The sequence below is a fragment of the Hyperoodon ampullatus genome (assembly GCF_949752795.1).
Source record: "Hyperoodon ampullatus genome assembly, chromosome: 2".
In the NCBI taxonomy this organism is placed as follows: Eukaryota; Metazoa; Chordata; class Mammalia; order Artiodactyla; family Ziphiidae; genus Hyperoodon; species Hyperoodon ampullatus.
In genome coordinates this window covers 79495059-79567147 of record NC_136915.1, presented here as the reverse complement: position 1 = coordinate 79567147, position 72089 = coordinate 79495059, and the positions used below count along the sequence as shown (strand labels likewise).

General features: G+C 38.7%; 1 protein-coding gene across 1 annotated transcript; it reads left to right on the top strand.

Annotated features, from left to right (window-relative positions):
• The first annotated feature begins 33801 nt into the window (after positions 1 to 33801).
• KYAT3 (kynurenine aminotransferase 3) lies at positions 33802 to 64639 on the top strand. The gene is made up of 12 exons (XM_079698034.1): positions 33802 to 33860; positions 34453 to 34597; positions 35236 to 35385; positions 38512 to 38598; positions 39384 to 39509; positions 39606 to 39726; positions 45811 to 45887; positions 47130 to 47219; positions 51719 to 51905; positions 56711 to 56787; positions 57193 to 57279; positions 64375 to 64639. The coding sequence occupies exons 1-12, from the start codon at positions 33805 to 33807 to the stop codon at positions 64435 to 64437; spliced, it is 1266 nt and encodes a 421-aa protein (XP_079554160.1). The 5' UTR covers positions 33802 to 33804; the 3' UTR covers positions 64438 to 64639.
• The last annotated feature ends 7450 nt before the right edge of the window (positions 64640 to 72089 follow it).

Sequence of the window (72089 nt, the reverse complement as noted above, 5' to 3'; positions counted from 1 at the left end):
ATGTTACATATGGAACCCATGTTTTGAATGAATTTTTTCTAACCAACTGATTTGTAAAGTCAAAATTCATTTTCTCTTTTAAAAAATTGTTCAAAGACTGTGAAGCCTTTCTCGTATTGACTAACCAATACTAACAACTGAATTGCTATAAATCCAGCCAAATGTGTATGTGAAAAGATACACAGGCAGGCGAACAGATAGATAAATAGATACACAGGTATGCTGTGCAACATTTCTGTGGGCAAATGAACAATTTCTACTACAGTTTTTGAAATATTTAAGCTAATGTTTGTACAGCTACTATTACCTGGCTGAAAAGCATTAATTTACAGTAATAATACATATGCATACTCAAAATATTCCATTTTAAATAGTTACATGAGGCTGAAAACATAACTTTTTCTTTTATACAGCAGGTTCTTATTAGTTACCTATTTTATACATATTAGTGTATATATGTCAATCCCAACCTCCCAATTCATCCCACCACCACCCCCCCCAGCCCCACTTTCCCCCCTTGCTGTCCATATGTTTGTTCTCTACATCTGTGTCTCTATTTCCTCCTTGCAAACCGGTTCATCTGTACCATTTTTCTACATTCCACATATATGTGTTACTATACAATATTTGTTTTTCTCTTTCTGACCTACTTCACTCTGTATGACAGTCTCTAGGTCCATCCACGTCTCTACAAAAGACTCAATTTTGTTCTTTTTTATGGCTGAGTAGTATGCCATTGTATATATGTACCACATCTTCTTTATCCATTCGTCTGTTGATGCGGATTTAGGTTGATTCCATGACCTGGCTATTGTAAATAGTGCTGCAGTGAACATTGGGATGCATGTGTCTTTTTGAATTATGGTTTTCTCAGGGTATATGCCCAGTAGTGGGATTGCTGGGTCGTATGTTAATTCTATTTTTAGTTTTTTAAGGAAGCTCCATATTGCTCTCCATAGTGGCTGTATCAATTTACATTCCCACCAACGGTGCAAGAGGGTTCCCATTCCTCCACACCCTCTCTAGCATTTGTTGTTTGTAGATTTTCTGGTGATGACCATTCTAACTGGTGTGAGGCAATACCTCATTGTAGTTTTTTTTTTTTTTTTTGCAGTACACGGGCCTCCCACTGTTGTGGCCTCTCCCGTTGCGAAGCACAGGCTCCGGACGTGCAGGCTCAGCGGCCATGGCTCACGGACCTAGCTGCTCCACGGCATCTTCCTGGACTGGGGTGTGAACCCGTGTTCCCTGCATCGGCAGGCAGACTCTCAACCACTGCGCCATGAGGGAAGCCCCTCATTGTAGTTTTGATTTGCATTTCTCTAATAATTAGTGATGCTGAGCAGCTTTTCATGTGCTTCTTGGCCATCTGTATATCTTCTTTGGAGAAATGTCTATTTAGGTCTTCTGCCCATTTTTTGATTGGGTTGTTTGTTTTTTCAATATTGAGCTGCATGAGCTGTTTATATATTTGGGAGATTAATCCTTTGTCCATTGATTCATTTGCAAATATTTTCTCCCATTCTGAGGGTTGTCTTTTCATTTTGTTTATAGTTTTCTTTGCTGTGCAAAATCTTTGAAGTTTCATTAGGTCCCATTTGTTTATTTTTGTTTTTATTTCCATTACTCTAGGAGGTGGGTCAAAAAAAGATCTTGCTGTGATTTATGCCAAAGAGTGTTCTTCCTAAGTTTTCCTCTAAGAGTTTTATAGTGACCGGTCTTATATTTAGGTCTTTAATCCATTTTGAGTTTATTTTTGTGTATGGTGTTAGGGAGTGTTCTAATTTCATTCTTTTACATGTAGCTGTCCAGTTTTCCCAGCACCACTTATTGAAGAGACTGTCTTTTCTCCATCGTATATCCTTGCCTCTTTGTCACAGATTAGTTGACCATAGGTGTGTGGGTTTATCTCTGGGCTTTCTATCCTGTTCTATTGATCTATATTTCTGTTTTTGTGCAAGTACCATGTTGTCTTGATTACTGTAGGTTTGTAGTATAATCTGAAGTCAGGGAATCTGATTCCACCAGCTCCATTTTTTTCCCTCAAGACTGCTTTGGCTGTTTGGGGTCTTTTGTGTCTCCACACAAGTTTTAAGATTTTTTGTTCTAGTTCTGTAAAAAATGCCATTGGTAATTTGATACGGATTGCACTGAATCTGTAGATTGCTCTGGGTAGTATAGTCATTTTCACAATATTCATTCTTCCAATCAAAGAACATGGTATATCTCTCTATCTGTTTGTGTCGTCTTTGATTTCTTTCATCAGTGTCTTATAGTTTTCTGAGTACAGGTCTTTTACCTCCTTAGGTAGCTTTATTTCTAGGTATTTTATTCTTTTTTTTTTGCAATGGTGAATGGGATTGTTTCCTTAATTTCTTTTTCTGATCTTTCACTGTTAGTGTGTAGGAATGCAAGAGATTTCTGTGCATTAATTCTGTATTCTGCAACTTTACCAAATTCATAGATAAGCCCTAGTAGTTTTCTGGTGGCTTCTTTAGGATTATCTATGTATAGTATCATATCATCTGCAAACAATGACATTTTTACTTCTTTTCCAATTTGAATTCCTTTATTTCTTTTTCTTCTTTGATTGTTGTGGCTAGGACTTCCAAAACTATGTTGAATAACAGTGGCTAGAGTGGACTTGTCTTCTTCCTGATCTTAGAGGAAATGCTTTCAGTTTTTCACTATTGAGAATGATGTTCCCTGTGGGTTTGTCATATATGGCCTTTATTATGTTGAGGTATGTTCCCTCTATGCCCACTTTCTGTAGAGTTTTTATCACAAATGAGTGTTGAATTTTGTCAGAAGCTTTTTCTGCCTCTATTGAGATTATCATATGGTTTTTATTCTTCAATTTGTTAATATGGTGTATCACATTGATTGATTTGCATATATTGAAGAATCTTTGAATCCCTGGGATAAATCCCACTTGATCATGGTGTATGATCCTTTTATTGTGTTGTTGGATTCTGTTTGCTAGTATTTTGTTGAGGATTTTTGTATCCATATTCATCAGTGATATTGGTGTGCAATTTTCTTTTTTTGTAGTATCTTTGTCTTCTTTTGGTATCAGGGTGATGATGGCCTTGTAGAATGAGTTTGGGAGTGTTACTCCCTCTGCTATATTTTGGAAGAGTTTGAGAAGGATGGTGTTAACTCTTCTCTAAATGTTTGATAGAATTGACCTGTGAAGCCATCTGGTCCTGGATTTTTGTTAGTTGGAAGATTTTTAATCACAGTTTCAACTTCATTACTTGCGATGTGTCTGTTCATATTTTCTATTTCTTCCTGGTTCAGTCTTGGAAGTTTATATGTTTGTAAGGATTTGCCATTTCTTCCAAGTTGTCCATTTTATTGGCATAGAGTTGCTTGTAGTAGTCTTTACGATGCTTTGTATTTCTGTTGTAACTTCTCCTTTTTCATTTCTAATTTTATTGATTTGAGTCCTCTCCCTCTTTTCCTTGATGAGTCTGGCTAAAGTTTTATCAATTTTTTTATTTTCTCAAAGAATCAGCTTTTAGTTTTATTGATCTATGCTATTGTTCTCCTCGTTTCTATTTCATTTATTTCTGCTCTGATCTTTATGATTTCTTCCCTTCTACTAACTTGGGCTTTGTTTGTTTTTCTTTCTCTAGTTCTTTTACGTGTAAGGTTAGATTGTTTGAGATTTTTCTTGTTTCTTGAGGTAGGATTGTATTGCTATAAACTTCGCTCTTAGAACTGCTTTTGCTGCCTCTCATAGGTTTTGGATCATCTTTTTTCATTGTCATTTGTCTCTAGGTATTTTTTGATTTCCTCTTTGACTTCTTCAGTGATCTCTTGGTTATTTAGTAACTTATTGTTTAGCCTCCATGTGTTTGTGTTTTTTACATTTTTCTTCCCGGTAATTGATTTCTAATCTCATAGTGTTGTGGTTGGAAAAGACACTTGATATGATTCAATTTTCTTAAATTTACCAAGGCTTGATTTGTGACCCAAGATGTGACCTATCCTGGAGAATGTTCCATGTGCACTTGAGAAGAAAGTGTAATCTGCTGTTTTCAGATGGAATGTCCTATAAATATCAATTAAATCTATCTGGTCTATTATGTCATTTAAAGCTTGTGTTTCCATATTAATTTTCTGTCTGGATGATCTGTCCATTGGTGTAACTGAGGTGTTAAAGTCCCCCACTATTATTGTGTTACTGTCGATTTCTTCTTTTATAGCTGTTAGCAGTTGCCTTATGTACTAAGGTGCTATGTTGTGTGCATCTATAATTGTTATATCTTCTTCTTGGATTGATCCCTTGATCATTATGTAGTATCCTTCCTTGTCTCTTGTAACATTCTTTATTTTAAAGTCTATTTTATCTGATATGAGTATTGCTACTCCAGCTTTCTTTTGATTTCCATTTGCATGGAATATGGTTTTCCATCCCCTCACTTTCAGTCTGTATGTGTCCCTAGATCTGAAGTGGGTCTCTTGTAGACAGCATATATATGGGTCTTGTTTTTGTATCCATTCAGCAAGACTGTGTCTTTTGGTTGGAGCATTTAATCCATTCACTTCTAAGGTAATTATCAAGATGTATGTTCCTATTACCATTTTCTTAATTGTTATGGGTTTGTTTTTGTAGGTCCTTTTCTTCTCTTGTGTTTCCCCCTTGAGAAATTTTGTTTAGCATTTGTTTTAGAGCTGGTTTGGTGGTGCTGAATTCTCTTAGCTTTTGCTTGTCTGTAAAGCTTTTGATTTCTCCATTGAATCTGAATGAGATCCTTGCTGGGTAGAGTAATCTTGGTTGTAGGTTCTTCCCTTTCATCATTTTATATATATCATGCCACTCCCTTCTGGTTTGTAGAGTTTCTGCCGAGAAATAATCTGTTAACCTTATGGGAGTTCCTTTGTATGTTATGTGTCCTTTTTCCCTGTTGCTTTCAATAATTTTTCTTTGTCTTTAATTTTTTGTCAGTTTGATTACTATGTGTCTTGGCATGTTTCTCCTTGGGTTTATCCTGCCTGGGACTCTCTGCGCTTCCTGGACTTGGGTGGTTATTTCTTTTCCCATGGTAGAGAAGTTTTTGACTATAATCTGTTCAAATATTTTCTCGGGTCCTTTCTCTCTCTCCTGTCCTTCTGGATCCCTATAATGTGAATGTTGTTGTGTTTCATGTTGTCCCAGAGGTCTCTTAGGCTGTCTTCATTTCTTTTCATTCTTTTCTCTTTGTTATGTTCCACAGCAGTGAATTCCACCATTCCGTCTTCCAGGTCACTTATCTGTTCTTCTGCCTCAGTTATTCTGCTACTGATTCCTTCTAGTGTATTTTTCATTTCAGTTATTGTATTGTTCATTTCTGTGTGTTTGTTGTTTAATTTTTCTATGTGTTTGTTCTTTACTTCTTCTAGATCTTTGTTAAACATTTCTTGCATCTTCTCAATCTTTACCTCCATTCCTTTTCTGAGGTCCTGGGTCATCTTCATTATCATTATTCTGAGTTCTTTTTCTGGAAGGTTGCCTATCTCCACTTCATTTAGTTGTTTTTCTGGGATTTTATCTTGTTCCTTCATCTGGTGTATAGCCCTCTGCCTTTTCATTTTGTCTATCTTTTTGTGAATGCGATTTTCATTCCACAGGCTGCAGAATTGTAGTTCTTCTTGTTTCTGCTGTCTGTCCTCTAAACATAACTCTTTTTTTTTTTTTTTTTTTTCAGTACTCGGGCCTCTCACTGTTGTGGTCTCTCCTGTTGCAGAGCACAGGCTCTGGACACGCAGGCCCAGTGGCCATGGCTCACGGGCCAGCCGCTCCGTGGCATGTGGGATCTTCCCAGACCAGGGCACAAACCTGTGTCCCCTGCATTGGCAGGCAGACTCTCAACCACTGTGCCACCAGGGAAGCCCCTAAACATAACTCTTTTGGACAGATATAATCGTATATATTTGAAGTAGACAACATGGTGATTCCATATATATATACATTGTAGAATGATTACAAAGATCAAGATAATTAACACATACATCCCCTCACACAGTTAACATAGTTAACTCTTTTCTGTGAGTGTATGTCTGTGTGTGTGTGTGCGTATGTTGAAAACACTCTCAGCAACTTTCAACTAACTCTTTATAGCAGGAGTGTAAGATGGAAAACGCTTTAGGAACTTACAAACCCAGACTTAATTGTCATTTTTTCCTGGAGCAGGTTCTTCCTAGTACTTCTTGAGTATTATGAGTAAAGGAAGAATGTAGTTCTGCCTGCCTGACCCTTAATACCTACAAGGGACAGATGCTGCTTGAGAAGTGGCCTTATTATTCCAGATAATAAGGCATTGCTTGTATCTTCCACTTTGTTCTCCTCTCTGCCATTCTATTGTCACCTGCAAGGTCCATGTAAAGTGAGATGCTTTTGGTAAGCAAATGAGAGGAGTCAGTAAACCATCACACAGTAATATGACTGCATATCAGGAACCCTATACAAAAGATTTAAACAAAATTGAGGTTGATTTCTCTCTTATGTCAATACAGTAGGTCTGGAGCTAGAGTGGTAGCTTCATGATATCAGGGCTCAGGCTCCTTGTCTCCCATACTATTGTTCTACCATCTTCAACTTGAAGATTCTACCTGGTGGTGCAAGAGGGTGGTAGCCAACATGTCTGTACTCAAACTGTCAGGGAAACCACAAACAGAGGGAGCAATAAGGGCCTATGATCCTTCAAGACATTTCCTGAAGCAGCACATACAGCTTCCACTTATATCCCATTGGCTAGAATTTAGTCATATGGCCCCCACCCAGCTAAAATAGACTGGAAATCCAGTCTTTATACCAAGCACTCATATACTCTGCTGAAATTTGGGGGCTGTATTGCTATAGAAGAAAAGAATACTAAATATTGGGGCATAACTAGCAGCCCCATCCTAAAGTTTCTCTTTCCCTTTTTCTTAAGGAACAATTCTATAGTACTTAGTAAGAACCAAGCACAGTTCAAAGGTTTTTTTTTTTTTCTTTTCGGTCTATGAAGTCATTTAATCCTTAAAATAGCACTATAAGTAAGGTTCTATTACACACATTTTACAGATAAGGAAATTGAAACACAGAGAAATGAAGTAACTTGCCCAAGTTTACACAGCTAGAAAATTGCAGAGTTGAGATCTGAACCAGACAGGTTGGCTTGCCAACTAAGCTATACTGCCTTCTCTCTGCTGTATTTCAGAATATTTTTAGCTCTCTGTATGAGAAAGTGGAAAACACTTTAAAAGGGAGATACCGTCTTTTTATTCAGAAAACAAATGAGCACAAGATATAAGAAAAGCATAGCCTTTAGCTATTAATTCCAAGGAGTCACTTACATTTCTGTTTTAAAAGCCAACATGAGTATAAAGAATAACACAGGGCTTCCCTGGTGGCACAGTGGTTGAGAATCCACCTGCCGATGCAGGGGACACAGGTTCGTGCCCTGGTCTGGGAAGATCCCACATGCCGCGGAGTGGCTGGGCCCGTGAGCCATGGCCGCTGAGCCTGCACGTCCAGAGCCTGTGCTCCGCAACGGGAGAGGCCACAACAGTGAGAGGCCCGTGTACCACACACACACACAAAAGAATAACACAAACCTTGGCATATGAACAAAGTATTTGAATGCCCAGCATTTGGTCTTCCAGTCATTTAATGAACATGCATGTAAACCAATAACAACAACAAGAGATGGCAAATCAAACATATTTATACTCTCTCTCTCTACTTAAACCACACTGAAATAACAGTGAGGAGGTTCTTTTAAGCCATAACCCTATGAGAAAAAGAACAAGAGGAAAGACAGTGACAACAAGTTTATAGACCTTAGAAAGCAAACAGACAGGTAGAAATTGACAGCAGATTCAAAAACGCTGAATCCCAGACTAGTCACAGAGAAAGCCAAAAAAGCAACTAGATCTACCCCCACAGAACTCTCCAAACGTTCAGGACTAAAAACATGAGGGTCATTTAAAGGCCTTTCTAAGGAACAACTAGATCCTCAGATCCCCACTGCAAGTTTGCACATCCCCACCAAATTTCCTCCTTCACCTCAGCAAGAGATTGGCAGTTTATACTCTGAAGAGGGTAAACAGAGAGTGTATGAATTAGGACAAACTAGGCAGAGGTGACTGTGGAGTGGTAGAGCTGAAAAAGAGGAATAGGTGAATGTCGGCAGAATGAATGTTGTGACCCTAGCCCTCTTTTCTTCCTCTGCCACCACCCTAGCCCAGACAACATCATATCTCCCACTAACAACCTCCTAACCTCCTCCTTCCTGCTTCTACTCTCGCTCACCTGCAAGTCTCTTCTCTAAAGCAACTAGAATGTCTTTTTAAAATGTAATTAAGATTATATTATTCCTCTGCTTAAGATCTTCCAATGGCTACTTCAATATAAAATCGAAACTTTCTGTGGTCTTCAAGGCTCTGCGTGATCTGGTTCCTGCCTTCCTCTCCACCCTAATCTGGAAGCACTTTCCCCCGGATTACAGTGCTTTAGACACACTGGCCTCTTTCTTATTCCTTGCATGCCAAGTTTATTCTCATATCAGAGCCTTTTCAACTGCTATTTTCCTATGCAGAATAATTTTTTGCAAAGTTGTGTCTTTATCATTCAATTCTTGTTCAAATGTTATCTTCTCAAAAAAAAAGCCTATCCTGACTATCGTATTTAAACTCTCTGCAGTCTCCACCCCTCATTGCTTCTTTCATAGCACTTATCACCATCTGAAGTCATTGTATATACTTACTTGTCTATTGCCTGTTTCTTCCTCTTTAAGGTTTGAGACACTCACTTTCTCTGCCTCATTTCCCCCAGAAGCCTCCACACCTATGTTTTCAATTCATGTATTTGTTAAATATGAGAAAAAGATAAGCAGTACCTGCCATCAGGAACTGAACTGACACTTACCCTTAAGGCTTCGGTATTATTAGGAACTAGCCCTGGTGTTCCCCTGTAAAATATAAAAATATAACAGAACACTAACATCAGTCACTCTCTGATTATGATGAAATGAGACAACAGATAAGATCACTCAATAAACTTGCCTAAACTCAAATAAAAACAAGGTCACTGCAAACTATAAAAATAGCAAACCTCCTCTTCTCCCGGCTAGCAAAACCATTGCTTCTTTTCCAAATACAGACTTAGCCTTGCAATTTTCCTCCCTTCTTCTACATAAGATGTATTATGATGCCCAATCTAATAATCACCCCCACTTCCAGACAGCACTCAAGACAGCATGAATCTCCATTTCCTTGAACCCTCCCCTCCAAATCACCTAATACAAGCTCAAATACTTGTCCCTATTGTACACAAGCATCTCTCCATTCACCTAATCATCTTCTGAATCTCGCAGTACCTAGATGCAGAGTAGATTCCTTCAACCAGAGATTATCTTTGTTGTTTCCGCTGCAGTTGAATAACAAGCTACTGCCCCCCAACTCCTTCTATCCTCTCATTTTCTTAAATTAGGAGATAAGGAAAATCTAGTTATGAAACCTAATTCTTACCAGAACCTCTCCTTTCGCTAACACTGCCCTCAATAAAGGAGTAATTTCTGGTGTTCCTTTTTCTCTTAGCCGATTTTTGTTCTTCACGTTTAAAGTGTCACTTATTTTCCTTCTCAGTTTCATACCCTATTCCATTCTCGGTTCTCTGATCGAATTCGTATTACTGTTCAGGAAAGTAAAGTTCCTTTTTTTCCCCCCTCACCACCATCATAGATGATAAATACATCTACAAAACTTTTCGCACACTCTCTTTAGCCTTGCCCTCTCTGGCACCTTATAACATGGTTCAAACTACAGCCTTCCCCTCACCTAAGCCCTGTGACCCCACAGCTTGCCTTTTCTTCCAAATCAATCCTTTGTCCTATAACCCGCCCCAAATCAATAGGTCACATACATCCAATTAGACCTCAATTTCATACCCAATCCCGGCCATATACAAGCCTCCGCCCCATTTCACCGCTTACCCAGACCCGCCTCTATTGCACGGCCCTGATCCGGCTCCGCACCTCCACCTGTCAAGTCCAGTCCCGGTTGCCGGCTGTCCTCACTGCACATCGCGCCCGAGTCTAGACACCACAGCCAATCCCCGGCCACATCTCCGCGCACCTCCATCCCGCCCCCTTACTCTCCTGTGCCCCGCGCCTTTCACCGCCCCCTTCTCCACGCCCGCCCAGTTGCGTCCAGTCCGCTACCCCGGCCTATCCCTCAGCCAATCGGCGTTTGGAATTCCGACCCCACAGTCAATCGCGTCCAGGCTCCGCCCCCACGTCCGAGTCCCGCCCCATCAGGCTCTCCAGGCCTCGAAGGACTGGAACTCAGGGAGGCGACGTGGTCGCGCTACGGGTGTGAGTGGGGCGCAATTTGGGCACTTGGTGGGGGTGATGGCAGTGGTCTCGGGTGCGGAGCCGCGCGGAGGGAGGCTGGGAGGGAGGGAGGCGTAGCTGGGGTGCGCTCGCCGGGCCCCGCGCCTGGCGGGCTGGGAGGAAGAGCCGGGGCTGGATTTCCTTCAGCATTCGGACTCGCCTTCCGGAGCGGAGGCGGGAGCGCGGGCCTGGGCCGCTGACCCCCGGGCCCTGGCGGACCACGGGGCTGGTAGCAGAGGGTCAGCCCTGGAATTTCAGAGTTTGCTTGCTCCGGAGAAGGAATGGCCCTGAGGTGACTGGTCTTCTAGGGTGGGGTCCCTTGGACCCCGGTCTTCGTCTCCTCCTTTTGCGCTTCATTTTTGCAATTTGGGCATTTTGTGGTGTGGGAAGCTGACACCGACTCCAGTTCATCCGTAATCAGTATTCTCAGTTAAAAACAGGGAACAAAGGCTGCTCACTTGCCACATAAGTGACTCTTGGTGGAACCCATAGTTTTTAGATATAAGAGAAAAGAGGCCCAATCTGTTGCTTTTGGAGCCCCCCACCCAGTACGGACATTCTTCGGTCTTGCTGGCGCGCGGCTCCTCCGCTGCTACCTGAGGGCGCAGCCGGGCAGCTGGCTCCTTCCACACCGGGCTGCACACCCACCATTACAAAGTTTTAACTCACGTGGGGCTGAAACCAAACTCGTGACAACTTAAACCGGACAGCCAGATTCCTTCCCTCTGCAGAAATTTATGATTAATTACACGAATCCCATTTTCACAAAACAGCTTTTCAGCAATTTCAGGATCACGTCTCCTAACGTAAGTCTTGTGCCAGCTCAGTATGGCTGATTTTTTCCATTCTTGCTTCAGTGACATGGCTTTGAGGTTTATTCCCACTGTACTTCCCCCGCCAGTACCTTGTTCACCTCCTATATGCCCTCTGTTGTATCAGTAAGCCTTATAAACATTCTAGAAGTGGACCAACAGGTACAGCGTGAGGTGGAAATATACTTTCCTTGGGTCAGACTCTTAACCTGCATTGTGCATTCATTAGCACTAGGCCTCTTTGCAGTCACCTCACATTAATCTTCCTTGAGCTTGCTGTTAACCTGAACATCTGTACTTTGTGAAATTCACTAAATCTTTTCCTACCTCTCCTCCACATATGCAAAGTGGTTATGAATTGATTATCTCGGTTTAAGTCCAGAGTTTCAAACTTTTTACAATTCATCTCGACTGCTTTACTCATCTTTTAGCTCTGGATTCTCCAACAATCCATCAGCCTTCTCAGCTTCAGGTCCCCCCAAGCTGTGCCACACACATCTTCTGTATCTTCATTTTAAACAGCCTACACCAATGATAATAAATAGTTTAATTTTCTATTGATCATGTGTATATGACTATGGAGTTTATCTTATGTATAATATGCCATAATCAGGTTTACTAGATACCCTGATTCACAATTTCCTGATTTTCTTCACAGAACAGTTTTTAAGTACAAATGAAACAGTGAAAATATTGTTTAAAATGAAAAGCCATATACCTTTTGATTTTGTCCAACTTTTCAATGACATCCCAATTTATTCATTTAGCTTCTCGGTGAATATGCATATGAAATGTTAATTGCTTTAGAAAAGTGCTGCTCAAAAAATGTTTATTTAAAGTACAGAAGAAAAAAGCTTCAGGGGTTCTGAATCTGTATCTATCAGCCTGCTTAGATTTCTTTGGAGCCGATAATTCACTGGTGCCCTCACAGTTCCTTTTACAATGAAATTACCTAGTGAGAGAGTAATGAGTGAGAAGAAAAAAGATCTGGGCGTTGAGGAATTCTGTCATTTAAGTTTGGGAAAATGAGAGATTGTCATAGGTCAAAAGCCAAGGGAAAATGGTGTTTCTGGGAGGAGACAGGGCTTGATCAGCTGATCTAAAGCTGCAGAGAGCTCAAGGAAAGTGAGAATTGCAAAATGTCCAGTGAATTTAACAATATGAATGTCAAAATTGACTTGCACGAGAGCTGCCTCTATGGAATGATGGGTACAAAAATCAGATTGCACTGGGTTGAGGAGTATAGATTGAGGAAAGGGGACAGTTAATAAAATGATATGTTTTCATTGGGTTGGCCAAAAAGTTCGGTTTTTTTCAGTAAGATGGCCCTAGTAGCACTTAGTTGTCTTTAACTTCATTCGAAACAATTTTATTAGATTGTATTGTGCCAGCTGTCAAACCAGCGTGCATTTTTTAAAAACTTATCACAATTGGTGAATTTTTGTATAGCCATTTTAATATTGACAATGGAAGAAAAAAGCAGTCTTTTCGGCATATTATGCTTTATTATTTCAAGAAAGGTAAAAACGCAACCTAAGTGCAAAAACAGATTTCTGCAGTGTATGGAGAAGGTGCTGTGAGTGACTGAACGTGTCAGAAGTGTTTTGTGAAGTTTTGTGCTGGAGATTTCTCGCTGGACGATGCTTCATGGTCGGGTAGACCAGTTGAAATTGATAGTGATCAAATCGAGACATTGATTGACAACAATCAACGTTATACCACTTGGGAGATAGCCGACATACTCAAAATATCCAAATCAGGCATTGAAAATCATTTGCATCAGCTTGGTTATGTGAATCACTTTGATGTTTGGGTTCCACGTAAGTGAAGCAAAGAAAACCTTCTTGACCGTACTTCCGCATGCAGTTCTCTACTTAAATGTAATGAAAATGTTACGTTTTTAAAACAAATTGGGACAGGCGATGAAAAGTGGATACTGTACAATAATGTGGAACGGAAGAGATCATGGGGCAAGGGAAATGAACCACCAGCAACCACATCAAAGGCCGGTCTTCACCTAAAGAAGGTGATGTTGTGTATATGGTGGGATTGGAAGGGAGTCCTCTATTATGAGGTCCTTCCAGTAAACCAAACGATTAATTCCAACAAGTACTGCTCCCAATTAGACCAACTGAAAGCAACAGTTGACAAGAAGCATCCAGAATTAGTCAACAGAAAACGCATGATCTTGCATCAGGATAATGCAAGACCACATGTTTCTTTGATGACCAGACAAAAACAGCTTGGCTGGGAAGTTCTGATTCATCTGACATATTTACCAGACATTGTACCTTTGGATTTCCATTTATTTCGGTCTTTACAAAATTCTCTTAATGGAAAAAATTTTAATTCCCTCGAAGACTGTAAAAGGCACCTGGAACAATTCTTTGCTCAAAAAGATAAAAAGTTTTAGGAAGATGGAATTATGAAGTTGCCTGAAAAATGGCAGAAGGTCGTGGAACAAAAGAGTGAATACGTTGTTCAGTGAAGTTCTTGGTGAAAATGAATAATGGGTCTTTTATTTTTACCTTAAACTTTTTGGCCAACCCAATAACTGAGGAGACTTGAGCAAGGAAAGCTGAATATGCCGAGGAGAGGGGTAATAATCAGTGGAGCAAAGTCTCTGTGGAGGGGAGAGGAATGACATCTAAGTCGGGAGGAGGGACTGTCCTTTTGTAGCAGGGTCACTTCCTTTATTATAGTAGGAAGAAAAAAGGAATATTTTTAGGTTTGGTTTTTTAGATGTGGGTAGGTTGAAAGAGTTCACATCTGATGGCTTCTGTTTTCTCTGTGATAGAGAGCAAGGTCATCTGCTTAGACTAAAGAGGGTTTTATGTTAGAGGAGTGTGGGAAAAATTTAAATAATCATTTTGTACTATGGGAGAGAAATATTGCCTATTCTCTTATGGCTTTTGGGTGGGCCCAAGAATTAAACTGACATAATACAGATTAACAGGAGAAAAGCACACATTTGATAAAAGTTCTGTGTGACACAGGAGCTTTCACAAGGAAATGAAGACCCAAAGAAGTAGCAAAACCAAGTGCTTTTATGCTAGATTGAACAAAGAGAGGCCATGTGGAAAAGTAACCAAAAAATATGGGGAGACTAAAGGAAGATAAGAATTATTTTAACAAGGTCTGTTTGTACAGAATTCTCTCAGCTTTAACTCCCTGTCTAAGAGTGTTTCTTTTTCCCAGTATAGGGCAGGTATCTTTCACATGGGAATTTTATCTCCTGTTTTCAGGGAGAAAAGGGGAGATCAGATCACTCTCCTTGCCTCGGCTGTTTTTCCAGTGCCTTTAGCTCACAATAATCCTTAGGCCAAAGTGGCAATTTTTTGGAGGGGTATATTCTGCCATCCTCTACCTATAAAATATAGTAGAAATGCTGGAGAGCGTTGGGGGTCAATTTGAGATTAATGACCATAGTTTGTGGTGAAACCAATCCTATCCTTTGTGATTTTTCTCCAGCAGTCCACAGCTTCATGGGCCATAGGAAAAACAGACACTGTAATTGAGTTCCTCCAGGGCCAGGGTTTTATAGATACCTATCTATAAAAGACAGACAGGGGGAGCTAGGGCATTGTAAAGAGCATTATTGAAGCAGTGGAACTGGCGTCTAAATTGGAAAATAAAGGAAGGTGAGGGCTGATTGAGAAAAGGAGAGGCAGTCTCCTAGAGATCTTGATGATATTTAAGAATAGTAATCATTGGAATAAGTAAGCAAATTGGAAGGATAGGTAGTTTATGGTCAAAGATCAGAATACTTCAATTAATTGTTCTGGAATTAGACCAGATTGAGGTAATGGCAAGGTGCAGGGTGTGACTGTAGGAGAGAGTGCCTAGGGTGGGATGGAAGAGAAGAGTGATGGGCACAGGGATGTCAGTTGTTGGATGGGCCATCTCTGAAGACATGGGAATTACCTGGGATGATCACAGTACTTAGAGCTGAGAAGAAAACTGTGTGCCTAATGACAAAATCTCTAATGAATGACAAGGAGTTATCAGCAGGCCAGAAGATAATATCGTTGAAGCAGATGATGGAAGTAGTAGTCTGGTAATGGTAAAATAGACGGTAAGAAAGAGATAAGTGAGGCATATACAAGCAAAAGCTGACACTGAGGCATATAGGAGTGGTATCTTCAGGGAGCAATAAGGTTTCAGTTCAAGCTAGGAGGTACAAGGAACACTCTGAAAATATAAAGATGTAATGGGATTTGCTGAGAATGGTGCAGCTGTTCCAAAAGACACAGTAGAAAGTTTGGAAAGTGGAAGAGAAATGAAGGGCTGGGTCAGTTGCCAGGCAATACATTGCATTATGGCGGTTATGTGCTGCAGAAAACAGGGAAGAAGAGGTGGGAATTAGGCTTTGGGATTTCCAGATGAAAACAGGTAGATTTAGTGTCAACTTCCAAAGGGGAATGGGTATTGAGGTGTGGTGGCCAGAGGGTGTGGCTCACCCAACCTGGGGGGAATCTCCCAAGACCTTCAGTCTGAGGTCACACACAACCAGCCACTGATGTACAGTACTTTCTGAGATTACCTTGAAACCAAGGATTCATTTGTTCATCTGTTTTGAAGTATGGGGAAACTAAGGTCCACCAAAGATCAGGGAATTGTCCCAGGATAGAAACCTTTTTTTAATATCAAAAATAAGGGTTAGAATCCAGGTATCCTGACTCCTAGTCCTGTTTGCTCCCCTCCCAGCTCCCCAACCCCATTTATCTGAAGAAGGTAGAAGAGGTTTCTCTCACTTTTCTACTTGCAAGGAAGAATTTTACTTATACTTTCCTTAATAACAAATAAATTAGGTTGAATTTAAATAAATGGGCATTTATTTTCTGAAAAATATATTGTCCTAAATCAAATAACTCTATGCTACTGAATGAAGATTGTTCAACATAGTCACTGTTGTTTGGTAATACCTTTCCTCAGAACTAGCCCAACTGCCTAATCCAATTAATATTTTATTCCTGAACAGAACTATTAATGACCAAAGAATAGGCATTTCTTGATTTAAGAAAACCTGGTCTTTGACTTGGAAGACGTAAAACATAAGAGGTAATTATTTACTTTACAAAAGAATCAATATTTCATAAAAGGACTCATCATAAATAGTTCACTTAAATCATTAATTTATAATGTGATTTTATGTATTCATTCAGTCATTTGACACATTTATTTGTCACGTGCCTCCTATGTGCCAGAGAAGACAGTGGTGACCTAAACGCACCAGGTCCCCCTGTTCATGGCGCTTACATTAAATGATCAAATGAATGAGTGAGTGGTCAACCAAACAAACAGAAAGTGCTTTGCAGAGAATTAACCTAGGCTGATGTGATGTAGAATGGCTAAGAGGCTGTCATTTAAGCTGAATTTTATTGACAAGGTAAGGATTTTCTATTTCACTTTTTAAGAAACATCCAATATATTATTTTTCACATCTGTAGCCTTCACATTTTGGTAACTTAAAGAGATTCATAGCTATTGATAGTTTCAGTGGTCCCTTTGAATCCATAAAGTATGTCTTTTTTTCTAAAAGTTTGATTATTAGAGATGAAGGAAATGCCATCCACTGATAGAACATTGTCAGAGTAAAACCTTATGGGAAGTTCCTGCTTTCCTGAATGCTTTCACCTCTAAATGGCAGTATAATAAGAATTCCATTTTGCTTTGATCTCCCTACTTTGACCCATGATTGATAATGATTTCCTTACAAGTAGAGAAGTAATCTAGATTCATGCCTCTTAGCAAGCCATTTCAATAGATTCTAGCTACCTAGCTATCTTCTGGAATTGTTGAAGGCAGTACCACCTGAGAAAATAAGGGAAGATTCATTCATATATTCTTCATATTTATCAAGGACCTACTATAATCCTTTTCAAACAACTTTCTAAATAACCTGTTTCTAACAACTTTAATTTACTGTTACAAATTGCGTTTTTACTAGTGACTTCTCCAGATGATTCCGAAATTTAAGTAGTTCTTAGAATGAAATATTCTGGATTTTATGCCTACTAGGAATGGAAGTTTTACTTCTGTAGTTTAATGCTCTTGACTAAATTAGAACTTTGTTTTTTAAATTCACCATATCCTTACAGATCTCTACTTTAAAACAACACATGCATAAATTTGTATAAGGAGGATTCTATTAGAATGATTCTAGTGATGAGAGATTATATCATAGAAAGAAAACTTAGCTATCAATAAGTTTTATTTCTATTTTAATAAGTTTATGGTCTATCACCTAGCTATAAATGTTTAATAGTGATAGAAGTATATATTTACTCCCTTTAAAATTTTTTCTTTTGTCCTCTACTGTAGCATGTTTTTGTCCCGGGGGAGACTGTGCACCCTTGGCAGTAGACCTAAATTCCTGACGACAATTTGTGCTTCAAAAATCCTTGGACTCTCTACTTCTGCTGTACGTATTGCTTAATCACTTACAGAAATAATATTGCACATATTCTACAATGTCCAAAAAACATAATTTTTTAGATACTTTATAATTAGTTTATTAGAATGGGTATTTCTGTTATATAAACTGAAATTATCTCTTGTCATCAGCTAGACCTGACCTTCACTGGGCAGCTGCTTGCCTGTCTATGTATCAGGCATATTGCTGGGCATTTTATTTAATATCTCACTTTATTTTTTATTTTTTTAATTGAAGTATAGTTAATTTATAATATTAAGTTAGTTTCAGGTGTACAGCATAGTGATTCAATTTTTTTGCAGATTATATTTCATTATAGGTTATTATAAGATATTGGGTATAATTCCTTGTGTTACACAGTAAATCTTTGTTGCTTATCTATTTTATGTATAGTAATTTGTATCTGTTAATCACATACTCCTAATTCCCTCCCCCTGCACACTCTTTGATATTCATAAGTTTGTTTTCTATGTCTGTAAGCCTGTTTCTGTTTTATATATACATTCATTTGTACTTTTAGATTCCACATATAAGTGCTGTCATATAGTATTTGTTTTTCTCTGTATGACTTACTTTACTAAGCATAATATTCTCTAGGTCCATCCACATTGCTGCAAATGGCAATATTTCATTATTTTTTATGGCTGAGTAATATTCCATTGTATATATACCGCATCTTCTTATGCCAGTCATCTGTTGATGCTTGGGTTCCTTCCATTGTAAATGGAATTTTCTCCCATTCTGTAGGTTGTCTTTTTGTTTCATTGATGGTTTCCTTTGCTGTGCAAAAACTTAAGTTTGATTAGGTCCCATTTGTTTATTTTTTCCTTTATTTCTTTTGCCTTGGGAGGCTAATTAAGAAAATATTGCTACAATTTATGTCAAAAACTGTTTCACATATGTTCTCTTCTAGGTGTTTTATGATGTTATATCTTACATATAGGTCTTTAAGCTATTTTGAGTTTATTTTTGTATATGGTGTGAGGGAAAGTTCTAACCTTATTGTTTTACACGTGTCTGTCCAGTTCTCCCAGCACCACTTATTGAAGAGATTATCATCTTTTCTCCATGTATATTCTTGCCTACTTTGTCATAGCTTAGTTGACCATAGGTGGGTGGGTTTATTCCTGGTCTCTCTAGTCTGTTCCATTAATGTGGGTGTTTGTTTTTGTGCCAATACCATGCTATTTTGATTACTGTAGCTTTGTAGTATTGTCTGAAGTCTGGGAGGGTTATGCCTGCTGCTTTGTTCTTTTTCGTCAGGATTGCTTTGGCAATTCTGGATCTTTTATGGTTCCTATAAATTTTTTTTAACATCTTTATTGGAGTATAATTGCTTTACAATGGTGTGTTAGTTTCTGCTGTATAACAAAGTGAATCAGCTATATGTATACATATATCCCCATATCCCCTCCCTCTTGTGTCTCCCTCCCACCCTCCCTATCCCTATAAATTTTAGGATTATTTATTCTAGTTCTGTGAAAAATTTCATGGGCAATTTCATAGGGATCACATTAAATTTGTAGGTTGCTTTGGGTAGTATGGCCATTTTAACAATATTAATTCTTCCAACTCAAGAGCACAGGATATTCTTTCATTTCATTGAATCATCTTCAATTTCCTGTATCAGTGTTTTATAGTTTTCAGTGTATAAATCTTTCACCTCCTTAGTTAAGTTTCTTCCTAAGTTTTTTGTTTTGTTTTGTTTTTATGTGATTTTAAATAGGATTTTTTTTTACTTTCACTTTCTGATATTTTATTACTTGGGAATAGAAAAGCAATTGATTTCTGTATATTAATCTTGTGTTCTGCAACTTTGCTGAATTAATTTATTGGTTCTAATGGGTTTTGTGTGAGACTTTATGGTTCTCTACATAGAGTATCATGTCATCTGCAAATAGTGACAGTTTGACCTCTTCCCTTCCAATTTGGATACCTTGTATTTCTTTTTCTTGTCTGATTGCTGTGTCTAGGACTTCCAATACTATGTTAAATAAAAGCAGCGAAAGACAAGGCATCCTTGTCTTGTTCCTGAATTTAGTGGGAAGGCTTTCAGCTTTTCACCATTGAATATTATGTTAGCTGTGGGTTTGTCATAAATGGTTTTTATTATGTTGAAATATGTTCCCTCTATACCCACTTTGACAAGACTTTTTACCATGAATGGTTGTTGAATTCTGTCAAATACTTTTTCTGCATCTATTGAGAATACTGTAGTTTTTGCGTTTCCTTTTGTTGATATGGTGTATCACATTGATTGATTTGTGTATGTTGAACCATTCATGTGACACTGGAATAAATCCAACTTGATCATGGTATATGATCCTCTTTAAGTATTGTTGGATTCAGTTTGCTAATCTTTTGTTGAGGATTTTTGCCTCTATATTCATCAAAGATATTGGCCTGTAATAATTTTCTTTTTTTGTAGTGTCTTTGTCTGATTTTATATCAGGGTAATGGTGGCCTTGTAGAGTGAATTTGGGAGTTTTCCCTCTTCTTCAGTTTTTTGGAATACTTTGAGAAGAATAAGTTCTTTTTTTGTTTGTTTGGTAGAATTCCCCATTGAAGCCATTGAGTCCTGATCTTTCGTTTGTGAGGAATTTTTTTTTTTTTTTTTTTTTTTTTTTTGCAGTACGCGGGCCTCTCACTGTTGTGGCCTCTCCCATTGCAGAGCACAGGCTCCGGACGCGCAGGCTCAGCAGCCATGGCTCATGGGCCCAGCTGCTCTGTGGCATGCAGGATGTTCCCGGACCAGGGCACGAACCTGCGTCCCCTGCATCAGCAGGCGGACTCTCAACCACTGTGCCACCAGGGAAGCCTGAGAGGAATTTTTTTAATTACAGATTCTATTTTGCTTCTAGTGATTGGTCTGTTTAAATTGTTTCTTCTTGACTCATTCTTGGCTAGCTGTATGTGTAGAAATTTGTCCATTTTTCCTAGGTTGTCCAATTTGTTGGCACATAATTGTTCACAGTATTCTCTTTTGATTTTTTTTTTTTTTAGTATCTGTGGTATTGCAATTTCCCCTCTTTCATTTTGTGTTTTGTTTTTCTGGGTCCTCTGTCAGTTGATAGTCTCATGGGTGTTCCCTTGTAAATGATTCTTTGATTTTCCCTTGCTGCCGTTTGAATTCTCTCTTTTACTTTTGCTATTTTAATTATGTCTTACTGTAGGTCTGTTTGAGCTCCTCTTGCTGGGGACTCTGTGATTCCTATACCTGGATATCTGTTTCCTTCTTTAGGTTTGGGGATTTTTCAGCCATAATTTCTTTAAATACATTTTCAATCCCCCCTCTCTCTTCACCTTCTGGAATCCCTATTATACATAGATTGGCACACTTTATGTTATCCCATTGATCTCATATGTTGCTTTCTTTTTTTTTTTACTTATTTGTTTTTCTGTCTGTTGTTCTGATTGGGTGATTTATTTTATCTTCCAGATTATTTCTTGTGTCATTAAGATGGCTATTCATTATTCCTGGAGTGCTTTTTATCTCAGAAATTCAATTATCTGTTTTCAGTTGGGTCTTTATAGTTTCTAGTTCCTTGTTGAAATAATCTGTGTTTAGATCAATTCTCTTTCTTAATCCAGTCAGCATTTTTATTAATAACTCTTTGAACTCAGTGTCTGGTAGACTGATTATATGTTTCATTATTTTGTTTTTTTAGGGGCTTTCTCTTGCTCTTTTAATTGGGAGAATTTCCTCTGCCTTTTCATTTGACTTAACTTTCTCTTTCTCTGTGAACTAGGGAGAAATGGTTATCTATTGTAGTCTTGTAGGGGTGCTTTCATGTTGGAGCATCCCTGTGCAGACTGTGCATATCCTTCAAAGACACAAACCAGTGTCTTTGGTGCGAAAGCTGGTTTTGATATGGATGCCAGCCAGCTCTTCCCTTAGGGTGTGCTGACTGCTATCACCTTGTTAGGGGTTGTGGTTGGTGTTGGAGGATCTAGAGCTTGTGCAGGGTATGAAGCAGGACTTCCTGTCTGCTCTGTGGCTGTCGCCACCCTGTCAGTGGTAGGGTCTGCTCACCAGTTCTTGGAGCAGAAGCACTGAGGTTCTGGATTGATCAGGCTTCATTCCCCTTGAGTGTTTGGCTTGTGCACTCACAGAGGTCTGATGCACCACCTGAGTAGGTGTCTGTGGCTCCATTCAGACACAACCTAAAGTCACATTCCTAACCCTGTTGTGGTTATCCCTGATCTAGTGCAAGGCTATGGTGTGGAGTAGGCAGGCCAAGCACTCACTAGGCTGGGGCTGGGGCCAGGACATTGTGGCTGTAGGAAATGAGGTGACTATGCTGCCGCCAGAGATCTGGGCTGCCTCTGTGGCAGTCTTCTCCCAGGACCTGTCTGCCCAAGATCCAGTGCCAAGTTCTGGTGTGTAGTGGGTGGAGCTGGTACACTCATGTGTCTGTGAAAAGGACCTCATCATGTTGGTCACGGTGGTTCCCAGGCACTGCAGGAGTAAGCGCTAACAATGGCCACCACTCCAGCTGGACCACAACCCAGGCCCCTAGGCCATCTCTGTGTCCCTAGATCGAGTCTTCTCCCAGGATGTGTCTGCCCCAGATCTAGTGCCAAGCTGTGATGTGGAGTGGGTGGGGCTGGGGTGTTCTTTCTGCTTGGATTAGGAAATGTAGCTAGCCAGCAGCCACCAGTGCAGAGCTCTCTCTGCCCTGTTTATTGGCAGGCCAGCCCCCATGTACTCTTCACAGGTAAAGTCTAGGCTTCTCCAGTTCTCTCTGTTCCAACAATTCTCCCAGCAGCCAGGGGGCTTGTCTCCTCCATGTAGGACCCTGGGACTAGGACACCCCGTCTGTGGCTCAACCCACTTGCTCCCCAGGGTGAGGGTTCTCTCAGTCCTTTCAGATCCCTCACTGTGGCGGAGCTCCCTACCCTAAGCCTTCTTTCCATTCTACCCAGTTAGTGGAAATCTTTCTTGCAGCTTTGGTTGTATAGGTGTTCTTCTGTCAGTTTCCAGTTAGTCTTCCATGCGAATCGTTCCACATGTAGATGTATTTTTTTTTAAACATCTTACTATGCTATATTCAGTCTGTGCATTCTTTCTTTTTTTGTAAATTTATTTATTTATTTATTTTTATTTATCTGTTTTTTTGGCTGTGTTGGGTCTTTGTTGTTGCGCGTGGGCTTTCTCTAGCTGTGGTGAGCAGGGGCTACTCTATGTTGTGGTTCACAGGCTTCTCATTGTGGTGGCTTCTCTTGTTGTGGAGCATGGGCTCTAGACGCATGGGCTTCAGTAGTTGTGGCACGTGGGCTCAGTAGTTGTGGCTCACGGGCTCACGGGCTCAGGCTCAGTAGTCATGGCATGCAGGCTTAGTTGCTCCGCGGGATGTGGGATCTTCCCGGACCAAGGCTCAAACCCGTGTCCCTGCATTGGCAGGTGGATTCTTATCCACCGCGCCACCAGGGAAGCCCCCTGTAGATGTATTTTGGATGTGTTTGTTAGGGGAGGTGATCTCCATGTCCTCCTACTCTGCCATCTTGATCTAATCCCCTTATTATTCTACTTTATATTTATAAAATCCTGCAAGTTATGATTTGTTATAATCCTGTTTTACAAATGAAACAGTGGAGCCTTAAATAGGTTTAGTAACTTGCCCAAGGTCACACAGCTTATAAGTGGCATAACTAAAATACCATTCTCACCTGTGTCTAGCTCTGGTATTCTAAGTCTGGCTCTGTCTACTCAAGAAAGGATATTATATAGTGACTGTAAGTGCAGACCAGTTATAGGAGATATGGCAGATTGAGGACCAAGTTATGTAACGAATTAGAATAGCAAACAAATCCACAATGTGGGTCATAACCACAGGATAGATTCCTGACTTGGTTTCTTCAACAAGTCAGCACAGGGCAAAAGTGGTGGTGGGTAGTGTTTCAGAGGGACTGCTCTGGGGTGGAAAGAGGCTTAACCACCAGTATGATATATGGACCTTGTTTAGGAACTTGACCCAATCAACAGAAATGTAAAGAGATATTTTTAAAGACACTCAGAGAAATATGACTGTAGATTGGGTATTAGATGATATCAAGGAATCATTGTTATTGAGCTGTGATGATGACATTGGAATTATATAAGAGAATATCAATGTTTTTTAGAGATATGTGCCAAGTATATAGTGGCAAAATGACTTAAGGTCTAGGATTTGCTTTAAAATTACTCAGCAATTAAAAAAGAAAAGAAAGAAGGAAAAGGAAAAGCAGGAGAGATGAAGCAAATGAGGCAAAATCTTGATATTATTACTGAATCTGGGTAACATGTATATGAGTGTTTTATATTTTGTTGAGTCTTTTAAGTCTACATCCCTACTTTGCATTTCCACTTTCAGTTTTTTCATTACAGGAACATTCTGTTATTTTCCTGTGCCATCTAGTGGCAAAAGAATGTAATTTGTCTGCTTTTTTGAATGGACAGCCATACCTTAGAAAACATCTATTACCTGTGAGATAATTCTGTTAGTGTCTGCTTGCTTGAGCAGCATTTTGTCCAAAGGGAGAAAGAGAACATGATTTCACGATACCCTGGCAGCTCTTTTTTTTTTTTTTAAGTTTTTAAAATTTTAATAAACTTTTTTTTTAAAGAGCATTATAGCTTCAGAGCAAAATTGAGCAGAACCTACAGAGTTCCCATGTATCCCCTGGCCCTCACATGCATAGCCTCTCTCATTATCAACATTCCTTACCTGAGTGGAGTACGTATTACAAACATTGAACCTACCTTGATACATCATTGTCACCCAGAGTCCCCCCAGAGGCTCTAGAGAGAATCCAGTCCAGCCTCTTCCAGCTTCTGATGGCTGCTGGTATTCTTTGGCTTATGGCCACATCACTCTAATCTTCATTGCCAGCATCTTCAAATCACTCTCTGCTCCATCTTCACATGGCCTTCTCTGTGTGTGTATAATCTCTCTCTGCCTCCCTCTTATATGGATACCTGTGATTAAATTTAGGGCCCACCTGGATAATCCAAAATTATCTCCTCATCTCAAGATCCTTAATTTAATCACATCTGCAAGGATATAAGGATATATATTGCCCTATAAGGTAATATTCACAGGTTTCAGGGATAAGATGCAGATGTTTTTGGGGAGGTCATTTCTGAGCCAACCACAGTGGGTATTATGGAGAAGATGATCTCAAACAGAGGGAAGAACTTGAATAAAAGCATCGGAAACAGAAACGCACTGAAGGTAATTAGAGAGTGGCAAGTGGTCCTATGCTGTTGAGTCACTGTATATGAGGCAGCAGCACAGAGTGAGAGAAGGCTGAAATGAGATTAAGAGCCTTGAGTGCCAGGTTCGAATTTGAGTTACATTTCATGGACTGAGGAGAGTCTTTGGAGATTTTAGGGCAAGCTAGTAGCATCCCCCAGTCTGTGTTTTAAGTGTTTAGCTCTGGAGCACTGCAAATGATGGATTAGAGGCAGAATGCCATTGAAATAATTCAACATGAGGATAATTAAAGAGGTAGGATTTCATTCATATGTTCAAAAAATACTTTTGAACACATTACCTTTCATACACGATTTTAGATACTGGAGATACAGCAATGAGCAACACAAGTCTTGTTTTCTGAGGTTTTCATTTTAGTGAGAGACAGATCATTTACAAGTTAAAATAATTTTAGGTAGTTGTGAATGTCATAAGAAAATGAAATAGAGAAAACTGCTAAAACCATTGGTGGTACTAGTGGGACAGAGGGGGTGAGTAACGTTAGGGCATATAGTTTTGGCAGCCCTCTCTGAGGAGGTTCTATTTGAATAGAGAGCATATCGAATAGAAGGACATAAGGAACCAGCCACATGAAGACCTAAGAGAGGGCATTCTAGGCAGAGGACACAGCAATTGCAAAAGCTTTTATATCAGTCAGCTCTGCTGCTGTAACAAAAGCCACCAAATCTTACCTTCTTATAACAGTAACCTTCCCATTCTCACTCAGGTTTTATGTAGGCTATAAGTCAGCTGTGGCTTTGCTGCAGGTTGCAGCTGCACTCTATGTGTTTTTTTATTTTCTTATTTTATTATGTTTTTTTGCGGTACGCGGGCCTCTCACTGTTGTGGCCTCTCCCTGTTGTGGCCTCTCCCATTGCGGAGCACAGGCTCCGGACACGCAGGCTCAGCAGCCATGGCTCACGGGCCCAGCCACTCCGCGGCATGTGGGATCTTCCCGGACTGGGGCACGAACCTGTGTCCCCTGCATCGGCAGGTGGACTCTCAACCACTGTGCCACCAGGGAAGCCCTATGTGTTTTTTCTAAATTTCAGGATCTAAGGTAAAAATGTAACCCTACCTGAGACATGTTCTTCGCACAGCAGAGGAGAGAAGAACCAGAGGCTGAGCCAAACCATGCAACAGCTTTTAAAGTTTCTCCTGGACCTAGTATATGTCACATTCACTCACATTCCATTGACCAGAGCAAATCACATGTCCAATCTCAAAGTCACTCCTTCCAAAAAGGAGGGGTGAATAATTATACAGAGTAATATAATCCATGACAGATGGGAACAAACCTGGAGTGCTTAAGGCATAGAAAGGAGAGAGGCTCAATGAGAATAGAGAATTTTAGTCTGTTTTGCTCACTGATATATACCAAGAAGAAAAGTGCCTTGTATAAAATAAGTATTCAATAAATATTTGTTCCGTGGGTGAATGAAAGCCAATGTGGTTCGAATATAAGGGAGATATGAGATTGCAATCAATGCATTGGTATATAGGAGGAAACTTAATTTCACCCCTGCCTTAGAATTTGGTTCTTCATTCACCTCTTCCCCGGCTCTCTGTTCCAGACATAGAAATTTACACTGCATACCTAAAGCTCTGCCATAGAAGTAGGGTGTCTGTACCCCTCTCGCTATCAGCCTTCCCTTTTAGATGGACTTTCATAGACTGCTGTGACCTGAGATCCCCTCCCTTTCTCTAAGGACAGCAGTTCCTCCTATCTTTCTGGAAAATGCTCTTTTCCCCATTCCAAACATATATTTTGTTAGGCGCTGGTATATTTGTAAAGATACTACCAGGGGCACTGACAGGTTCTAGCTCAGGGAGCACATCTAGAGGGGCTGGAGATGGGGAGTCAGGTCTATACCGCTTTTTGATTGGGTAGTAAGTACATTTGAAAAAAAAAAGCATCCAAAAAAATGGCATCCTTGGTTGACTACATCTCTATTTCTCTCATGATCTTGCTTCACACTGCTCTGATATCTTTTCATTATAGTCTTAACAGGCATATTAATATAGTACTTTTTAAATTGGGGAGGGGGGGAGGAGCCATTCAGAGCCCTTCCCTAGAATTTTTGAAATTGGCACCAAAGAAGGCAGCTCTCAGGCCCTCTGTGGTGGTGAAATCAGGAGGTATAACTGTGTTTTGTCTCATGTGGAGAAAAGCAGACAGAGATTGCATAGAAAAGTAGACGAAGCAGAGCCCTGATGAGGTTTAAGTTTCTGGTTTCAGTGTTACCCTTGATGCTGGCTGCACCTTTTACGTTCTCATGGTGACATGAGCTTTCTAATAAATTCCTCTTTTTCCCTAAGCTGTTGAGATTGAGTTTCTGCCTGTGCAACTAGGAGATCTGATTCATATAGTTTTGGAGCTTCAAAGGCATCTATGCACTGGTCTGTTTCTCACTCTCCAAGCTAGGAAAGAGTATAACAAAGTTTCCTTTTAGTCAGTTTGGGGAACTATCAAATTTCTAGCAGACTCTCAAACTGTTAATGTGTCAATACATCATCTTTCCAAAGGGAAAGAGGCACAACGTTTCTTTTTGAAACTGATCTGTTTAAACATTCACTTTCCACATCAAACTAAAACTGAAGGAAACAAAGCAGGGACCACATAATATACAGAAGAAACATACTTACCTAAAATTGCCAAACACTGGAATAATAAATGCACAAACTAGGGGAATGAAGGAGTAAGGTGTGATTCATAACCTGAAATATTACCTACTAATTAAAAGTGAAAATTTTATGATGACTAAGAAAATTCATAAAATGTTTAAGATATTCCATCAAGAGAAAAGGCAATTTTTTTTAAAAAAATCACATGTGATTACAACTATAAATACCTAATTCATAGATCTAAAAGATAATATATGTTTAGGCTACCCCAGCAGCCTGGCACCACATTAAAGCCATGCCCATTACATGGGTGCTCCCTTTCTGCTCCAGCCTAGTCTTGAAGTACTTCAGTCCATCTGCTTCTCATGCCTGGTTATTGTCTTCTCCTCTCAAAAAATTAGCTTTGTAATTTCTGTTTCTGGCCTTTTCTTGCATTCTTTTAAAAAAATTTTTTTTTTGCGGTACGCGGGCCTCTCACTGTTGTGGCGTCTCCCGTGGCGGAGCACAGGCTCCGGATGTGCAGGCTCAGTGGCCATGGCTCACGGGCCTAGCCGCTCCGCGGCATGTGGGATCTTCCCGGACCGGGGCACGAACCCATGTCCCCTGCATCGGCAGGCGGACTCTCAACCACTGTGCCACCAGGAAAGCCCTCTTGCATTCTTTATCTTTTTTATACTTGACTCATACCCTGTGATTCACAGATATTGACAGCCTTAATTTCCCCAGCTGAAGCTCACCGTTTGGGTTTTTTCTACACTTGTCCTATCCCATCTAAATGCATCAGGTCAAACAGGTAGGGCCCTTAAATTATATACAACTGGGGTTTTTTCTACACTTGTCCTATCCCATCTAAATGCATCAGGTCAAACAGGTAAGGCCCTTAAATTATATACAACTGAAACTTGAGTATGTTTGAGTCTTAGGATAATGGGTAATATTTTTTTCTTCTTTCCAGACTTTCCTGTTCCAGTACCATTGCAGTTAACATTTTTTTAAGTTGAAATGTATTTGACATACAATATTATGTTAGTTTCAAGTATATTACATAATGATTTGATGTTTGTATACATTATGAAATGATCACAACAATAAGTCTAGTAACCATCTGTCCCCATACAAAGTTATTACAATATTATTGACCATATTCTTTATGATGTACATTACATCCTTATGATTTGTTTTTTACATAACTGGAGGTTTGTTCCTCTTAATCCCCGTTCACCTATTTTATGCCCCCTCCCTTCTGGCAGCCACTCATTTGTTCTCTGTATCTGTGAATCTGTTTTCATTTTGTTTTGTTTGTTTGTTTTGTCTTTTGGAGTCCACATATAAGTGAGATCATATAGTATTTGTCTTTCTCTGTCTGACTTATTTCATTTAGCATACGGCCCTGTAGATCCATCCATGTTGTTTAAAATGGTAAGATTTTACTTTTTTATGGCTGAGTATATTCTATGTATGTATGTGTATGTGTGTGTATATATATATATACACACACCATGTTTAAAATATATATATATATATATATATATACATATATACACACACACACGCACACACACACCACATCTTCATTATCCATTTGTCTATCCATGGGCATTTATCTTGGCTGTTTGTAAATAATGAGGCAATGAACATTGGAGTGTATATATCTTTTCAAATTAGTGTCTTTGTTTTCTTCGGGTAAATACTCAGAGGTGAAATTACTGGATCATATGGTGGTTCTATTTTTCATTTTTTTAAAGAACCTCCATACTATTTTCCGCAGTGGCTGCACCAATTTACAATCCCACCAATAGTGCACAAAGGTTCCTGATTATAGCTATTCTGACAGGTACAGTAAACATTTTAAAGACAATAACAATAAACTTTTTCTTATCTCTGCCAAGAGTGGCACTTAATGGTGATTCTGTAGAACTGCATTTTTTCAGCTTCACATTAACAACAAAAGATGCTGCTTACTAATACCCTAGCAGTTTTGCATTTATAACATAACAGTTCAGTATATGTATGCCAGGTATTAATCTACCTGGGAACAGAAGCCACCTCATGGAGTTAGCTGCCCAGAAATTATACAGGCCCTATAGATGTTCCATTGTACACTTGGGGCTCATGTTTAATTCCCCATAGGATTTTAGGTTTATTTTCTTTTCCTAATACCGGATCTACTCTGGACAATAATTCTTAGGCAGTGAGCATTTGCACCTACAGCTGAATCTTGATGTCTTTGGGCATTGTAGCATGTCTTATACATTTCACTGCTATCTTCGTTTCCTTGGGCTGCCTTAACAAAGTAGCACAAACTGAGTGGTTTCAACAACAAAAATGTATTACCACACAGTTTAGGAGGCTAGAAGTCCAGGATCAAGGTATTGGCAGTATTGGTTCCTTCTGACGGCTGTGAGGAGGAATCTGTCCCATGCTTGTCTCCCAGCTTCTGGTGATTAGCTGACAAACTTTGTTGTTTCTTGACTTCTAGAAGCATCACCCCGATTTCGGCCTTCATCTTCATATGGCATTCTCCCTGTATGCTAGTCTGTCTCCAAATTTCCCCTTTTTGCATGAACACCATTCACATTGGATTAGGGCCCACCCTAATGACCTCAACTTAACTAATTGCATCTGCAATGAACCTATTTCCAAATAACATCACATTCTGAAGTACTGGATGTTAAGACTTCAACATAAGAATGGGCGGGGGGGGGGTGCTTCCCAGGTGGCGCAGTGGTTGAGGGTCCGCCTGCCAATGCGGGGGACACGGTTTCCTGCCCCGGTCTGGGAAGATCCCACGTGCCGGGGAGCGGCTGGACCCGTGAGCTGTGGCCACTGAGCCTGCGCGTCCGGAGCCTGTGCTCCGCAAAGGGAGAGGCCACAACAGTGAGAGGCCCGCGTACCTCAAAAAAAAAAAAAAGAATGGGCGGGCGGTGGCGGGGGGGGGGGAACAATTCAACCCATAATAACCACGTATCTCCTTATGGGGGGGAGGAAACAATTCAGCCCATATTAACCACGTATCTCATTATAACTCCAGAATTCATTTCTGCCATGTTGGTGTCAGGCTTAGCCATGAAATTGCTTTGGCCAATAAAATGTGAGCAGAAGTGATGTCTGCATCTAAGCAGAAACTTCTTAAGAATTTTTTCCTTCTGCCATGAAACTAGCCATATTCCAGATAGAGGCTATTTCATCAGCCTGTGTCTCAAGAGTTAGAGTGACATGGACAGAGCAACAGCTAACTTTCAGTGAATATGTAGCACGAGAAGGAAATAACCCCTTATGATTTTAAGCAACCAAGACTTTGGGGTCATGTGTTACTGAAGCATTAACTTAAGGTAGCTGACACCATAAGTTCACTCCTAATGTGTGGGTTTTTTTCATTCATTCATCAGATATTTATTAAAAGCTTGCTATGTGCTAGGCATAGCACTGTGTGTTGGACACTCTGATGGTTAATTTTATCTGTCAACTTGCCTAGGCCACACTACCCAGATATTTGGTCAAACGCCAGTCTAGATTGTTTCTGTGAAGATATTTTTCAGGTGAGATTAACGTTTCAATCAGTAGACTTTAAGTAAAGCAAATTACCCTCCATAATGTGAGTGGCCTTGATTCAGTCAGCTAAAGGCTGTAAGAGAGAAAAAAGACTGAGGTTCCCCAGGAAGAGGGAATTCTGCCTCCACACTGCCTTCAGACTCGAGCTGCAACATGAGCTCTTCCTTGGGTCTCCAGCCTGCTGGAGCTCTGCAGATTTTGAACTTGCCAGCTCCCACAAATCTCATGAGCCAATTCCTAGAAATAAATCACTATATATATATATATATATATATATATATATATATATATATATATGCACATCCTATTGGTTCAGTTTCTCTGGAGAAATCCGATTAATACACAGTCAGTGAACAGTGAACAACCTAGAAATAGTCCTCATAGAGCCTATAGTCTAAGGAAGAATACAGACAAATAAACAGAAAAAAGACAATATTATGTAGTAAATGCTGGGAATGCTTCATGTCAGAGGAACACATAGGAGGAGCATCTAACCATGACTTGGGGAATCAGAGAAGGCTCTCTGGAGGAAATGAAGTCTAACTTGAGAACTGAAGGTGGCAGGTGGAATAGGAGTTAGCCAAGTGAAGGGACGAGGTTGTGGAGAGCAGGGCTTAGATCGAATGCAGGACATGCATTCTTAACAGGGGCATTATTGCCCCCAAGAGGGATAAACTGGTGCTTGGCAGGTGAAATAAATCTTGGTTATTACAATGTTTTGTGATCATCCAAAGCTCAACTCTATCCGACAAAATCTTATTCCTTAATATTTAATGAGGGAGCGGGGGAGACATGATTAGAAAATATGTCTAAAAAGTCTCCATGGTTGGGGTAGGGGGTTCACGGTGGTGACAAAAAGAAAAGGCTGAGAAACATTGGTGTAGAAAGACCTTTTGGGTAAGGGAAGGATCACATACGGAGCTTGTGAGAGAAGACTATAGCATATTTAACAGGTCAGAATGGTTGAGGTATACAGTGGGAAGGAACAGAGGCACAGAGAGTCGTGGGAGAAGAGGCTCATCTAGATACAAATGTTAAAGAAAATTAAATCTGAAAAATGCATTTTGACCGCAGTTATCCAACTATTTTAGGTGAAATTGGACTTTGTGTCTAAATTATCTACTGTAGACTATGCTCACTTTTATATATGAATTTCTACTTTGTGTTTGTAGTCATAGATTAAATGAATCATTAACTTTAAACATGTTTTAGAGATGACAAAGAACAGTTAGAAGACCTTTTCTATCTTAGAGTTTTAGTTTTATAATTGTAGTCTCTATAACAGCATCACGTTCAGGTGGGCATTTAATCATTAGGCTGTTCTGGAAGGCACATTAACCTCTGGAGAATTTGCGTGTGATTTACTTCACTGGAGTTTCAAAGATTAAAAATATGAGAGTAAAAAGATATTTTTCTTGGTTCCATTATTGGGAATAGAATGAGAACAATGGTCTGTTTAATAACCATTATCATTATCTCCCTCCCAGATGGAATTAAAGTTACTTTAATATTCTATTAGGAAAATCTTGGCAAAAATGCTGCCAATCATTATTTTTTTTAATTTCTAGCAGCTTGGCAACAATGAACTCAAAACCAATTCAGTGCTTTTGAGAGATATATAAACTTAATTTTAGACTCTAAAGAACTAAAAAATTTCATGCTCTTCATAATTTTAACTTTTAATATTTTTATACCCCAGCCCTAACTTGCTTGATGTGAGTAGACCTGACCTAAATGTCTAAATACTTTTTTAAGAGACAGCATTCTAGTAATCAAAGGTCTTGTTAAGTAAAAGACAGTATGTGGAAACAGTACTGAATATGTTTTCTGAAGTCACACTACCTGGGTTCACATACTGAGTTGAATCTGTTTGGGTTTAAATGCTACTAGCTTTCATGAATTGGGCAGATGTAAAGTTACATGATCTTATCCTCTGTGTACCTCACTTTCCTCATGTGTACATTATGGCTCATAATAGAACCACTATGTAGAGTTGTTGTAAATATTAAATGAGTTAATTATTTAAGACACTTAGTGCCTGGTACATACTTAGTACCCAATAATGTTACCTACTATTATTATTATTTAGAACTCCTTATTAAGTAGTTTTAAAACCATTTGTTTTGGTGCTTCCTGTATGACATACAAGGAACTTAATTGTGAAACTGTTAGTACACCTGACCTAAAATGATCTTCACAGCATGACTCGAGTATTTATTTATTTATTTATATGTTTTGTTGCACCGGGTCTTAGTTGTGGCTCACAGCCTCCTTAGTTGCAGCTCACTGGCTCCTTAGTTGTGGCATGTGAACTCTTAGCTGTGGTATGCGGGATTTTTAGTTGCAGCATGCATGTGGGATCTAGTTCCCTGACCAGGGATCAAACCCCGGCCCCCTGCATTGGGTGTGCGGAGTCTTATCCACTGTACCACCAGGGAAGTCCCCTCAAGATATTTCTTTAAACTGACTTTTTTTAGTATCATTGTTCTCTTCAGTATATTTCAGGCCTTTAAATTGATTTATTTTTTAGGCTAGGGTGATATTTTTGTTCTTATGTGAGAAGATAAACATCTAAGGTTCATAAGGAAAAACACTCCTTAGAGCAGTAGGTGGGAGATGAATTCCTCTTCGGAACTTTGTATTGGCATCTAGAATTTATCTCTGCAGTACTGCTTTTTCCATGGTGCCAATAGGGAAAAGCAAGAGTTACCCATGATTTTCTGGCATTTTTGTTTTGATTAAAGAAATTTTAAAACTCTTTCAATATTTATATCTTTCAGAAAATGTCTTTGAAATTCAAAAATGCAAAACGAATTGAAGGCCTTGATAGCAATGTGTGGTGAGTACGTTAGAATAAACAATAATCATTGGGTGAAGTTTTTTTCCTCCACATCTTTATATCCTTATTTGGGAATTTTTAGCTTTATCTATAGTCTATAAATAAAACCACTTATTTTAATTCATCCATTCAGTGGAAATGGAAGGAAATAATGATTCATACACTGATTTATTCACTTAGCAAATGTGCCAGGTCCTGAGCTAGGCACTGGAAATGGACAGAGAAAATGACAGATTGGGTGGATGCCTTTGTGGAACTTACCTTCTAATCCATCAACTTTTCCTATTAGTGCTCCTTTCTAATGGTTGATAAGAGAACCTAACAGCAGATGGTTGAGAAAAAAATATATATGATTAAAATATGGGTATCATGGAACTGAGATTTGTAAGAAACATTAAGTTCATCAGTTCAGCCATAATTTTTCCAGGTAAAGTCATTTTGTAGACGGTAAAATTTTTGTCGTGAACTCATTAATTGTGTTTGATCTGTAAGACTAAACTAAGTCTTATTTTTCAGTTTTTAAAGACTCTGAGGTATAAACAGCTAACTTTGTAATTTTAATACTTACTAATATTAGTATTTTTTATCTTAGGATTGAATTTACCAAATTGGCTGCAGACCCCTCTGTTGTGAATCTTGGCCAAGGCCTTCCAGATATATCCCCTCCTGTATATGTAAAGGAAGAATTATCAAAGATTGCAGCAGTTGATAGTCTGAATCAGTACACACGGGGCTTTGTAAGTATATGAGGACTATGTGGGGTGTGAGCTTGTGTTTTATATTGTATTGTGCGTGAATGTACTTCTACCACTTCTCCGTAATTGGCTTTCTGGAACCAACTGTCCCAACTTGATAACCAGAGGAACACCCACCCTTACCCTTATCTCCTAGGATGAGCTGTCCCCTACTTCCAGCTTCTCCACAGTCCTGTCTTGGCCCTTTGTTTACCGTTGTTCCAGGATGGGGTCCTACAACAAGCAGGGAAGGAGAATATTCACTTTAGACATGTTTTCTCTCCCTTTCAAACTTATGCAGCCTCAGCACTGGCTTTTTACTTAATATTCTCTATTTCCAACTAGTTTCTTTCTTTCTTTCTACCTCAGTACAACCTCCATCTTTCTGTGGTGGAATGCCTAGGATATCCAGAGATTTCATAGATTCTACTAAAAAAAACTTATCACAAGTCTTCATGACCATTCATGCAGGAACCCTCTGAAAATAGGGAAAAAAATTTAATTTATTGCCATTTAAAAATACAAATTGGAAAATTATAAAACCCAGATGTTAAAAATTCTTACATTTTAGAGCCAAACTATCTCAAAGAAGTAAGTCCCATAATTAAATTTAAGGTTTTGTTCTTCCTTTTACTCAACAGGGTCATCCATCACTTGTGAAAGCTCTGTCCTGCCTATATGAAAAGTTTTATCAAAATCAAATAAATCCAGATAAAGAAATCCTTGTGACAGTAGGAGCATATGGATCTCTTTTTAATGCCATTCAAGGATTAATTGATGAGGGAGATGAAGTAAGTATATTAACATTATCATGTTGCCTATATTAATCACTATCATTTGTTCTGCTTTTATTTTTACTTATTTTATACTCTTTTTTATTTGAATTATTTTTGAAGTATAATGTATGTGCAGTCAAGTTCACAAATGTTAAGTACAACTGAGTAAATGTTTACATGTATATGTGTATGTATGTCTCCATGTAACCACAAACCAGATGAAGATATAGTACATTTCCAGCAACTCAGAAGGTTCCCTTTTGCCCCTTCGTAGTCTATATTCTTCCAGAGGTAACCACTCTTCTGTGTTGTGTCACCATAGGTTCATTTTGCCAGCTCTTTAACTTGATATAATAGAATCATACAGTATGTACTCTTGAGTCTGGCTTCTCTCATTTATCATTTTGTCTGTGAGATTCATCCATTTTGTTGCATGTCATTTATTCTTATATTTACAGCCTATTTAGAAAAGGGAAGGTAAAAGGGGCTAGCAGTGATGTGGGAAAATGAATCTTAGTTTTCACTGCTAAAATAACCTTTAATCTGAACTCAATCAACAAGTATTTGGTCCCTGTCATTTGTACCCTGTATTGTTAGCAGCACTGTGTGAGGGATGTATAACAAGAAGGCTGAGTGATATCTTTATTTAGTGATGTGATATAAAACCCACTTTGGCACTGACCTCAGTCAGCTCTGCCCCTAATTTCCCATTATCATTCCACTACCCCTGCTTCTGTATTTCCTCACCTCTTTCATTTATTCAGAATTTATTGAGGATACGCTAGACATTGTGGGAGAGATTTTTAAAAGACGGTTTCTGCCTGGAAGGGGTTCCCTGTTTAGTAGAGGAGATAGACTTGTAAACACATGAGGAGGAATGCAGTGCTATAGGCGGTGGTGGGGAATGTATAAGTTACCATGGTGACAAGAGGAAGAAGTGATCAACTCTGCTAATATAAGTCTGGAAAGCTCTAGAGAGGTGTTGGTTAAGCTGAGTGTGACGAATGAATATTTGCTGTGATCTGTATTGTTGATTCCTTTCTTTGAACTCTCCCCGCACTTTATCTGTACCTTCTTTATGAAAGATACCTGTTACTTTGTGTTACATTATCCTTTTACATCTCAATTCACTCTACCACGCCAAACAATAAGCTACTTAAGGAGACATGGTAAGGAAGTACAGTCATACTTTCATATACGTAATCTCCTTTACTCCTATAAAATAGTTGAAAGTTTCATCTGAGACTTTGTTGTTGTTAATCCTTTGTTGCTTCCTCCTTCTCTGCACTTTATTGGTGTGTCCCAGGGTTCAGCCCTAGGCCTTCTTTCCCCTATCCTTTCTTCCCTGATCATCTTATCTAATATTTTGAAACCACGCACACCACTTTCCATCATATTGACCTATTACTTTCCTTATAGTATTTATTACTGTCTGAAATTAGCTGATTTACTTCCTTGTTTTCTTATTTATTATAAATGTCTTGCAGGAGAATGTAAGTTCCAGGAAAACTAGTTTATTGCCATAGAGCTAGCACCTGAAATAGTGAGTGCTCAGTAAATATTCTTCAAAAAGAGAGGGGAATTATTTCCATTGTAAAAATAAGGAAATTTCAGGGAAGCATGTTACGTATATTCTTCAGTTCCACCTCGCTGCCTTCCCAATTTACTTTCCTTCATGGAGCTCTCACTTCATACCAGGCACTGTTTCTCACCAGGGCTACAAAGATGGGTCATCTTAGTCCCTAAGAATTTCATAGTCTAATTAAGAACTTGAGGAAAAGATTCATTCCTGGCTCATTTCTTTGTCCTCCACAGTACCCAACACATAACATAGCACGTTGTATAGGAACTACTCAGTGTGAGTTGGATGACTAGTACAAACAAAGGGGCTTTAGAATATAAGGGCCTCCTATGACTCCAATGAGAAAGGCCTTGAAAAAGAAGTACAAGCAGTAAAAAGTGCAAATTTAGGGTGATAATTAGGTACCATGAATTTAACCAACACAAACTTAAATGTGGCAGTTTAGTGTAGACTTGTAAAATTATAAATTGTTGCCAGATTTTTCACAAGCAGTTTGACTATATATATAAATTACCATAAAACATGTTTATACCCTTTAGTCTAGCAGTAGCAATCATGTGAATTTATTCAGCAAATGATTTTAAAATGAAGATACTATGCATAGTCACAAGTGAACATTGCACTGTTATTTATACAAGCAAACTATAACAAAATTATTCTAGAATTCAATAGACTCTCAAATAGCCTTTAAAATAATAAATGCTAAAACTAAATAATATTAAAATTTTTGTGAAATATTTCTAAGTTTAAAAAAGATAGAAAATCAAATGTGTACAATGGATATAAATTATGTGTTCAAACCCTCCTTATAGAAAAGCAAAAAGTTAGGGATGCTAGGTCCAGGCTGGCATACTGCAGAAGGAATACCAACTGGACAGGTTAGTCTGGCCCACTGACCTGAAAGCCAGGCCATGAGTGATTGAGAGAGAGCCTGTAGGAGAAAAGGAACAGGGAGTATATCTCAAGGGACTAAGAAAAAAGGATCCAGATATAAGTCATCTGGAGGGAAATTGTGGTTATCAGACATTAGCAGTAGCATCCTAACTGTCTACCTGCATACACTTTTTGTTTGGGGATGCTTTTGAGAAATGACAAACGTCTTTACTCTCAGGATAATACTTATAAATTAGTACTCCACAGCAGAGAGCATCAGTTGCAGTGCTCTCTTTCCTTATGGTCTTGCTCTGCCACTGATCATTTATTTTCTAATTTGAAATTTAAACTCAAAGTTTTTGGCTGGAACATCCCTTTGAGAATGTGATGAAAGCTATGACCCCTCTCCCCAGAAAAATATACCTATGCATGTAGAAAATTTTACATACAATTCCAAGGGTCCCACTGCAAGCCTATCCACAGATCTCCCTAAGAGATCAAGGGCTCCAATTAAGGATCCCGACAAGTTTATCCCTAAGGTCTCTTCACTCAGATGTGCAAAGACAAAGCCTGCTTTCTACACTGCTGCATCCAGCATGTAGTATAGTGCCTTGCACATAGTATGTACGCAATATTTGTTAAATGGATTAATGATTGACATGTTGTGTTATTTGGTTTTATTCCAGGTCATAGTGATAGTGCCTTTCTATGACTGCTATGAGCCCATGGTGAGAATGGCTGGAGCAATACCTGTTTTTATCCCCCTGAGATCTGTAAGTTTGCCCTTATGATTCACATGTTTTAAGAAGTTTTGTAAATACCATTACTTTGTTGCCAGTAAAGTTCCTACTTTGATTACATTTTGGGATTTACTATATATCTCTACTATGACTGAAGGTAACAACTTTAAAGGGGGATCTTTTATTACTTTATCTTGTGTTTGCACATCTGTCTGCTGTATCAGCATCTACATTGTATGTAATACTATTTTTTATGGTTATGTGTCTCCCCTACTGACTGGGCACCACCAGGTCAGAAACCATTTCTGACTCACTTTTATAGCTCTGGTCCCCAGTGACTAATAGTGCAGGGTATATGCTGGGTGCTCAATAAATGCTTATTGAATTCTGAATGAAGTAATTTTTTTAAAATTCTGCTTTTATCTTTAGGAATATAGTATAGAACCATTGTCTTTTTAAAATTTTCGTCAAAATAAGTGATACAAGGTGAATCACAGAATCTTCTATTAGTCTTATAGTATCAGATGTGTTAACCATAGTTACAGCTGGCTCCTTTGAAGGAATATAGGCACTTTCACAGCCGTTAATGTTGACAGAGTTCATGTTTCCAATTAACAGGTATGAGCATGGAACTCACATCCTGTTGGGCTCTTAAGGCAGAGTAAAGCTTAGTTATTTCTATTTCTTTTCTTTGTCATCTATTCAGTTACCTTTGCCATGCCTTTCTCTACTTTTTTTTCCCTTGTTAGATTATTTTTTTGTAGGACAGCAAACATGAATTAACTGAATTAAATCACATCTTCATTCTTCATGCTTAGAAACTTGTTGATGGGAAAAAATGGTCTAGTTCTGACTGGACATTAGATCCTCAAGAACTGGCAAGCAAATTTAATTCCAAAACTAAAGCTATAATACTAAATACTCCGCATAACCCCCTTGGCAAGGTGAGTCTTTGATCTCTTTATACCGTCTTCTGGTCCGTCATTTTCTCACATGTTGACTAATTGGCTCTGCTCTTTTGTTTCCCTTCATATGTGTAGGTGTATACCAAAGAGGAACTCCAAGTAATCGCTGACCTTTGCATCAAATATGACACACTCTGCATCAGTGATGAGGTTTATGAATGGCTTGTATATACTGGAAATAAGCATTTTAAAATAGGTACCAATTATTACATAGAGTCACAAATCTAAATGTGTTTGGGCACGTGTGGAACATCTGATTGGAAAGGATCCCAGAAGAGCTTTAAAATAGTCTTTGTAATGGGTAAATGTCTGTGAGCGCTTAAAAATGGGCCTTGAATGAATGATGCTTGAGTGAATTTATGAGCAGATTGAAGGACAAGCAGTACAAACTTAGGAGACGACATTTTGGATCACACTATAAAACTATGAAACCAGAGAAGTAGTACTTTTGCCTTTATTTTTAGCTTTTTTCAAGAATCTAGCTATTACTTGGCATATAAGACATAGGGAACTTAATTTTTCCTGAACTGGTCTGTCCCTGCTGAGCAGGTTGCCAAAATGCCAGGTCAACAGGAAAAAATTGTCAGGACAGTAAGGTATTGCTGAATGGCCCATGCCTGGAATTTCACCATTACTACTGGGCCATCTCACAAAAGCCACAGTGTCTTCTGAGGTAATCCAAACTTATATCAACTATAGGGTTATAAACTGGGCTGCAACCTTTGGGTCTTTGCACTTGCCCTACCTATATCTGGAAACACTTTTCGCCAGATATCCAAATGGCTCCGTCTGTCACCTCTCTGGGGTCTTTATTCAGATGTCAATTTTTTTTTTTTGCGGTACGCGGGCCTCTCACTGTTGTCGCCTCTCCCATTGTGGAGCACAGGCTCCGGACACACAGGCTCAGCAGCCATGGCTCATGGGCCCAGCCGCTCCGTGGCATGTGGGACTGGGGCACGAACCCATGTCCCCTGCATCGGCAGGCGGACTCTCAACCACTGCGCCACCAGGGAAGCCCCAGATGTCAAATTTGATGACCACAACATTTAAGATAGTTACACCTCTGTTTCCAGCATTTTCTTTGTCCTTTTTCCATTCTGTTTTTGTTTTTTCCTCTATAACAAATATCAGGATCTATATATTTTACTTCGAACCTGCAAGAAGGTAGGAATTTTTAAATGTTTTGGTCTCTTCTGACTCCTTAGTTCCCAGAAAGTGTCTTGTGCATGGTAGACAGTCAGAAAGTAATTGTTGAATAAAATGAATAGGAAGTATGAAAAGGGTGAGGGAAGGATAACTAAAATCACTGGCAGGAACCAATAAATTTTAAAATTAGTGCACTTATATATAAGTAGTTGTTGCACATATCATAATTATCCATGGCAAATTACAAATTGTTGTAGAGACACAGGAGAAAGCAACTGCTTCAGGTGATCAGCAAAGGAGTGGGAAAAAGACGGGACTTAGTTAGGCAGAGAAATAGAAAGAAAATTCCTATCAGATAAACTTTTATGTACTGAGGCAAGGAGGCATGAAAGATCAAGATATACTTAAGTGGTAGAAGGGTGTGCCGCAGTAACTGGCACAGATGAGAGTGGAAAAGTAGGGTGATTCTGAAGGACTTTATATATGAGGATAAAGAGTTTAAACTTCATTGAGGGGGTCAGTGGTTCTGAAACTTACTTTAGTGATAGAGCATCTTAAAGTCATGATGTTCACATCATGAAATAGTGACAATACATACTTATTTCATCATAAACTAGAGACAGTTTTCTTAACAGAAATTCAGTAATTAGAAGTCAATGTAAAAACTACAAGTCTGTGTGTATTTACCTGTAACAAAGTGCTATTGAAATAAATACATCTGAGTTTTTCTGATTTTTGCCATTAATGTTCATTTTCTAATGCTCATTTGTTTCACTGTTGGTAGCATTCACTATCAGATAAGTGGTAGCACTTACCTTAAGTGCTTAAGAAAATTTTGTGGCTTAAGAAAATTTTGTGGAAACCTTAAAATTGATTTTTTAAAGTTCTATTTAAAAACTCAATAATTAATTTGATCATCAGGGTGAGCATACTTTGAGAACTACTGCGAGGCAGGGTAATTAGTTCCATATTGGATTTGTTTTATAAAAGTAAGAACCAGCTACAGGTGAGGATCTTAAGTCAGATGCCCTGGCAGTGGAGATGATACATGAGGGCTACTTAGATGTAAAAACTATAGGGCACAGAACATAGCATTTGAAGGTGTGAAAGCAAGCAAGTGTGATTCTGAGATCTCTAGCCTGGACCACTAGGCAGTGATAAGGCCCTTACCCAGGGACGGAGATATGGGAGTTGGAACAGATCTGTGGGGAAGAGCTGAGCAAAGGAAATTCCTGCTTCTCATGCTCTAGTCTTGCTAAGTTTCAGTGTCTTTGAGACATAGAGGAGGAGATGTCTAGAAACAAGTAGAATTATAGGCCTGATTGTCAGGATCAAATTGTGAAGGGATTTATTTTTAGGAGTCATCAAAATTTTGTTGATAGTGGAACCCATGAAAGAGAATGAATCTTCTAAGGAAGAATGTATAAACAGAGAAGAGGGTCAGAGATTTGCAAGGTGTGGTGCCTTAGACCAGCAGACTTTTGTTATTTGTCAACATTGCATCACAGTTCACCTTCTCACATCTTGTTGATGATCTCTGTCTCAGGTCACTAACTTCTCTCCAGTTGAAAATCAGACCAACAAGGACAATTAAATGTTTTGGTAATTTTTTTAGATTAAGCAGAGAAAGGAAGAAGTATCTATCTAATGAATAAATATAATTTTATACTTAACATTTTACATGTTTTACAAATGTTCATGCCTATGCAGTGACTCAAAGCTTTAAAAAATTTAGTTAACTCAGTTTAGCAATATTCTTTCCAAAATACTACTTTAAATGATCTTGAAATTTATTGTTTAAACCTTATAAGCCCTTCATGGTAAAAGTGTAAATGATGATGTTATTTCCTAAAGATATCATATATTTTTAACTCAGATTTTTTAGTTGTTTTAACAACTCATAAAGTTAAAACAAGAAAAAAATGAATTCACTATTTCATTATTTAGAGAGTGCAAATGTGTGAAAACTTATTCTATTAAATATAGTGGCCTTTGTTACATGAAAGATGCTAAATGGCTCTTCCATCAGTTTACAGAGTGCAATAGTAGCTCTTTAATATAATACAGTAAGGCTTGCTGGCCATACATCATGAAATTAGCATCATTTTCAAGTTGTCACAGAGGCAGTTTTTCCTGGTGTAGTTTTCACTCTTCATCATGTCTCTCATTTTTATCTGACTTCTAATGAAGCCTAAGTCACCTGTGAATAACTGTAATAGCTGCTGTGGCTGATTTAAGGATCATGGGTCATAAATGAGAAGTACAAAGACCAGCTGCCTTTCGGGTATAACTGCAAGCTAAACTTACCAATACTGGCACTGGATATGTTTTTTTAAAATCATCAGACCTGCAAAGATTTTTTTATTTCTTTAGGTTACTATATTCATATGCAGTGCTGTGGTCATCTGCTCTGCCTGTCTGTTTACATTAACTTCTGTAGCTCCCCAGATCTCTGAGATGGAGAGGACATGGACATTCAGATGTTTTAAATTACTTGGGGCCCTTTTTATTGAAATAGGAGAACTTGTTCTTACTGAATCAGATTCTTGACTCAAATGATTTCTTGAGGTTTCAGTAAAATGACATTACAGTCGACAAATGAAACCTCTCTTCTGGAAGAGGTTATACTAATACACTGATATTTATATACTAATCCATTGATATTTGGAAAATTAGTATAAAATTCGTTGTAAATTATTTAGCTTATCAGCTTACTCCTTGAAAAAAAGACATCCACTTTTATATGGCCAAAATAGCCATCAAGAAATTACTTAGCTCTCCTTTTAAATTTATGCTATAGTTAGATTTTATATTTTGTGAATGAAACCTACATTTGATGTGTGCATAGTTTTTATTTCCTTCATGTATAACTTATTGTTAAAACATATTAGTATTATATTAATTTGGGTAATTTTTATTTTCAAAGAATTTATTTCTAAATATTGTTTTTACTAATAGGCCTTCCTGATTTTAGATATATATTATTACTTTAAAGGAAGTGATAATCTGCATTATACATAGTTTGGACTTTTCTGTGATCAAATAAGAAAGTGGGACATCTGTCGTGTCCTTGGAATATTTTAGAAGACTAAATTGAAGACTAGAAATGTCTCAAAACTTGAAAGGATATGGTTATTTACATCAAATGTTAGAATATTCCTTCTTAGAATGGACCCTCTAAATATTTTCTTCATTTGTCTTTTTGGGTTTTCTTATACTTCACAGAGATTACAGTGGTAACTTTTCTGATTTATATTGTTTTCCTGCCTTTACAAATGTTGACAGGTACTTCGTGATAGGCTAAAATTGCATATGCATCCATTTTGGAACTTTCTTTAGCTATCTTACATTTTAGTAGACACTTTACTTGCTTATGAGAAGATTACTTCAAGAAGACAGTAACTTAGCCCCCCAGAAATGGGTATTTATTTTCCCTTTGTGCATACCAGCACTCTTAGAACAATATAAGAGCATCTATTGTACCTCTAAAAAAAACAGGTGAAAAACTTGTGGAATTGCACGTGAAGAATTTCACAACTAAATTACTTGAGGAATCCAAAAAGCAGTTTTGTAGGTAGCATTCTCAGAAGATTAACGAGGAATAATTTACCGATGTCCAACAGAATTCACCAACTCTTGTATTTTATACCTCCATGACTTTGATACCTGCATCCCCTTTGCCCAAAACACCTTTTTTTCCCTTCTCTACCCAGTAAAGTCCTATGTGGTCATCCAAATCTCACCTCAAGCATTACTGACTGCAGAGAACTACCCCTAACACTATCTCCTGTCCTTGCAGAATATTGCATGCCTGTTGCTATTATAGCACTTATCACACTGTAATATAATTGTTCTTGTCTCCAACCCCCACTAGACATTAAGCTCCTTGAAGATAGGAACTGCATCTTTCTTGTCATTGTTTTCTCTAGACCTAGCTTAGTACCTGGCACCTAATCATTGCTAATAAATGTTTGATGAGTGTATGAATAAGTAAATGAATGATTTTGCTAAAGGTATCAATCAACTTGAAAATTTTTATATAGTCATTTGCCATTTTCATGGAATCTGTATTTGTGAATTCATCTACTCACTAAAATACATTTGTAACCCCCAAATCACTAGAGTGCTTCATTCACAGACATGTGCAGAGGGGTGAAAAATTTGAGTTGCCTGACATGCATGTTTCCAGTTAAGGTCAACAAGGCAACACTCTGCCTTCTTATTACAGCTTGTTCTATAAGCAAGTGTTCTTTTCACAGTGATTTTGCTATTTTAAATGGCCCCCAAACATAGTGCTGAAGTGCTGTCTAATGCTTCTAAGAGCAGGAAAGCTGTGTTGTGCATTACAAAGAAAATACATGTGTTAGATAAGCTCCATTCAGGCATAAGTTCTAAAATTATTGGCCATGGGAAGATTAGTGGTTGATACCTAATAGGTATAGGGCTTCTTTTAGGGTGAAAAAAAATATTCTAAAATTGATTGTAGTAATTGTTGCTCAACTTTGTGGATATGGTACACTTAAACGAGTGAAACTATATGTCATGGGATTTATATCTCAGTAAGATATTTATAAAACACATACACACACTCACACACATGCATGCAGATTGTTGGCCCTTCCCCAGAGTTTCTGAGGATCCAAGAATTTGCCTTTCTTACAAGTTCCCCAGTGATACTGCTATTGCTGTATGGGGACTGTATTTTAAGAACCATTGCCCTAGGAATCCTGTAGAAGTAGACTCAGAAAATGGGCAGAGTAGAGGTGAGCTAAACACTAGCCAGAACCACAAGCAAAACTGTGCCACAGAATGATTATGCTGGGCACCCAGCTACTACTAACACTGAGCACTGAGTGCTGTTGCTCCTGTGACCACAGCACTGAACCGGCCTGGAGTGCTGCCTGCTGGCACCTCTGCCATTCATGACCTGGGAGATAATTTTGCCACTTAAATGTTTTCAAGCATGGTAACATTTTCAACTGTGTTTGGGTTAAAGTTAAATTCTCTCTAAAAAACCTATTGAAATAACTATACTGACTATATTATAAGGCATTTATGTTTTTAGATTATACTGCGTGTAGACTGATTATAAAGCAATTATCCTTTTTTTTTTTTTTTTCTTTTTTCTGTTCAGCCACTTTTCCAGGTATGTGGGAGAGAACAATAACGATAGGAAGTGCTGGAAAGACTTTCAGTGTAACTGGCTGGAAGGTGAGATGAAGAAGAATTTAACTGTTTGAAAACAGGCCTGTATTTTACTTCTTGTAGAGTATTTTGTGTTTTAAATGCATAGATACTCAGTTTGCCCAGGGTTTTATACTTACTGATCTGCTTATTTACTCATTCAGTTTTCATATTGGCCTTTATCCATTTTGAGACTTAATCATTCCTTTAAAAGTAAGAAAAATTAGGTAATTTTTTAATTTTATAAGTAACCAACTAATGGTACTCTTTTCTTTGCAAAGAATGTTCAGATTACCGTATATTAATATAAAAGGAGAAAAAATAATAGTTGATGTTTTGGCACTTACTATGTGTCAGGTTCTAAGAGCTTTCCACATACTGATTCCTTTCATTCTCATAACCACATTATGAGGTGGGTATAATTTATTATTCCCATTTACAGACAATAAAACTAAAGTACAGAGAAGCTAAGTAACTTGCCTAAGGTTACCTTGCTAATGAATTCGAATTCAAGCCAGGGCAGGAAGTCTAGGTTCAGAATCCACGCACTTAACCACTGCACTATGTAGTACAATCACAATTGATCCAATTGAAACTTAGTTATCTTCCAACTTCACCTCTTCTAAACTTGGCTAAGAAGCAGAGAGTATCAAAAATGAGGGCTGGAGAACCAAATTATGGAAGACTCCCTTACGGCCCTCATTCAGAGTTACTTTTACCTATATTTAAGTCAAACAAGCTTTATTTTTTATTTATTTATTTTTTTTGTGGTACGCAGGCCTCTCACTGCTGTGGCCTCTCCCGCCACGGAGCACAGGCTCCGGACGCGCAGGCTCAGCGGCCATGGCTCATGGGCCCAGCCACTCCATGGCATGTGGGATCTTCCCAGACTGGGGCACGAACCCGCGTCCCCTGCATCGGCAGGCAGACTCTCAACCACTGCGCCACCAGGGAAGCCCAAAGTCATACAACCTTTTAACTGGTTATTAGACCTCCAGAATATTAGAAGTAGCAAATCAAAGAGGGGGGAAGATAATAATGATTGCAGACACTGTTTACCTTCTGAAGGCAGAATTTAGTGACTCCAGTTGGAAACTATTCCACAAAAAGATCAGGGTTGAAATGTTTCTAACTACTAAGACTACACTACTTTCATAGTGTGAGCATTTTAGAAATGCATATATTTAATAATTACATTAAGCTTAGCTACTCTATCAGATTTGGTACTTACAATTAGATTTATTTTTTAAATCTACTTTTCTTTTCCAGCTTGGTTGGTCCATTGGTCCTAAACATTTGATAAAACATTTACAGACAGTTCAACAAAACACCGTTTATACTTGTGCGACTCCTTTACAGGTAGGCGTTATAGTAATTTGGGGCTGATGCATAGTCTTTGGGTGGAGGTGTTAGTTTTATGTTGTGAATGTGAATTGGCTTCGTTCCTCCCTTCATGTCCTTTTTGAGCAGGGCTTCTAGTATACTTTGGAAATTTAGGAGCAAACACAAACTCATTGCTATCAAGAATAGTTTTGGGCTACCCTAGTGGTGCAGTGGTTGAGAATCTGCCTGCCAATGCAGGGGACACAGGTTCGAGCCCTGGTCTGGGAAGATCCCACATGCCACGGAGCAACTGGGCCCGTGAGGCACAACTACTGAGCCTGCGCGTCTGGAGCCTGTGCTCCACAACAAGAGAGGCCGCGATAGTGAGAGGCCCACGTGCTGCAATGAAGAATGGCCCCCGCTTGCCACAACTAGAGAAAGCCCTCACACAGAAACGAAGACCCAACACAGCTATAAATAAATAAATAAATAAATTTATTAAAAACAAAACAAAAGAATAGTTTTGTTTTTAATACATGAAGTTTTAACTTTAAACACTTATACGTTGCTGGTGGGATTACAAAGTACTGCAAACTCTCTGGATGACAGTGACAGCCCCAAGCAAAATTAGAAATATATGTGCTCTGTGAAGCAGCAATGTATCCTCTGGGAATTTACCTTATAGCTATTATCTGCACACTTGAGAAGCTCGATGTATATGACCATTCATTGAGGAAGTTAGGGGATAGTCCATCTATAGACAATTGGTTAAATAAACTATGGTCTGTCTGAACGTTTAAATATTATATGACTGTATTAGTTTCCTATTTCTTGGTGCCAAATTACCACAAACTTAGTGGCTTAAAACAACACAAATTTTTTATCTTACAGTTCTGGAGGTCAGAAGTCCAAAAGGGTCTTATGGGGCTACAAGGAAGGTGTTGGCCTTGCTGCGTTCCCTCTAGAGGCTCTAAGGGAGAATCTGCTCCTTGTCTTTTGCAGCTTCTTGGGGCTGCTCACATTCCTTGGCTTGTGGTTACATCACTGCAACCTCTGCCTCTGTCAATACATGTCCCCCTGTGACACTAACTCTCTTGCCACCTTCTTTCCCTTATAAGGGTGCTTGTGATTACATTAGGCCCACAGATAATCCAAGATAACCTCTCCATCTCAAGATCTTAACTTAAATCACATTTGCAAAGTTAATTTTACCATGCAAGGTGACATATTTACAGATTCTGGATTTTAAGACATGGGCATCTTTGGGGACCATTACTGTATCACCATGGCTGTTTAAAAGTGAAAAAAACAGAAAGGAAAGGGAAAGAAAGAAAAAAAAAAAGAATGAGGAAGCTCTATAATTACTGACATGGAAAGATTTCCAGGATATAAAGTAAAAAAAGCAAGATACAGAGCAGTATATATTTATGCTATATTCTGTATAAGAAAGGGGGGAAACGATTTGCTTCTATTTTCTTAAAGAATCTCTGGAAGAATCTGTAAGAAACTAGTAAACGTGGCTATTTGTAGGGGTAAGGGGGGAATAGATGAAATTAGTAGATAGGGTCAGGGGTGGGTTGCAAGACTTTTTATATTTTCTATTTTTTTAATATTTGTAAAACAGTGATCTGTGTACTATTACTTTGTGAATAATCAGAACACTGAGAAAAAATTTATTTTTTTGGAAGGCAGTTAAAAGGCCAAAACAGTAAAAAATATGTTGGCTATAATAAACTTTTTTGCCTCCCATCAAAAATACCTACTAAAGGAGAAAAAAAATCCTAATTTAAAATTCTTTTTCCAGTGACTCTCTAAAGTGATATGGTGATAAAGCCTAGTCGGACATTGGTTTTATTATATTTTAAACTCATTTCATCCTCTCAAAATAGATCCATTCACCTATTCAGTAATATTTACTGAGCATTAGAGATACAGCAGTCAAAAATTCCTGCCCTTCTGGACCTTACAGCCTTGTGGGGGAGTGTAGATCAAAAACAAGTAAATGGGGCTTCCTTGGTGGTGCAGTGGTTGAGAGTCTGCCTGCCGATGCAGGGGATGTGGGTTCGTGCCCTGGTCCAGGAGGATCCCACATGCCTGCCGTGGAGCGGCTGGGCCCATGAGCCATGGCCACTGAGCCTGCACGTCCAGAGCCTGTGCTCAGCAACGGGAGAGGCCACAACAGTGAGAGGCCCACGTACCGCAAAAAAAAACAACAGAGAAAAAACAAGTAAATGTCCTAATAACATAATATGTCGGATGTTGATAGAAGCAATGGAGAAAAATAAAATACAGATGAAGTGCTAATGGGGAAAATACACAATGTTAAAAGGAGTAATCTTTGAAAGCCTCACTGAGAAGGTGACATTTGAGCTGAGAACTGAAGGTTAAGCAGTCACATGGTTAACTAGAGAAGAGCCTTATGGACTGAGAAAACCAGTACAAGGCCCTACGGCAGGCAGTTTCTACCAGTGAAAAGCACAAAGGCTGGGATGGGATGATCAAGGGAGAAGAATAGGAGGGAATAAATCAGAGAGGTAGCTGGGAGCCAGATCGAGTAGGGATATGTTTGTCACTGTAAAGCCTGGGTGAGATAGGAAGCCACTGGAGAGTTTTGAGCACAGGAGTGACATGATCTAACTTGTGTTATCAAAGGGACTCTAGCCGCTTTGTTGAGTTAGAAGACTATTGGAATGATCCAGGAGAGAGACAGCAATGGACTGAACCCATATGGGGATGGTAGGAGTGGTAGATAGTGATTGGGTTCTGCATATACTTTGAAGGTGGAGCTGACAGTATTGGCCAGTGGATCACATGTGGGGTGTGAGACAACAAGAGGAGTCCAGTATAATTTTACAGTGAGGACAGATGTTTATGTCTCCTGGGCTTTGAATTTTCTAGGCAATATCTCTTACTATAGGGAATAATAAGTTACTGAGGAAAAGAAAGATTCATCTAAGAACCTAGAAAATGTTTTTCTGAACTATCTTATTCTCCATTTCAGCTAAGTGCCTGTTTCTTTCCCATGCCCTCAGACAACCATGTTTGGAAACTGGAACCATAGATTCCAATGGTGAACCACAGATTCTGAGGCTGAAGCAACTGATCCTTATTTATCCAAGTTTTTTTTTAGTTCTGGGGAGTTATTATTATTGCTGTTTTCCGGCTGAATGTTGTTGACATGCAGTCTTCTCTGTGATTTTGCCCTTCTCCATCTCAGTGTCTTCTCTTGCCATGCTATCTCTCTTGCTCCCCTTCAACCACACCAGACTTCTCAGTTCTTCCAGCAGAACAAATTATATCCTGACCTTTTCATCTGTTTGTTTTCTTTCTTATTCCTCTCACATGTCCCTGCCAATACACACTAACTGGAATCTCCATAAAGGCAAGGACCATGTTTATCTTGTTTATCATTATATCCCCAGTATTTATCACAATGCCAGGTTTAACATAGGTACTCAATATATATTGACTGAGTGAATGAATTTATCCTTTAGTTCTTGCTGTCTCTTGGTTCTGATCAATTTCCTTAAAATTTGGCAATTTTGTTCTGCCCCTCTGTCTCTTAACTGTCCCGGGTACTTGATTATTTGTTTGGATCTCTTTGTTTGCTCTGAGAACCGGTATTTCTAAGTTCACCTACCAAATTTCTGCCCTCCTGCTTGTACACATCCTTGTTTTCTATGGATGCCCTGATTTGGACTTCTTTATCTGTTCCTGACCTGTTGCCTTCTAAGATGCCTGCCTGATCTAGACAACACAGGCTTTTTTGTTTGGCCCTTTCTCTTCTGACTTTCCTGAAGAATGGTAGAGAAGTAACTCCACATGCCCCCAGAAACTCATTTCTAACCCCTGTGGGACTTAGATGTCCTTCCTGGGATGTGAATGATTAGAGCAGGGATATGCACACTTATGAGGAATGCCACAGTGGGTCAACTTTCATTTATGCTACCTCGTCCTGCAAGGTAATGGGGAAATGCTGGCTGGTTCATCATTTCTCTGGTCATCTTTTAGACTTAGATCTAGCAAGTAACTCTAAAGCTAACCTCAATAGAAAACAACGATGTCTTTGCATTGCCAAGTAAGCCATCTTTATATACTACAGTCAGCCCTCCCTATCCATGGGTTCTATATCCATGGATTCAACCAAAGATTGTGGATCCACAGTTGGTTGAAATTCACAGATGCAGAACCCAGGGATACAGAGAGCTGAGTGTATTATGGATACTTGAGCATCCATGGATTTTGGTATCTGCAGGAATACTGAAACCAATCCCCCGTGAATACGAAGGGACAACTGTACTTCTGTTTCAGTTTGGATATTCATGGTTCATTCTCAGCTCTTCACATTAGATTTAATCATTTCCATGTAACTGATTCCTCCATTAATCTGTAGAAATTCACATAGGTTCACAGGAATTCAACTGTAATTCCCTGAATGACTTTTTGCCAACAATCTTTATTTATTATACCAATAAATTCTGCAGTAAATAACATTACCATATTTCCTCTCCACGTTTTTCAATCTTAATATACAGGAAGCTTTGGCTCAAGCTCTTTGGATTGACATCAAGCGCATGGATGACCCAGAATGCTACTTTAATTCTTTGCCAAAAGAGTTAGAAGTAAAAAGAAATCGAATGGTACATTTACTTGAAAGTGTTGGCCTAAAACCCATAGTTCCCGATGGGGGATACTTCATCATTGCTGATGTGTCTTTGCTAGGTTTGTAAAGTTTTTATTATTTCAAACATACAGAAACTTAAGAGTGAAATTATATCAGAATTATGAAGAAAAGATTGGTGTCAAAGCCATATCAGCATTTCATTTATGGAAAAATGGATTTCCACAGTGTCAGTCATCTACAATCATCTTGATGATTAGGTTCTTAACCTTAAATATGCCTGTTGTTACATGGTTTGGAGTCGTTTGTTCTAGATATTCTATTAAGCATAGAATTTGCTGTCATCTTGTTCTGGTATGTAATTTAAAACACAGGTACGTGAAATAATATATGTTCCTTGTGTTCCTTTTAGTAAAATTTTAGTTTCCTTTTTACTTAAAAAATATGATTTCTAGAATATTGATGCTATTGAGGAATACTTGTCATTTTAGAGTATACTGAAATGAAGTTAAGAAGGAAAGTAATATTTATTGAAGGTCTACTACATGCCAAGCACTTTTAGACACTCTTTTGAAAAAAAGCATCGTTTGCTCCATTTTTAGGGACATGAAGACTTAGAAAATATTAAATAACTTGCCTGAAGTCACACAGCTAGATTCCAAATAGTTCTGTCTCCAAAAAGCAATGGCCTTCATATTACCTGAAGCTGTTATATGTAATTCTGACATGCCACACAAATCTAAAGTTAGAAGCGATAATGTTTTATGTATAATATCTTTCTTCCCAAAAACTCTAGTGTTAGTCATAGTAAATTTAAGAGCATAATTTATTTTGACAGAAATTATAGAAATTACAGCCATTCTGAACAGTTTTAAATATTTTAAGGTTTTATTACAATGAAGTGATATGCCACCAAACTTGAAAAGTCTTTTAAATATACCAAATTTTATAAATTTTATAAAGCTAGAAACTTTCAATTTTATAAGAAAACAGTGATTGTTATTTCCTTATTTGTCGTGAGAGAAGCAGAGGCCATGGTGACCAGAGGTTCTTGTTCTGCTGTTGCCGGAGAGCTGTATTTGTCAGGCTCCCAAGCTCCATTCTTATATAAAACCCTTTATAATGTTCTATATTCTAAGATTTGGAAATCACCTTTCCTGTACTGGGCCTAAATGTGCAGCTCATTTCATGCAGTGATAAAAAGAAATAGCAGTTTTCGTCTGTTTAGGAGAAAATTATTTTATCTGCTTCCAACAAGAATTTGAATTAATTCATATTTAAAGTCTTCTGTGCAATAATATGTAAGTAGAAATATTCATATATCAATGTAACATGGAGTGGGAGAAGCAAATAGTTTAGTCACCTAGGTTCATATGGTAGTTGACCCTAGAATAATGCAGGGTTAGTGGTGCCAACTCTCTGTACAGTTGAAAATCCGTGTATAACTTATAGTTGGCCCTCCGTATCTGAGGTCCCTCTGTACATGCAGTCCCTCCTTATCCAAGGTTCTACATAAGTGGATTTAACCAACTCTGGATTGTATAGTACCATGATATTTACTATTGAAAAAAAAATCTGTGTATAAGTGGATTTATGCAGTTCAAACCTGTGTTGTTCAAGGGTCAGCTGTATTGTAATTAGCATTAACTTGAGTCCAAACTTCATGGCAGCAAAGGCAAATAGAAAAATGGAATTGGCTACATAATTCTTGGATAAAAGTAAACTTAACAGCTTTTTAGATAAGAATAAGTTTTTTCTAGAACCAAACTAAAAGGCACTTATCACATTTTGACATTAAACATCAAAAGGACAGTAATGCAACTTTTGCTCGCATTAAGCTCTTAAACAGTTTCTCATTCTATCCTCAGTCGATCCAGCCTGCATGTAATATTGGTTTAGGTCCTAGATCTTGAACTAGTGTGGTTGTAATAGGAGCAGAAAGGATTTGGGCTAGAAAACCTTTAATGATGATGGGGAAAAAAGATGTGTGTTATTTATGGTCCTCCTTCACCTGTGTGAGAAAAATGTTAGTATCTATAAGACCCTTCTACATATGAAGACGAAGTTCATTTTATTTTACTCTTTCATCTTCTCAGATGGATTTGAGTGTAGAAATTCTTCCATATACTAGAGGTTGGCCCCACAATTTGCTAAAGACAGAAGCAAGAAACAACACTTTCACTTGATGGTAGCTTAAAAATAAAAATGAGCCATAAAATTCATGGACATAGTAATTTTCTTTAAAACTCATAGCAATGGCTAACTAGTTAATATTTTTGAGCATTCATGATCTAGTAGGTATTATGCTAAGAGCTTTACAAATATCACAATTCTCACAAAAACCCTATGAGATTGGTGCTATTATATCCCCATTGATAGTTGAGAAAGATGAGATAGAAAATCAAGAAATTTACTGAAGTTAATCAACTAATAAGTAGCAGAGCTGGGCTCTGAATCCAGAGATGCATGTCCTAACCAGTGAGCTTATCTTTTTCCTGCTCTACTAAGCAACTTTCCTGACCAGTGAGCGTCATCCTAGAACTAAAAAGGGAAACATTTGATTAGAATACAAGATTACAAATAAGATTATTACAGTTGTTCTAGTGAGATAAGGTCCAAAATTAGGGAGGAGATAGTGGGAATGCAACAACCAATTTTGATTCTCATAGGTTACTTAAATAAGCTAGTGCTATTATAATATGGTTCAAATTCCTACCTTCAATAAGAAATATTTTGTTTAGTTTTTTTGAGAATCTGTGACTCAAGGCTTCAAAAGAAGTAGATTCCAAATTTCTCCTAACTATAAAGTCTTTAGAATTGTATTTATTCCCTTATTTTTCTTTGAGCACCATGGCAATAAATTTCTCTTTTCTAAGCGTTACAAGAATAAATGAGTAGTTGTCATACTGAGTGAAGTAAGTCAGACAGAGAAAGACAAATATATGATATCGCTCATATGTGGATTCTAAAGAATGGTACAAATGAACTTATTTACAAAGAGAAATAGAATCACAGATGTAGAAAACAAACTTACGGTTACCAAGGGGGAAAGCAGGCGTGGAGGGGGGGGATAAGTTGGAAGAATTGGGATTGACATATACACACTACTATATATAAAATAGATAACTAATAAGGACCTGTTGTATAGCACAGGGAACTCTTCTCAATATTCCGTAATGACCTATATGGGAAAAGAACCTAAAAAAGAGTGGATATATGTATACATATAACTGATTCAGGGCTTCCCTGGTGGCACAGTGGTTGAGAGTCCACCTGCCGATTCAGGGGACGGGTTCGTGCCCCGGTCCGGGAAGATCCCACATGCCGCGGAGCGGCTGGGCCCGTGAGCCATGGCCGCTGAGCCTGCGTGTCCGGAACCTGTGCCCCGCAATGGGAGAGGCCACAACAGTGAGAGGCCTGCGTATCGCAAAAAAAAAAAATTAAAAAATTAAGAAAAAATAACTGATTCACTTTGCTATACAGCAGAAAGTAATACAACATTGTAAATCAACTCTACCCCAATAAAAATTTTTAAAAAAAAGAATAAATGAGTAGTACAGCCTGTGTCAATTACAGTTAGTAAGTACCCTCCTGGTTTTTCTTCTACTGCTGTAATCACTCCTTTCTCCAGGTTACCTTTGAGTATGCTACTATTGTGTACTTGTCACTTGGAGTTTTCACGTAATTTACAGTTAGACTCTATTTTAAGTTGTCATTTTGTTAGAGCCAAATCTGAATTAAACACACATACATACATATGACTTGAAATAGTAATTTAACTTCTTCATTTGTAAAATGAGGATTGCTGCTTCTATCAGAATTGTAGGACAAATAAATGAGAGAATCACGTAACATGCTTAACAAATAGTAATAAATGGTAGAGTATTATTAGCATTATTATATGGAAATTTTACATTCTTAAAGCACAGGAAAAAATTGAAATACAATCATTAAGGAAAACCATATTAAGTCATTTAAAAAAAATACAGGTGAAACTTTCTTCAATGTCAAGGTTTTTACACTGTTAATTTGAAGGGACCCAGTAGTATTTAGTGAATAAAAGAAAAAAGGTAAAGGTAACTGCCTTAATTTATTTTGAGTAATAAATTGTGAAATTTCATTGATTACAGTAGCCATCAATGTTTGTTGCTTTGGGGCATTCAAAAGGATCTTGAGTACAAGTCAATAAAATCGAAACAATATGAAATGTAGATTGCTGAATCTGAATGCCAGAGAAATATCTTACCCAGACCTTAAAGCAAGATTGGAACAAGAGATAAGTATAAGAATATATATTTGAAGTTTTTCACCAAATTTAAAAGAAAATTTTTTTAAGCATAATGTTTGGAAGAGGAAACAATAAGGATATCACTTTGGAGAACTACGTAGGCATTTTCCCTTCATAAATAATGAATAATATTAACTTATTCATTCTACAAATATGCTTTTCATTACTTATATGCTAGACTCTGACGTAGGAGATGGGGATAGTGATAGATTGCTATACCCCTGTGGAGCTTACAATCTAATAATGAATTACCATTTGGAGACATAATTATTACAGATGAGCACTCTAAATTTAGGTGTTATTTCTTTAATAATGATCATAGAGGCTTATGTTATTTTTAAACGGAAAGGCAACACTCTTCTTTGTCCTTCCCCTTTCCTACTCTCTTCCAATGCTAAAAGCTATATACACAAGCATGATCAATCAGATGTATATGTGAGTACTGCCTTAGAGTATCAGTAAAGCTTCTCTGTGAATTCCTTACTTCCCACCACACCATGCAGTATGAATCCAGCATGAGAACATTTTGAGAGAAAATTTTGAATCTTGATAGACAGATGAAATACACGTTGCCTCAGATGTAATACATAGGGCATCCGATTTTTATTGTTGTTTTAGATACAGACCTTTCTGATATGAAGAACAGCAACGAACCTTATGACTATAAATTTGTAAAATGGATGACTAAAAATAAGGTAATGTTTATTGGCCTTTGCAATATTGTGCTGTATGTTATAATTTATGAAGGAAACCTGCTGACATGCTTTGAAAACTGTTAACTGTAGTTTTGTTACATGATATTCTACTCATAGCTATTTGGACGATTTTATTTTATTTTTGGCTGCGCTGCATGGCTTACGGGATCTTAGTTCCCTAACTAGGGATTGAACCCAGGTGCTCGGCAGTGAACGTGTGGAGTCCTAACCACTAGACCACTAGGGAATTCCCTGGAGGATTTTAAAAACATTTTTCTTTTGGAAATTATTGTGAATATTTAGAAGTATCTATTTGCTTTTAATGTTTATGCTCCAAAAATTAATATTTAAAGTGTAAGTAGTTTTCCTGTTTTTCCTATTTTATATTCCTATTTGTTTTTTCAGAAATTGTCAGCCATCCCAGTTTCAGCATTCTGTAATGCAGAGACCAAATTACAGTTTGAGAAATTTGTGCGATTTTGCTTCATTAAAGTAAGTTCCCTGTTCTACTCAAAAACACATTTATAATGTCCTTCCTTCTGATTTATAAATCACCATTTTTTTCTATTGCTAGACATGATGTACTCATATGCAGTTTTTAATTTTTGGCTTGCTGCCATAAAATTAATCTACCAAAACAAAACTCAGCACTTTTTGAAGTTGAGCTTACTGGATTACAATGTAATCAGACTCCTTACCTGTAACATTACAATGTCCAGCATGCAACCAAACATTAATACACATGTGAAGACACAAGAAAATGTGACCCTTAATGAAAAAAATGTGACTTCTATGCAGTCAATAGAAATAGATCTTAAGGTGACCCAGATGTAGGAATTATCAGACAAGGGCTTTAAAGCAGATATTATAAATGTGTTCAAGAAATAAAAGGAAAATATGGTCATAATGAGTGACTAGATTAATTAATTTTAAATTCTTAAAAAAGAACCAAATGGAACTTTAAGAATTTAAAAAAGTAATATCTGATATGAAACATATATGGGGCTTAACACAGAGGATTGAGGTTGTGAAAAAAAAAAAGGGTCCACCTGAATACAGATCCACAGAAATCATCCAATCTGAAAAAAGAGGGAAAAATTATTTTTGAAAAACAAGGAGAGTCTCAGATCTATGAGTCAGTGTCAAGTAATAATATACATGTAACTGGAGTATCAAAGAAAGAGAGAATGTGGCAGAAAAAATATTTTAAGAAATAATGGCCAAAATTTCCTCATATTTGGTGAAAAGCCACTTAGAGATCTAAAAATTCAGTGAACCATGCAGGATACAAATAAAAATCACATCTTGACACATCATAATCAAACTGCTGAAAACCAAATATAATGATAAGATCTTGAAAGCAGCCAGAGAAAAACTACACCTCACATGCATGGGAGCAAAGGTACAAATGTTAACTAACTTCTTATCAGAAACAGTGGAGACCAGATTACAATGAAATGACACCTTTAAAGTGCTGAAATAAAAAATATGTCAGCCTAGAATTGTATATCCAGCAAAATATCCTTTAAAACTGAAAACAGTATACATCCCTGGTAAATGAAAGCTAAGAGAATTCAGTACCATCAGATCTGTGCTAAAAATAATCTGAATGTATTATTGCTATTTTTAACAATTTAGTGATAAGATGTTATCACTACTGAAAACAATCTTATGAAGATTAAGGCACTCTCTATACCTGCACACTCATGTATAAGTCTAGACAGAATGATGTAAACACTTTTCAACTTTTAGAGCCATCCTATAGTCAAACTATGGGAGACTTATCTAGAATAGAATATAAATCTTACCAGCATAACAATGTCAACATTTAATTGTCTGAAATGTAGAAGAAAGGGTAAAGCCATTAACACTTGCATCTTATAGTGGATCTAGAAACAGAGGTATATTATTTGAAGTTATAAACAGAACTAACAGAAGAAAAAAGTAGCATAAGACTTCCAGTTTTAGAATGGTAAACATGGCCCTTCCCCATTCTCTTCTTGGAAATTATTAAAGAAACAACTAGCAGAATGGAAAACAAGTTCACAAATCCCCCAGGAAGTGAGAAAGAGTTGCCAAATCAGTGAAGGTAATGGTAGAGGGAAGACACGAAGAAAGGCTTCTGCTTCTACATCTTCAAATTATAGACAGAGCCAACAGGTAGCCTACTCATTATCCAGAACAGCAGGAACAGTAAGTGCACTGGTAGTGGGAACTTCTCCAGACACATTTGGCCCCATGGAAGAGGCAGAGTGGAAACATCCAGTCATGTCTTCTAGCACCTGTGCAAACCAGGTGGAAAGAAAGGGCTGTATAGATTTGCTCTTCACCTCTGTCATTTTTGCTAAAGCTATGTTGAGGCAGTGTGGATACATTAAATTGGAGGGAGCCAATTAAATTAGTTGGAAAGAAATAAAGTCTAAAAGAACTCCCTCTCTCTGAACTCTACATTAACCATATTTAACCTTGTGAGCCAGAGATAATTTCTACTCCCTTCTAGTGGTTCCCTGGATCTTCCTTTATACAAACCTGCAAATACGTCTTCAGATCGTAGACAGAGCCAGCAGGTAGCTTACTCATTACCCAGAACAATAGGAGCCGTACGTAGGTGTGCTGGCAGTGGGAGCTTACAAAGAGAATTCAGTCAAAGATGAGTAATTAAAAGGAACCAGCTATGAATCTAAAAAGATACTATAAGGGGAAAAGGAGAAAGGTACAGTGAAAAACAATATCAGAGAATATCCAACCAAAAAAGAAAAAAATGTTTCCATAGAGCAAACCAAAAGTGTGATATTTCAAATTCAAAACATGTAAAACAAGTTACAGCAGAGATTTTTAAAAGTTCAGGGAAGATAGAGTAAGATAATTAAGAAGATGAAATGGCAGCTGTCAGAGCTCAGGTAAGAAATTGAAGGGAAAAAATAAAGCTATTGGTAATTGTAGTGACATTGGAAACAGCACAGAGAACACTAAATACTTCTGTAAGCACACTGAGGATTGAGAAGAGTGAGCAAAAAGAAGTAGAAAGGAACAAAGAATTTTTTTTTTTGGCAGCACTGTGTGGCTTGTGGGCTCTTAATTCCCCAACCAGGGATTGAATCCGGGCCACGGCAGTGAAACCCAGAGTCTTAACCACTGGACTACCAGGGAACTCCCAGGAACAAAGAATTTTAAAATGTTAGAAAAATTACAGACGTGGAAGACAAATGAAATACCTAGAGTTCCTGGAGGGAGTGGTGCGGAGAGGCAGACCAATGGAACTGGGAAAGAATTGTATAGCTTTATTTTGAGAATGCTTTCCATTGAAAACAAACAAATCTAAAAATGGGAAGGGAATGGCTTGTCTCAGGGAACATTGTCACAGAATAACACTGAGATATGCCTTGTTTTAATCTATTGGACTTTATAAATGATCCTTTGGCATCCAGACAAGATAATCAAGGCCTCCGCGGAGACAGGAGAGGAGGATCAGTGTGGACTCACCTCCTTTGCATCAGCATTCAATATTGGAAGATAGTGGAGCAACACCAAGAAGTCCCTAGGGAAAGCTGACACACCTCATCCAACCTCTTGGAAAAGCAAAAAATAAAAGGGTGGCAAAACGTGCCAAGAAAGTGGAAATTGAAAGAAAGCAGGTTGAATTTAGGGCAAAACAAACCAAAAGCAGCAGCACTTTACAATGATTATGGGTAAAGTCCTCAGTAGTTGTCAAATATATGAAAGGATGCTATACCTCACTCATAATAAGAGAAAAGAAAAATAAAACTGCAGTGAAATTTTATTTTTTCTGATAATTTGGAAACAAGCAAAACAACTGAAAAGTTTCATAAGATACTCTCATGCATTGATTGAGAGTACTAGTATAATGTATAAAATCTCTGCAGTGGTTAGTATGAAAATGTATCATCCAAATATAAATGCACATATCTTCTGACCCAGCAGTTCTGCTTATAGCATTTTTTCCTGTGGATTTACTTGTACATTGAATGTCTTGTGTTCGAGGATTTTCAGTGAAACACTGTTTACAATATCAAAGGATTATAAACAAAATATTCACCAATGAAGGCTGCTTGAATAAATTATGTTACATTCACATCCATAAAAGTGCTCCATGGAGTGATAGAGCATAAGCTAAAAGCAAGGAGCAGACCAGTTTGTGAGGAATACTATTATCTATATAAAAAAAAAAGGGAGGGAGGGAGTGAGATAGAAGCTTTTAAGTGCCTAGACTGTCCCTGGAAGGAGATGTAATAAAATCCCAGTGTTGCCTCTGGGGAGGAGAACTGAGTGGTTGAGGGAGATGGGTGGGATGCTGGGTTACTTTAAAAAAATATTTTGAAATATTCTTAATAAATAAGTTTGAAGAACTGTTTTTCCAAACAATTTTCTGTAGGTTCCTAACTTAATTATTGATGCCTCTATCACTCCCAAATACCTTATTATGTATTCCCCATTATACAACATTCTTCTACAGTATAACCATCAAAATCATGAACTTAACATTGCTATATCATTCTATCTAATCTCAGATCCAGTTCAAGTTTCACTAATTGCCCCAATAATGTCCTTTTTATAACAAACAACCAAGTAAGTAAATAAATCCAGGCCATAATCGTGTCAGTCAGCCAGTCATCAATCAGTCAGTCCAGGCCAGAATTGTGCATTGTATTTAGCTGTCATGTCTCCTTCAAGCTAGAATGGTTCCTCAGTTTTCCTTGACTTTCCTGACCTTAATACTTCTGAAAATTATTGGCCAATTATTTTGAAGAAGGTCCCTCAACATTTGTTTGACATTTACTCGTGAATAGACTCAGATTATGCACCTTTGGCAGGAAACCGTGGAAGTGATGCTTTATTCACTGTTTTGCATCCTATCAGCACATAATTTTAGTTTTTCCTACTGCTTGTAATGTTAAATTTACTTTATTGAGGTGGTGTCTGCCAGGCTTCTCTACTGTAAAGTTTCACTTCTTCCCTTGATAAATAATGAATGTTTTGTGGTGAGGTACTTTCAAACTGTGAAAATATTCCATCTCTCATCAAGCAATTTATTTATCTGTTCATTCATATATGTAAGGACTCATGGATTCCTGTTTCATTCAGTGGGTTATAATTTATCATTATTATTACTTATTTTGATGCTCAAATTTCCCCAGATTTGGCCATTAGGAGCCCCTTTAAGCTGGCCTCTTTTTCCTTTGACATGTCCCCATCATTTTTTGAGCATTTCCTTACTTTCTGGCATAGCAAGATGCACCAGGTTCATTTTGTCATTATCTAGCCCAACTTGGAATCACCTTTTAGTGGAGAATGGTATTAAGAAACCAAGATCTGGGCATTAGGAGTGCTTATTGCTGTTGGAGTATTAGTATTCCCAGGCCCTCCCAGGGGACAGACGTAGGGAATATGTAAATGTATATACATACATTCTATGTCTGTGTCTATTCTACTTATTTCTATGTCTATCTAAATATATTGAAACCACCACAGAGTTTATTCTAGCTTTCTCCCTATCCATATTTGTCCCTCCCTTCTTTGACAATAAAACACCTGGCTCATCATGTAACCACTTCTTTAATCAGTACTTCTGTATGTGACCAGTCTCCTGTCAGTGCCACTGCCCCTCCACCCAGCACCCCTGACAGGCAGCTTTTACCCTAATAAGGCTTTGACACCTCTACCAGGCTGCTGCCCCTGTCCCCTGTATGGCCACCATCCTCACCTCACCTGAGCTTCAACACCCTGTGCTGACCTGCTGCTGTCGCTCTCCTGTAGAGATACCCTCCTCTAAGTCTCCAAGGCCACCACTGTCACCCATTGTATAGAAGTCCTCCTCTTCCCTTATGGGCTCTGACACTCCATGCCTGTCTGCATTGGCAGATACCTGCCTCATCCCCTCCAGGCTCCAAGCTGCCTGGAACCACCCTGCCATACAGAGGCCTTGCTTACTTACCCCCCTCGACTCTGACACCCTGTTCCTGGTCAGTGCCACCACTGCCATCACCACCACGTCATGCCACCAACATTGGAAAGTCTACTCACTCCACTCTGGCTGCAGCACCCTGCACCAGGCTGCCAAGGCTCCCCCTGCCCCCATACATGATCTCCTATTTCACTCAGCCCCATGTAATGGCTTTTGGACTAAATCACTCTGCAGAGATGGAACAGAAAGGAAAAGGAGAAGTAGAGAAAGCAGAAGAGGAAGTTTATCCATCAATTTAATGTTTTACTATATGTAGATATTACCTATTCAAAAAACAAATGAATTTTATCAATACAGTTGACCCTCAAACAGTGTGGGAGTTAGGGGCTTATAACTGAGACTTAGATGGGAGGGGGCAGAATAGTGTGAATGAACCAAGTTTTCCTCATTCAGAGCAGAGAATGGTGAACATTGTCTGAAGTTGATAAATAAAAAAATTAGAAACACACATTATTTAGATTTTAGTGACAACCACTAGAACTGAAACCAGACATTGCCATAAATTGTTGTGTTGGGGGATGGTGGGAGTAGTAGGAAGGGGTGGGGAGGGAAGAAGCAGATGATTATTTTTCAGTGTAAACTCTTCTGTACTCTTTGACTTTCTTCTGTAATTGTGTATTAATTTATTCCTCCATTCTTGCTCCGCCTGGCATCCTCTGTGTGTTGGGAGCTAAGGGAGGGGTTTTCCTCTGTTGTCTAGAAGCCTCTTTGAAAGAGGTCTGTGATTTTGTATACTTCCTACCCAAATGGATGAAACAGTGAATATGGATCCCATCAGCACATCCTTGAGACTCTCCTCCTGCATCAGTGTTATTTATGAGTCTGGGTCTTTGGTGCTGCAGGCCACTTGGGCTGCCACAAGTGGTTATGAGTGAGGGTGTTCACACTGACGGATATCGTTCTGGCTGGGATCAGGTTAAACTGTTTTCAGTCTGATCTGTATATACAGTTTGTCAATCTTTTTTTTTTTTTTTTTTTTTTTTTGGTGATGCTCTTTGGCCCTATACTGGTTAATTTGTAGATTTCTTTGGTGTCAGGAAAGTAGTAATAAAGTGCCCTGAATTGGCAGCCAGCATCACAAAACAGTATGATGTAGTGATTGCCGTGATGCTTCTCTAGCTCCCCTAACATTGAATTCTTGTGAGGTTCATTCACTTTTCTAGCCTGACAGCAATGGGATATAGAATTATAAATAATTGGTTTGTTTGATTTGCTACTGGGCTCCTTAAAGAGCTCAGGACTTGTGTATTTGGCCACCAAGGCAAGGGATGATGCTGTGGATGCCATTTCCCAGTCTCTGTTCCTGCTGAGATTAAGTGGCTTAATATGGGGCAGAGCTTTCAGTCATGCAACTCAAGGTGTCCCCCACCCCTACCCCCACCCCATGAATGCTCTTGGGCTCTGTCTTGGCTGCAGAGGCCAAGGACTGGCTGGAGCCCATCTGGGCCCAGCTTAAGTTATCAGGGGTTGAGAAGCACTAGGTTCCCAAATCACTACATGACTATTACGGATGGACTGATTTGGGTATATTTTTTATATTTAAATCTTTATTTCATCTTGAGTTTATTTTGATATGTAATGATGATTATTTCATTAATTTACAGAAAGACAGTACACTGGATGCTGCTGAAGAAATCATCAAGGCATGGAGTAGACAGAAGTTTTGATACATGCAGACTGCATTGTTTCTATTAAATGACCTGGTATGAAATTATTTAGTACTGCTACTTGCTGGGTATTGAAAAAAAAATCTCAGTACAAATGAAATTTAAAGGACTATTTCCATTGTTAATCCCACTCCTGATAATATTCAGGAGATCTGATTTTTTTTTTCAGCTGAAATGTATTAAAACACCTTTTAGACCACTTTATGAGTCAGTATAGTGCAGTGGTAAGAACTGTGAGATGCTGGTTGATGCTTAACCTCTCTGCACTTCAGTTTCCTCATAAAAGGGGAATAAAAATAGCACCTACTTTATATGAAGTTTGTGAGTTGTTGTTTGTGAGGATGAAATGGACTGATGTATGTAAAGCCTGGCAGACAATAAGCACTCAACTACTCTTGGCCAGTTTCACTTCTCTGCCATTGTGTGAAAACCCTTAACCAGTCAACTCTGTATCTTTGCTTTGTCTCTACCCACCTGTAGTTCTCTCCCCTTCACTTACTAATGGCTTTGAACTTTGCTCATAGTTTTGCCTCTCTGTTGCAAGTACTGCCATCATCTGAGGTGGCTTCAAGGTCCCCATGGATTACCTAGGCTTTTGGTACTTTGACCTCCTCACCTCTGGTGATATTCACCTCCACTCCACTCTCCACTTCAGCCACCCACTCCCTTGGGCATACCCTAAACCTTTCATCATTTCAGGCTGTTCCATCTTTGAGATAATAAGTTAGTCATTTCACACTGTAACCACCTATTCTTACACTAAGTATCCCGCCCGGCCAGTATTTCCCCTCTCTCCATCTCTCTCTCTCTCTGTCTCTCTCTCTCCCTCTCTCACTCAGCTCCTCTCAAAATATTACTTTAAACTATCATTTCAAATCCACTATTTCTCAAAAATTGGTCCATGGCCCTCTTACATCAGAATCAACTAGGATCTTAGAACCTTCTATCAGTCTCTTTGTACCTTCACTCCCTTCCATATCCAGGTTAGATTTCGTTATCCATAACTTCAGCCAAGATACTTTTGCTGCCTTGAATAACTTGCTCGTACTATCTCACCTACCTGGTCAAACAAACAAACAAACAAACAACTCATCCCTGGGGTTGAAGCTCCATGCTTGCAACTGGGCTGCTGAGCGCTGCTGTAGCAAAATGCATAATTGGGCAGGTTCTAACAACCATGAATGCACGACATTGACCTTAACTTGACTTAATTCTTCTGTGTTCCCCTAGTGAGCTTTCTCTACATTTTACCACGACAGCAATTCCTAATATTCTTCCATTCTCCATAGTAAAAATATCCAGGCTTCTCCATTCTCCTAACACCTCAAAGCCCACCACTGCCAGTACTATTAAATGACCTAATCTCCTGCTTCTGTGAAAAACAAAATTAAAAAAATGAAAAAGTAGAAGCCACCAGACCAGCACTCCCAGCTGGGATTCTACCAATAAGTGAGTCTATGACATCCACATCAGCATCCATCCTTTCTTTATTGCCCCCAGGGCCTGGGGACAGTGGGGAGGATTGGTGGTAAGCAGATCCAGAAGGAGGCCAGGACCTCAAGAGCCAACTATTGCATAGCAAAACAAATTCCATGTGAAAATTGTGCCTGTTCACTCGTGTGGGGGACTTGATAAAATTTTCACCAGGGTTTAAATCCACTCTTTGCAGCCTTGGACTTGTCCAGTGCTAATCCCACCACCTGTACTCTGGATCCCATGTCTTCTCACATTTTCAGGGACTTGGTTCAGCCTATTCTCTTATATCTTCAGCCTCTACTGGATCCCTTCCTCAACAGTAAGATACTTTCAAATCTCTCCCATCTTAGAAAATCCTTTCCCTGATTCTATCTACAACCCTATTATCTCTTCCTCTTCAGGGCAAAATTTCTTCCTTCCATTTTTTTCTCTCTCCCTACTGGCCTCCCTCCATCCTTCATTTTTTCCTTTAACAAATATTCATTGAACTCCTAATATGTGCCAGGCACTGTCCTAAGATATTCAGGCACTTAGGATATATTGGTGAACAAGTGAACCAAAGATCCTTGCCTTCTAGGGCTCTCCTAGAGAGGGGAGAGACAATAACTAAATCATAAACATAATGAAATATATTGTAAAACTTATACATGGCAATTGTATGAAGAAAAGAAGGCAGGGTAGAGGTTGGAATGAGAGTTTTAGGGAAGCAAATTGGAATTTTAAACAGTGTGGTCAGGTCTCATGGAGGGGACATAGAAGCAGACTTAGAAGAAGAGAGGGAGAGAGCCTTGGTAAGATCTTAGGGAGGGACATCCCAGGCAGAAGGAATAACCAGTGCAAAGGCTCTACAACAGGAGGGTGTCTTATGTTTGATGAATACCAAAGGTCTGCTGTGGCTGGATGGAATAACCAAGGGATGGAGTAGCAGGTATTAGGCCAGAGAAGTAACATAGGACCTCAAGGACTGGAGTAAGGATAATGGTTTCGTGCTATCCTATCCATACCTTTTTTTTTTGATATGTAAAATAATGTTTATTGCAGCATGGTTTATAATTCCTCCAAACTAGGAACAACCAAAAAGACATGAGACTGTGTACAAGCGCCAAATATGTCAGTATTAGCGACTAAAGGGGACTGATGACCTAGCTCTGGATTTTTTGAGAAATTTTACTGCGAAATGGAATAACTTGAAAAAGTTTTCCTCATTTGATGATTCCACTTTCTCGCACACACACACTCCTCACTTACCCTCAACCCACTACAGTCTGGATTCCATACCCATTATTGTTCTAAGTTCTCTAATGACCTCCATGTTCTTAGGTTTAAAGGAAACGTCTCAGTTCCATCTGGCTTTACCTCTTAGTATTTACCACTGCAGGCTGCTTGGGCCTTCCTAAACCCTAATTTTTTTTTTTTTAGATCTGTGGTGCTGCATGTTCATTAGTTGCCTTTTGTACTCTGCCCTTCTTCCTTCATCTCCTTTGCCTGTTTCTTAGATATTGGTATTTTGTCTTTCTCACTAAATAACTTCATTTACTCTGTATATGCTAGTGACTCCTAAATCTGTAACAGCCTAGTTCTATCTGTTGAATTTCACATCCAGTATCCCATTCGTCATCTCACATGGACATTTTATAGGCAAACCCTATTCAATCTGGGTTCCTCACCTCAGTGAATGGTGCCACCAATCCAGTTGCTCAAATCAGAAAACCTACAAGTCATTTTTAACTTTTCTCCCTACATCCAAATCCTCTATATAGTACCCCGCCTGTCTTCAATCCATCACTTCTCTCTGCTCCAATTGCCCCCACTCTGGCACCAACCAATGTCATTTCTCAACTAAATTACTAGTCAACTCTTAACAGTTCTCCCTGTCTTGCTCCTTGTGACTTATCCCTGTAGCCCAAGCAAGCTTTATAAAATGCAAATGTCATCATGTTACATATATTAGTTAAGATTATTCCTGTTGCAAGTGACAGAAAGCCTAACCTGTATGGGTTTAAATCAAATAAAAAGGAATTGTCTGCCTCAACGTTTTAGGAGTAGTCTAGTTTCAGTTACAGCTTGATCCAAGACTCATATTGTAATATATCACCAAGCTCCATTTCATAGTTCTGTCTTCTCTGTGTCAGCTTTATCTCCACGTTGTACCTCCTGGATAGAAACATGGCTACAACAGTTTCTGAGCATCATATGGTGACACTAGCAAATCCAGCAAAAGAGGACACTTTCTCCGAAGCTCCAGCAAAAGATATATTGTGTCGTATTGGCTCATTCCTGAGCTATCCGCTGAGGCCAAGGGGATTGGACATGCTAACTAACTTAGGCCAATCCAAGGTCAACTTCACATGGACTACATTGGTTGAAAGAAGGGACAGAATGACGAAGGGAGGAAATGCATGAGAAAATGTCTTAAGTGACTTAAAATCTTTTACTCTCCATTGCTCTTAACATAACTGAGTTTTGTTGCTGTTGTTTTTAGGTTTCGTTTTGAGTTATTTGGGTGTTTGGGGTTTTTAGACGATCATTCTCTGATGCAAACCACTTATTTATTTATTTGTTTATTTATTTATTTATTTATGGGTGGCTGTGTTGGGTCTTTGTTGCTGCGCACGGGCTTCCTCTAGTTGTGGCGAGCGCGGGCTACTCTTCGTTGTGGTGCGAGGGCTTCTCATTGCGGTGGGTTCTCTTGTTGTGGAACACGGGCTCTAGGCACGTGGGCTTCAGTAGTTGTGGAGCACAGGCTTAGTTGCTCTGTGGCATGTGGGATCTTCCCAGACCAGGGCTTGAACCTGTGTCCCCTGCATTGGCAGGCAGATTCTTAACCACTGCGCCACCAGGGAAGTCCCGCAAACCCTTTTTTTTTTTTTTTTTTTTTAACATCGTTATTGGAGTATAATTGCTTTACAATGGTGTGTTAGTTTCTGCTTTATAACAAAGTGAATCAGTTATACATATACATATATCCCCATATCTCTTCCCTCTTGCGTCTCCCTCCCTCCCATCCTCCCTATCCCACCCCTCTAGGTGGTCACAAAGCACCGAGCTGATCTCCCTACCACAAACCCTTCTTGATTGAGGAAAGAATTAGTTCATTACTTAGTCAGGTAAGGGAATCACCCCTGAAGGTCATTTCTCCTCAGTCACTCAGACTCTCCTCATCAGGGCTTACAGTGCCCTGTATGATATGGTCTCCCTCTTACTCCTCCAGTCCATCTTTCCCATCTTTTCCTACTCAAATGTCTAGTCTTACTTCCAATTTCTAAATGAGCCCTATGCTCTCTACCTTTTAGCAGATGTTATTTCCTGACATTCAGGCATGGTTAATGTAGGTGGTATATTGGTGGTGCTTAATTTTATGTGTCAGTTTAGCTGCACCATGGTGCCCAGATTTGTGGTCCAACGTTATTCTGCATGTTTCTGTAAGGGTGTTTTTGGAAGAGATTAACATTTAAATCAGTAGACTTTGAGTAAAGCAAATTGCTCTCCATAATGTGGGTGGGCCTCATCCAATCAGTTGAAGGCCTTAACAGAACAAAAGACTGACACACCTCCCCCACCTCCCGTCCCCAACCTTACCACCCCCCGCCCCTGGGGCAAGAGGAAATTCTTCCAGCAGAGGGCCTTCAGACTTGAACTGCAGTATGGTCTCTTCCTGGGTCTACAGCCTGCAGGCCCACCCTGCAGATTTTGGACTTGCCAGCCTCCATTATCATGTAATTCAGTTTCTTAAAATGAATCTCTTTCTATATATATATACATACACACACACACCTTATTGGTTCTGTTTCTCTGAAGAATTCTAATACAAGTAGATTAGCAAAAATGCCAATAAGTTGTCTATAAATTCCCAAAGTTATGTAAGAACTCATTTTATGACATTATACTGTATTATAATAATGAGATATGGACTTCACACAATAATGAATTTTTAAAGATAGGTTTGCCTATCCAAAAGCCAATAATAATCCACCTTCTCCTTTGACTACTTCTACTATGGAGGCTAAAAGCCAAAATATCCAATTTCTCAGCCTCCCTTGCAACTAGTCAGAAGTGCCTGAGAAGAGCTTCCCTTCATGGAAAAAGATGAGGCAAAGTTATCCTGAGACTTCTTCATCTTTTTGTCCTCTTCATCCTTCTACTTTCTTCCTACCTGGAATGTATTATAGAAGTAAGGGCTGGAGGTGCAGCAGCCATCTTGCATTCAGGCAGCAACTGGCATCAGAGTGAAAGCCTACATAATAAGGATGGCAGAGCAGAAAGATAGAAGAGACAGACCCTGGAAGCAATTTGGAGCTACTGTAACCCCAGAATTTGTAATGCATGAGACAAATAAACCCCTATTTTTAAAGCCACCAGAATAGAGTTTTTTAAATTATTTACAGATGAATGAATTACTACCTGATATAGAAGATATGGTATGCAGATCAAATTTTTCTTCTAGAAGATAAACTGACCTGATGAAAAGGCCTGGAGGTAGTGAGAGAGACCAATCAGAAGGCTCCTGAAGGAGCCCAGGAAGGAGATGGTGAGGTCCTGAAGGATTTAGTATGAGAGAAAGGTAAATCATCACAAATATTTGTCAAACTCATACATTTTTACCATCATTCTTATGATGAAAACAATTACATAACTACACAGTTACCAAATATTTTAAATCAAAAATTGTCTCCAGATAAAACAAGAAGTCTTCTGGGTCTCAGTTGGTTAAACCCAAGGATAAAACAAAATAAAACAAAAACCTCAACCACATTCATGAGACATGAGGATTTCATTTTATTGCTGCTCTGAGAATACATCTAATTACTCAGTCATGCCAATTAAATAGTAACTTCACCTGCTGACAAACAGCTGTATTGGGATAGATCAAAATAAATTATAGAAATAATTAGATTTTCTAATCAATATTAACTTCATCATATTATACAGCTGCTACTTTCTTTGACATTTAATACAGCATCTTTTTTCTTATGTAAAACTTGTCATTTGTAGCAAAATCTCATAGTAAAAAAGATGAATAATAATTTTGTTCTTTTGTCAATGAGAGTGGTTATTCTGAACTATTACTTTTAAAAATCTTTACCCATCTCATTAATTATCTGTTGAAAGTATAAACATCATATTTTAGTTGAAACCTTAGAGCTATAGCTTCTAATACCATAACCTCATTTTCTGTGTAAATTACTGAGACGACTTTTTTTTTTTGCCGCACTGCACGGCTTGCGGGATCTTAGTTTCCTGACCAGGGATTGAACCCGCACTCTCAGCAGTGAAAGTGCCAAGTCCTAACCACTGGACTGCCAGGGAATTCCCCCAGATGACTCATTATAACACCACTTTTATAATTATTATTTTTAATTTTTAAAAAATTTATTTATTTTTAAATAATTTATTTATTTTTAAATTTTATTTATTTTTTGGCTGCATCGGGTCTTAGTTGCGGCACGCGGGACCTTCCTTGAGGCATGTGGGACCTTTCGTTGTGGCACACAGGCTTCTCTCTAGTCGTGGCATGTGGGTTTTCTCTTCTCTAGTTGTGGCGCACGGGCTCCAGGATGCATGGGCTCTGTAGTTTGCGGCACGTGGGCTCTCTAGTTGAGGTACACGATCTCAGCAGTTGGGGCACGGAGGCTTAGTCACCCCACAGCATGTGGGATCTTAGTTCCCTGACCAGGGATCGAAGCCGCATCCCCTGCATTGTAAGGCAGATTCTTTACCACTGGACCACCAGGGAAGTCCCTATAATTATTCTTGAAGCATTCTGCTGACCAATATATGTGCAAAAGAGTACAAAACTCATGAAAACCATTCAGTTTTCTAAAGATTTTTCTCTCTCTGGAATGCCCTGGTAAAACACTAGTCTGCCTGCTCTACCCTGGAAACTGACCACTTTTGAAGGAAAATCTGTGCATTACACTTCGCTGGTGAAAGCCCTTCAGTGCCACTCAGTCTCACTCAGAGTAAAAGCCAAAATTGTCTCTCTGACCTTGGAGCCCTGCATGACCTGACCCTGCTCTTCCCTAACCTCATCTCCTACTACCCTGCCCTTCCCTCCATGCACTGCTTGCTGATCACCAGGGCCGCTACAGATTAGGTCTGCTGTACCTGAGGTTCCCTCTGCCTAGATACTTTCCACCCAGTGTCCACCTGGCTACCTCCAGTCTTTATTCAAATGT

What these genes read in the sequence shown, in the direction of transcription:
- KYAT3 (XM_079698034.1), top strand. Translation starts at nt 33,805, where the DNA reads ATGTCTTTGAAATTCAAAAATGCAAAACGAATTGAAGGCCTTGATAGC. An exon ending in TTTTTATCCCCCTGAGATCT is followed by an intron (nt 38,599 to 39,383) that starts GTAAGTTTGCCC and finishes CTTCATGCTTAG; the next exon opens with AAACTTGTTGATGGGAAAAA. An exon ending in AATGGATGACTAAAAATAAG is followed by an intron (nt 56,788 to 57,192) that starts GTAATGTTTATT and finishes TTGTTTTTTCAG; the next exon opens with AAATTGTCAGCCATCCCAGT.